This window comes from Musca autumnalis, unplaced genomic scaffold (genome assembly GCF_047663935.1).
Source record: "Musca autumnalis isolate F117 unplaced genomic scaffold, ASM4766393v1 scaffold_5, whole genome shotgun sequence".
NCBI classification, from domain to species: domain Eukaryota; kingdom Metazoa; phylum Arthropoda; class Insecta; order Diptera; family Muscidae; genus Musca; species Musca autumnalis.
In genome coordinates this window covers 5,766,302-5,838,390 of record NW_027412088.1, presented here as the reverse complement: position 1 = coordinate 5,838,390, position 72,089 = coordinate 5,766,302, and the positions used below count along the sequence as shown (strand labels likewise).

The 72,089-nt window shown below is 35.4% G+C and overlaps 3 protein-coding genes across 5 annotated transcripts in view; 2 read left to right on the top strand and 1 right to left on the bottom strand.

The window, feature by feature from the left end:
• Positions 1–425, top strand: part of LOC141406282 (uncharacterized) — a 33,235-nt gene extending 32,810 nt beyond the window's left edge. For both annotated transcript variants that reach the window (XM_073991532.1, XM_073991531.1), the window contains exon 4: positions 1–425. This exon is cut by the window's left edge and continues 1,120 nt beyond it. In XM_073991532.1, the coding sequence (XP_073847633.1) occupies positions 1–291 (291 nt within the window). In that variant the 3' untranslated portion in view covers positions 292–425.
• Positions 426–10,979: 10,554 nt separating this feature from the next.
• On the top strand, positions 10,980–11,550 carry LOC141406744 (uncharacterized). Its single transcript, XM_073992715.1, has 2 exons — positions 10,980–11,155; positions 11,211–11,550. The coding sequence occupies exons 1-2, from the start codon at positions 11,086–11,088 to the stop codon at positions 11,510–11,512; spliced, it is 372 nt and encodes a 123-aa protein (XP_073848816.1). The 5' UTR covers positions 10,980–11,085; the 3' UTR covers positions 11,513–11,550.
• A 15,063-nt stretch (positions 11,551–26,613) lies between these two features.
• Positions 26,614–71,522, bottom strand: hig (locomotion-related protein hikaru genki). 2 transcript variants are annotated; one of them, XM_073956514.1, is made up of 10 exons: positions 71,350–71,522; positions 64,069–64,234; positions 62,996–63,988; positions 58,947–59,171; positions 58,083–58,180; positions 57,547–57,612; positions 46,114–46,450; positions 38,249–38,731; positions 33,887–34,069; positions 26,614–27,107 (listed from the first exon to the last, which is right to left on the bottom strand). In XM_073956514.1, the coding sequence occupies exons 2-10, from the start codon at positions 64,220–64,222 to the stop codon at positions 26,893–26,895; spliced, it is 2,754 nt and encodes a 917-aa protein (XP_073812615.1). In that variant the 5' UTR covers positions 64,223–64,234; positions 71,350–71,522; the 3' UTR covers positions 26,614–26,892. The 2 variants fall into 2 exon arrangements, with proteins under 2 accessions (XP_073812615.1, XP_073812616.1); XM_073956515.1 differs by lacking the exon at positions 57,547–57,612 and having other exon boundaries at positions 71,350–71,488.
• Between the last annotated feature and the right edge of the window lie 567 nt (positions 71,523–72,089).

Sequence of the window (72,089 nt, the reverse complement as noted above, 5' to 3'; positions counted from 1 at the left end):
ACCACCAGTAATTATCGCCAACGTAGAACTTCCATATTGGATTCTCAATCGTCTTCACCGGGCATGGAAAATATTGGTCAAATACGGCATAAACCTGTCCGATTTGGTCGTCGGGCTGGTGATTCGGTCCTGAGAAATGCTGAAAATTGTCGTTCCAATACTTCAATAATAGAGGGTAACCCCAAATATACCCTGTCCCAGCGTAAAGATGCCGCCTTCAATGCGGAAAACATTCACGATTCGTTTGTTGTTTTGGATCAGAAACCTGGTAAACGTTCCCATTGGATATAGTAATTGTAGTAGTAGCATTTAATATACATACCTATTTATTAGAATTCTCACAAAAATCAGCAGATACACCCAAAAGAAAATTTAAGAAACTGCCACCTGATAATGTAATAAAATTATCTTCATTTTTAATGTCATTTTGTTTCATATTTGTTTTTTTAGAAAAAAAAGTGAAAGACACAGATGAATCAAAGGTAATGTTCACAAAAATCCACTAAAAACATGGGGGCTTCATAATCAACAAATCACCGTTGCTCACAAACATTTTTTAATCCACCTAAATCAATGATTAAATCATTAAATTATAAAACTTTTCTACAAGTTGGACTTTGATTTGAAATGGGTAACAAATGTTCTATATCGGAAAATCGACATACACAAGTTCATATATATATATCCAAGGGTCCATTTTTCTAATCTGCTGCCAAATTTTACATTTAAAATACATAAAAATATCCGTTTCGATTTAAAGGCTGTGTCTGTTCGCAGAAGTCAACGAAATTGATTAGTGAAATGAACGCTTAAATACCCTACAACGCAATACCACACACTCTCGATAAAAAAGAAAAAACCTGTCGTTCTATTTATGTCCTCCTTCACGAATTATATTGAAGTAAAATAGAATAGTTAGTTTACTTACGTTTATGAAAGAATTAATATTGCTTTTACAACAAAATTTTCATATAATTGGATGTACAATCGTTCCGAAGAGCAAACATAGATTCGGACCACTACCTTGTTGCAGCGAAGGTACGTACCCGTCTAAACGTTGCAAATAAAGCACGAACAGATACAACACGGAAGTTGGAGATCGGTAAGCTGCAAACACAACAGATACCAACAGCATATTCAACTCAACTAGCCCAATTGCTTAATGAAAGCACTCCTCGTCCCGATAACATATCAGCACAATGGCAAAATATTGCCCACTCCATGCAAACAGGCGCCAAAATCCATACTTTGATAGCAGAGACCTCCACCAAGGAATCCATGGTATGACCAGGAATGTCGTGCTGCTACCGAAGAGAAAAATACGGCATATAGGGCTACTCTACAATCAGTAGCAACGCGTAGTGCACGAGAGAGATATCGGGAGAAAAGGAGAGAGGAGAAACGTCTTTTCCGCAGGAAAATGAGAGAAATGGAAAGGCGGGAGTGTAAAAAAATCGAGATGTACAGGAGCTAGAATGAAGTCCGAAAGTTTTACCAAAGAGTAAAACATCAAACCGATGGCTTTGGCAAGGTAATTTTGTAACTAATGCATATAGTGTGCTCAGGTTATGGAAAGAACATTTTTCCAAACTGTTGGTATCCGATAGTGGCGATGACGACGAAGATACCACAGATCCAATCCCAGAAGATGGTATTGAATGTATACCGCCCAGCCAGGATGAGATAAAGACGGCAATAAACCGGCTGAAGAATAATAAGGCTGCAGGAGCCGATGCACAGTGTTCCCACTTGAATGGGAAGGTGCGACAAAAATATTAATAATCGTCGGATCAATCTGATTTTTTCAGCATATGCTAAAAATAAGTAAAAAATACTTTAGCACAAAAATCATCAATATGGGTCCAGTTTTTCCTATAGCCCCCGATTTCAGGTATTTTGAAGTCTTTGTCTACATTTTCGGCCCTAATTGGCTATACTTTTGTATTTGGGGTTCCCAATGGTTTTCTGTTTGGAGCTCTTAGTGGTCAAAAAACGTCTCCGACTGGTATCGTGGACAGGAAAAGAAACAAATTGTTCCAATTGAGGTCAGAATATTTTATGGTAGTTCGGTGCGACCGAAATTTACATTTTTACTTCTTTTTCATATTACATACAGTGAGTCAACAAAGTATTTTGGCTCTTTAAATAATTGAAAAATATTTAATAAATTCGTTAAAAACCATCAAGTTAGAGGACAAACAGTGGAATATTTGTATGCAGTATATTTGTAGGTAGTTTAAGATCCAATATCTGCAAGAACCGCTTCAAAAGGCTTGCTTGTATTCTAGATATTGACAAAAATTTATAACAACACAAATAATTTTACGTCAAAAAAGTATTTTGCCCATGGTGCTAAATTCGCCTTTATTTTGCCTTTAAATATTTTTTTGAGAAAATAATTTTTTGGTACACGCTTGAGCTTTTCATGGTAACAATTGGTGAATATCACATTCTATGAGCGTTTCGCACCGATTGCGCCATCTTGCGGCATGTTTTCGCGAGCATTTCCTTAAATTTTTCTTATAATTATTTGTTCAACAATATTTAACATGTATTTTTGTCATTCCCGACATTAATCTCTAAACAATCGGTGAAAAATTACTTCTCGCTGTCGTCAAATCATATCAAATGCATTTAAAATACATAAAAAGATGAGATGTATCGCAAATAGTGAAAGAAATAACAGTTTGAAGCTATGGAAATCAAAAATTGAGACAAGAAATTATTAAAAAAATGGTATTTTGAAGCCTTTGTCTACATTTTCGGTCCTAATTGGCTATACTTTTGTATTTGGGGTTCCCAATGGTCAAAAACCTTCTGCGCCAAAAATTGTGGTCTTAGGTCCAGGTTTCGGTATAGCCCACATATTGCGGTACCTCCCGATTTCAGGTATTTTGAAGCTTTTATCTACATTTTCGGCCCTAATTGGGTATACTTTTGTATTTGGGGTTCCCAATGGTCAAAAACATTCTGCGCCAAAAATTGTGGTCTTAGGTCCAGGTTTCGGTATAGACCTCATATTACGGTACCTCCCTATTTCAGTTATTTTGAGGTTTTTATCTACATTTTCGGCTCGAATTGGTTGTAATTTTCTATTTGGAGTTCTTAGTGGTCATAAAAGGGCTCCGACTGGTATCGTGGACAGGAAAAGAAACAAATTGTTCCATTTGAGGTCAGAATATTTTATGGTAGTTCGGTGCGACCGAAATTTACATTTTTACTTCTTTTTCATATTACATACATATATCAAAAATATATGTACATATGTAAAAAAATACACTCATAAGTAGATCACAAAACAAGTAAAAAAGTATCAGTCGGCTTTGTCGACAGAGATATACCCTCAGCCTGTGTATATTGAAACAATTTTTTGTCCAAAATACGTATGTATTTAGGGGGTTTTAAAAATGTTGAGCGTTTGAACCGACAAAAAATTTGATTAGGATTAAAGATCAAAAGTTTTGCGGAAGAGATACTAAAAGGAATGGACCGACATTGACCGTTATGGAAGTGGATCTCCAGCCACAACATATGGTGCCATAGGGGGTTTTTACACTCTTCGGACTGTTTGCTCAAGAAGTGTGGATTTGCCCCTGTAAAAACTTTTACCATCGTAATTGAGGCAGCGAATGCAAGTTGCTTCAACAAAAATCAAAGTGATTCGATATCAGGTCTTAAAGTGAATTTATCCGAAATTTTGTGTGGGGGGTACCGGATGGAGTAGACAAATATAATTCATATTTGAACCTGATCTATATCTGGTAGATATATTAGGATGTGTAAAGTATGGACCAATTCAAGAGTTACCGTACGAACACTTTTTCCGAACATTTTTCAACTTTTGTGGGGGAGGTACCTGAAGGAGTGGACCGATATGGCTTATCTTCGAACTTAATTTATGTTTGGACAAAATATTACTAAGGCCAAATTTTGGACAGAATCGGCAGATCCGTTCGAGAGTTATCTTGCGCTCCAACCACCTCACATGGTTCATAGGGGTTTTTTGCAACTTTCAGGCTATTTTCTCAGGAAGTATGACTTGCCCCTGATGAAACTTGTACAGTCGTATGGATGGCAGTGAATACTAGTTGCTAAAACAAAAATCAAAGCGATTCGAGAGATGGCCTTAAACTGAACTTTTCCGAAATTTATCTAGTAGAAGGTTTACGCTATACAAAGTATGGACCAACTCGGTCACTCCCTTCAAGAGTTATCGTTCGCACAAACTTTCCGAACATTTTCGAACTTTTGTGGGGGAGGTACCGGAAGGAGTGGACCGATGTAGCTCATCTTCGAACTTAAACTAAGTTTGGACAAAATATTACGAAAGCCAAAATTTGAACCGAATCGGTTTATCCGTTCGAGAGTTATCGTGCGCTCCAGCCAGCAGGACAGACAGACAGACGGACGGACATGGCTAGATCGACTCCGAATTGTCTGAAACACATTTCGTCCAAACATACTTGGGGTCTAAAATCATTATTTCGATGAGGCACATTTTCATCGTATCAAAGTGTATATACCCTCCTTAGCCTAAAGGCTGAGGGTATAACAAAAATGTCTAAATCTTTAATGCAAAAAAACCAAAACAAACAATTAAAACACAAAACAAAGAAGAAACTGCGAATACAGTAATACGCATATTCACTGAAACGACCAGAGGCATCGTCAGTATTTTTAATGTCACACACGGAAATGCATATATGCTAACATGGGGCGCCTTCGCCACGTTTTTGTTCAAAATGTTCTAATATCGACACCTAAAGTTAAAGTTTTTCCAAATATTATTTTTGGTAAAAATATAAGCATATCTTGACTATAAGTTTTGATATATAAATGGTTATTATTTTGTTTTTAAAATATTATTTTTGAGAATTTCCAAAATGCCAAAAAAGTGGCGAAGCCTCCTCACCCATGGGTTAGCTTCGCCATTGATATAAGACATTCGCCAACGGACTCTAAAACTATAATTTACCATACTTCTTTCTTAAATATCAGCATTATGCAAAAAAGGAACACGTTTTCTATTGAATAATCAAAAATGATTCTAAAATTCACTAAAATAACCAGATTATAGTACTTAATTGAAATAGTTATCTTGAATTTAGGTACAAAAATCATTATATTACTAAAACAAGATACGTTTAGGATAATGTTTGATTTTAACTTCACATTATAGTGCGGTTATCTATGACATACAAAATTTAAGTTAAACATTACAAATTTCTAACATTAAACCACCACATCCCTATCATGGCTTAGGTGTCCCACCCCTTACAAACTTCATAATTCCAGCAAAAAAGTCCTCCCAAAATCATGGGTTTTGTAAGGGATTTTTGGCAGCCGTAACTACTCGCAAACTCCCTTTCTTCCCCATTATTTTTACAAGGGCATGTCGCACTCAGTTTCTAGTTATTTTATGACCACTAGAATAACTAGTTATACTGTGCCAATAGAAGTTGAAAAGTAAAGTGAAAAAAATTCTATTTTTGAACAGTTGATGTAGAGACTTTTTTAATTTCATCACACTTCTTACTTTTATTTTACTTTATTTTATTTCGCTCGCTGTGCGAGTTGAACACACGAACCCTCTGATTTCTAGCCAATGACACTACATACTATGCCACGCACACGAACACTAAGGGTTGCTTAAGAACTTAAATGTGCAGTACACATGTGCACCACGAACTGTTATTTTTTAATTAAAAAAAACTCGCGTGCCGACAGTGAGCGTTGAACACACAACCCTAGGGTTTATAGTCGGACACACACTCACTGTGCCACCGTCCTCATTACTTAGTGAGGAGCAAAGTAAGTAGGTTTACCTTGTAATTTTTTTAAGAAGTATCCCATTACTTTTCAGATTACTTGTAATGGGAAAAGAAGCTTGTTTACATTGCTTTGTAATGGGTTACGTAATGACTACCGGATCCAAATTTTTGCTGGGATATTAATATAATGACATTTGTAATTGCTTTTTTCATGCGAATTATTGGGATTTATATTCTTCAGTAGTTGTTGTCTAACGGTACAAAATAGGTTTTTGATATCACAAAAGGTAAAGAAGATATCGGAAAATATACCTACCATAATTATTTTTTCCAATACCCTGAAAACACAAAACAGCGTGCGTCCGCTGTCATACCTATGACTCAACTGCCAACTTTTGGGAGAGGATAGATCTTCATTAAACTCAATATTTTTTCTAGCACTTGTAGTTTCCGAAAAAATAGTCATCGGCGGCTACGCCCCAGTGGCGAAGGCGCTAATGTTACCATATATGCAGCTGGAATCAAATTTTTTGTAAACTTGGAAAAAAAATCCACTAAAAAGTATTATAAAAAATGTGATTTCCAGTACATTTTATTAGAATAATGTGTACAAATTTTTATGTAAAAGTAATTAGAAAACCTTGTACTGAAAGTTCCATTTCGAAAAAAAAAAAATAATTTTATCCTTTCAATGTTGAGTTACTTGCCTTGTACGAAGCCACAACCTTACTGATGTTTTTAAAGTTTTTAAGAGATCATACGTAAATGTCAAATTCTTCTGTTTTGTTTTGTTAAATACCGTTATAAATTACAAAAACAGGGCTGAAATATTAAAATATGATATGTTTAGAGACAATTTCCTTAATTGTCGCAGAGATTTGCTGATATCGATTTTTCGATTTTTGTCGCAGGTTGGCACCAGAGTGCTATGGCTTGCCAGCCGAGCTGTTCAAACCCGGAGGCGACACGCTGATAAGGTGTATGCATCAGCTAGTTAGCACCATCTGGCAGAAAGAACGCGTACCCGACGATTGGACGTGAGCATCCTATGTCCAGGCCACAAGAAGGGAGATAAGACTGTGTGCTCCAATTACAGGGGCATAAGTCTGCTCCCTATTGCATATAATATTGTGTGAGAGACTAAAGCCTATGGTCAATGAAATTATTGGACCCTATTAGACCGAGCAAATCCACCATTTACCAGATACTTACCTTGAGACAAATCCTGGAAAAGACCCAAGAAATGCAAAACGACACCTTCCATCTTTTCGTCGATTATGAAGCAGCCTTCGACAGCCCTATACGTTCAAAGGTGTTCCAAGCCATGTCTGATTTTGTTATTCATGTAAAGCTCATTCGGCTTTGTAGAATGACATTAATTGATAATCGGTTCTCTCCGAAGAGTTTATTATCAAAAGAGGTTTCAGACAAGGAGACGGCCTGTGGTGTGATCTTTTAAACATCCTGCTATAGAAGGTAATACGAGACGCGAAGCTCAAAAGAAATGGAACAATACACACGAACAGCCATATGTTACTTGCTTATGCCGACGACATTGACATCGTAGGTCGATCGGTAAAGGAAGTAACTGACACCTTTGCAAAAGTCGAAAGAGAATCTGCTAAAGTGGGTCTGGCGGTAAACGGCGAGAAGACCAAGTTGATGGTGTCGACGCGCAATGCGTCCATAGAGATCGGGCCAACTGTTGACGTTGGTTCCTATAATTTAGAGGAAGTAAAGGACTTCGTCTACCTTGACACCGTCGTAAACACAATCAACAACATCAGTTGTAAAATACGAAAAAGAATAGTGTTGGCCAACAGATGCTACTTCTATCTGAGTAAGCAATTTAGGAATAAAGCCACATTTCGTCAAACAAAAACAACGCTTTACAAAACACTGATACTATCCGTGCTGATGTATGGTTCCGAAGCCTGGATACTTGTGCAAGGAGACAAGGCAGTGCTGGGTGCGTTTAAGAGAAAAATTTTCCGAAAGATCCATGGACCAATCTACGTTGACGGTGAATATCGACGTCGTATGAACCACGAGCTGTATCTGCTATACAATGACATCAGAAGACGTCGGATTTTTGCATATTTCTGAAAATTATTATGCATATAATTCGTTTCTTAAACACTAGAAGCTGGACCTTTGTACGTGTTATTGATTATTTTCAATATGACAACCCATTTCTATCATTGGAACGATGTAATTCTGTATAATAACGTAATATAATAATGTAATTATGTATAATAACGTAGTTATAATTGGTTGAAATTTCAAAAATTTGCAAAAATCCGATGTCTAGACATCAGTTTAGATAAACGTATCGAGATGCAACGAATGCGTTGGCTAAATAATAAGAATGAGCGATGATGAACCCGCTAAAAAGGCGTATAAATACGTGCCACATGGCGGTTTACGCAGAATTGGCAGGCCTAAGCTTAGATGGAGCAAACAAGTGGATGAATAGATGAAAATGCGCGGTATTCCAGAAAGCGAAGCAGTAAATAGAGAGAATTGGAGATCTTTTCTTAGTTCGGCTTATAGAACAAATGTTCTGTAATGGGCCAGCTAAGTAAGTAAGGCAATATAAAATAGCTCATGCACTTATAAGGGAAATATGCACAAATTCAGACAAACCGGCTAAAATAAGCGAAGTAATCGGGTCTGTCCCCCAAAAAAAAAATATATTTTCTTGAAGAGCGAAATTATAGCTATCTTCTAAAAAAAATTCCAACAAATTCGGAGTGTGTTTAATAGAGTTATTCAATGTTAGAGTCATTTTATTCAAAAATAGCCCATGTAACCCACATGTATAATCGAAAGCCCAACGGGAACGACCCCAACGAAAACTCTCCGATTTTTTTCAAGTTTTGTCAGAAGGTAGAGTTTGTTGCGCTGATTACGAATGTATAATTTTCAACGGTTGCGGATCCGGTTCGCCGGTTATTAGACCCGAAAGGCCAAATTTAAAAACCGGGTTAGACCCGGTTCTACTGAACCGATTACTGCAAAGTGGATATCGTTTGAAAGCTTACGGAAGTATCTAACACATAGTGTCGTTACTTTAACCGGTTCGCCTTATAATGTACTTACGCGGCTAATTTTTTATTTGACTTTTAGATCGAGATATCTCGAAAATGGTAAGTCTTTTTTAAGAATCTTAAAGAGGAATCTTGTAGACAATTATTGAATCTACAACTTTTACTTTAGCGAGCTTTTGCTTAGTATTACCGTTTTTGAGAAAAATTAAAAAAACTGAATAATGCCTCCAAAAATGACCGAATAACTTGTTTTGCACACATGGGATTGATGGGGACTTTAAGGACGTTGCTTCTAATGGCCAACCCTAGCACTCCACCAAAATTCAGCTTTGTGGGAATTTTTGCTATTTCCCCCTTATACGCATGTCTATTTTGACCGGACTATTTGGCGAAAGAAAGATTTGTTTTTTAATTTGCTTATTTAATCCCATGTACTATTTTTTGCCGACATATTTCTTTTTACATATCAAGTTTGTTTTTCTGTTTGTAACACATCGAACTAATCATTTGTGACCATATAAAGTATGTATATATTCTCGATCTAGCCATGTTGTAACGAGGGAACAAAGAGAAAAGAAACAACAGTTACTGGAAACGAATCGTTGTCTGCAAGACGATGTCTACGCATGAAAGGAGAATCGAAACGTTCGCTAACAAAAATCCCCAAATCAGATAAAATTATGGAAAATTTCAAAGCGAGATTGTCAAATCAACCATAATTAATTTAAGTGCGGGAAATGCGGATGATATTTTCAAACCCATGAGACAGTCAATGAAACGGGTTTTAATAATGCCAGTGATAAAACCGCTTCATCAGGAGCTAATAAAACAGATGATGATAAACTTCATTCAACTCCCAGTTTTCCTTTGAAACCCATAAAACTTCGATCCTCAATTACACCAACAATTATAGAGCTGCACAATCTCAACGGGACACAGTAGACTCTCCCCAATTGACCCTTTTCTCAATTGTAAATGTTCAAGGATATGTTGCTGGTAAATGATCTACTTTATATTAAACAAAACGTACCAAGGCCACCAAAAATTCTTACAAAGCGGGTAGATGCAGCGCAAAAACTAGGCAGTACACCACCACAAACCCCAAAATCTCCCCAAGATGTGGTTGACTTTTTCCTGCCCCGTACCACGAAGGTGGTAAATGGTATTGGACAGGATGACTTTGCTGGTAAAACTATTGCATTTTGGTTGGATAGCTTTTATCATCATGCGCATGCTGTCACTTTCCACATTTTGTGTTTTCTTTCCCAAAGCCTTTTTAATAATAATAGGAGTTCATTATTTGCTGATGCTGGCCGCTCTCTTCTTGGAGTGCCGTTTTAAGGGGAAGCTCAACAGGACCTTATTCTACTTTCTTCTAACCTATGTTTATATATTTGTCTTGCTAGAGTTTCGTATAAAATTTACACATATTCGCGCATATTCTTCTTGACAATGACCGAAAATCTAACCATGACAATGATTTGGTATGCCCGAGAAGAACTTTCATCTTTGAGGGTATCATTTACAGTGGAATACTTCTTGTGGCTACAATTCCGGTCTATTATTGCATATTGAAACCGAAAGATGTTCTTCTGCTGGTTAAGGATGACCGACATCACTCAACGTGCAATCAACCTACGAATACAAATGTTTAGAATATTTCTCTGTTCCAGAACCTGCAAGAAGCTACTATTTTTTACTACGATAACAATTTTTCCTTTATGTTATCGACAAAAATAGTAAAAATTAGTAGATTCTTGCAGTACTGGAACAGAGCATAAGTTTAATATAAAATGTTCAGAATTGTTGAAAATAAAAAACTTCATTTTAGTTAAAGTAATATTTTAGAATATGTGTTTTAATTTAAATGGGTATTTTGGGCAATGGAAGGGAGTACAAGTCTCCAGGTGTTAATACTCTCTAGCACATGACAAAGCTGTGCCAAAGAGGACGAGGAGAAAGTTTGTGTGTTTTAGGGTAATTGTTTCTCTGTAGTCACTCCCAAATATATTATAAAAATTCAGCATAAAGCAAAAGAAACCTATAATAATGGACCATGATATTCTAAAAATTAAAAAATACATGGTTAAACCCCCATCCAAAGTTCCAAATAAATCACCATGGATTTGGAGTAAAAGGCATGGCAACCTTCATTTTGAATTTTCAAACATCAAAAACATTAGCAACCGTTTATTTGTTGAAACGCTTTCAAATAGAAGACTTCCCTTATTAGTGATTCAAATTCTGCTAACTTCCAAAAAAATATGTGCGAACGTAATATTTCCAGTGAAACAAAGGATAATTTTAAAAGGCCCAAATTGAAAAAGCCTGCTGGTATGTTGCATTCATTTTTCAGCATTCAGAATCTCAAAATGTCTCTTTTTTTCAGTCACACGAAGTCAACGTTTTGAACAATTTCTTTGGCAAGAAATTTACGATGAATATATACGCCACAATGAACGTCTTGCCAAGGGTGATGAGGACAAGGCCAGTACGGAATATTTTGATGAATACTGCAAGGATATGCCACCAGAAGATTTGGAAGCCAAAGAGGCTGTAATTAATCGTTATCCCTTGTATTGCACCACAGCCATAACATTGTGGAATCATGACGGAGATATAACAAAAGATTTCAAGAAACGTTATTCTATCACTAGACCCGTTCAAGAAAATACCGAACAGTTTGGTTGATTGGAAATAAATTTTAATGCAAATTTTGCAAAGTTGTATTATATCGTAGTTTAAAGGGAAAACAGATTTCACTCAAAGAATGACATGAATCTGAAAATCGATTGAATTTTGGCTACCCAACTTAAAAAATTATTACACACAAAATTAAATAACTGCAAAGTCCATATTCTGCATAGAGCTAAGTGGGTATCAGGGTTATTTTAGAGTTTTAGAATGTTCGGAAGAATTGCTGAGTACATTGTTTGGAAAATGTTTGCGAAAGGTTACTTGGTTCAACTCCCAATAGTTTAGCTGCTACTGACCATAACTCCAGAAATTATGTAAACTTCGAGATATTTTATCGATTTTGATGCGCTAAATGCAGTTTTTCTAGTTCTTCCGTTTAGTACGTAAGTTCTTCTACTATAATGTTGCTGAAGACCGCGAAGTAAAATTCCTTTTAGTTTCTGAGATAAAGCCCCGATAAATGGAAAAAATTATCGTTATAGCCAGGTTTAGATGAGGCTATAAAATCCAAACCCGATCTAACAACACGAAACCCAATTAGGGTTTTTGTAGCCTCAGTATTTATTTTCAGAAAATGCCCATTAGAATTTATTTGACGTTTGCGCTATGAAATTGACATTTGAAACCCAAACCCTCTGGGTCAATCCGGTTAAGTGTAACCGGGGTTTAATTCTTAAAGTAAATGTATATCGTGTAAAATAGTCGTAGTGTCCTGGATGAAGAACCTTCATAATATAAACCTTCATAAATAAAACCTTCATAATATTACGTACCATCAATGAAATCTGTCATTGATTTTGAACCAATAAATAAATAAACAAATACACACGTGAAACTTACCAGAAATAGTTTGTCCAATATTTACATACTTACTTTTCTAAGTTAAAACCAGTAAGGAAAGGATCAAAGTCGGGCGGGGCCGACCATATGATACGCTACACCACTGTGAATAGGTAAAATATATATGGGAGCTAAATCCAAATGTGAACAGATTACGATATAATTTGGCACATATATTTCTAGACCAAACACCGTCACACATTCCAAATTTCATCAAAATTAGACATACATAGCGTCTTTGGTGCATCAAATACCAAAAATCGGCCGAAAATTTATATGGGAGCTATATCCAAGTCTGAACTGATTTTGATATAATTTGGCACATTTATCTATAGACCTAATTCCGTAACACATTCCAAATTTCATCAAAATTGGACAGATACAGCGTTTTTGGTGCATCAAATACTTAAAATCTTTCGGCCGAAAATATATATGGGAGCTATATCCAAATCTGAACCGATTTTCACCAAAAGCAATAGCGTTCATTAGGCTAAAAAATGATCTTCCCCACTTTTCAGCCAAATCGAACAATAAATGTGACGTTGCGAACGGACGGACGGACGGACATGCATAAATCGACTCAGAAAGGAACTATGGGTTTATCTCTTTTCCTTAGGCATGTTACATACAAATGCACTAACACATAATACCCTTACCACAGGGTGGTGTAGGCGGTGTTATAATGTCAACTAAATCAATGTTGTTGAAAATTTGCAGATCAACTTAAGCCAGCGATTATTGTTGTGACAGAGACAAGAGCTGTTTTGCCTAATCGTGTTTTCTGTTTGTTAAACGCACACACTCACATTCACACTACACAGCTGTAATTTACTTCTTCCCAGCTAGCATTTGGAAGACTGTTTTTTTTTTTCAAAAATAACGTTGAGGAGTCTTTTTAGAGTCCTTTTGGTGATCAAAAACTGATTAAGTGACTTGTATGATCAGAAAGGGACTCGAAAGTGACTCCCTGTAGTGATTAAAAAGAGTTCAATTTAAAATACAACAATAAATGTGTAGCAATCACAAATTAGTCATTAAAGTGTTAAAAATGTGACCATTTTTTGTTATTTATTGTCACATTTTGATCATCTGGAAGATTGAAAAGTGCTTAATCAAAAAAGGGCCATGCAGGTGTTTGAAAAGTGATTATAATTATGTATCTTCTGATCATATTTAGAACAGTTAGGTGATTAAATCAGTTTTTAATCACCTAACTGTGCTTTGTTTTATTTTTGTTTGGTTCTAAATAAAAAAATAAAATTCTCATATACACTTTCTACAAAACTTTGATATAAATGTAACGTATAATATTAAGTGTACATATAGACAAACACAACACATGTTCAGGTTTTGCCAAGTGAAATGAAGAAGCAGTATACTCCCCGCCCAACATAATGGATAATTAAAAGTCATAACAAAGCAGAAAAGAAAACAAAGCAAAGGAAAGAAAAAGAGAATAAAGGGAAATTTTTTTTTAATTAATTTTTATTTTTTAATTTTTTTTTATTTCGTTTATTAAAAATACTCATAATTGACTCCCTAAAGATTCATAAACGATTATAACATGACCCAAAAAAGACTCGAAAAAGAGTCGAAAAAGAGTCCCAAATTATTCAACAAATCACCAATAAATGATTGAAATGCGAATCGAAAAAGACTTTAGATACCATCAGAAAATGGGCAAAAATTACTCGAAACTAATGCGGAGGAAGACTCATTAGTGATTTGCTTAGACGAGTCGCCTGAGGTTATGTGTTCCTACCGACAAAGGAGTCATTTATGATCGGAAAATGAGCTCATATTCCAGCTTTTTAATCGTGCAGTCGGATGAAAAAAGAAAAATGCTGGCTGGGTTAGCAGCAATGCACAGTGTACAATTTTACGAAAAACCTGGCCAAAACTCTAAAACTGAATGGATTTCGACCTAACCTTTTTCGGGTCGCTGGTTTCACCGGACCAAAATTTTGGAAGTTTATGTTACCGAAAAAGTGTTATTTAACAATTATGTAAACCTTATTGTAAACTTGTATAACTATTACTAGTACTATAATTACTGTTCTTAATTTTTCATTGAAATGGCGTAAGACTTCTTGACCAATTTCCGCTATTTTAGAGCGCTTTGCACAATAACTCGGAATTAATATATGTTCAATACATATGATTTATCAAATTGGAGACTCTCGTCAGAATACTTCAGAAGTAGGCTATAACTCACAACTACAGTATATAAGTGATATCATTTCGGTAAGACCAACATAGCCAAAGCAGTTGTAGCGCTTTGGATATTTCAACTGTAAAATTTCTTAGGAAAATCACACTTTGTAATGTCCTATAACCCCAAGGGCAAAATTGAGTTAAATATGTCTATGGAATGGTAAGGTCCTTTCCTTTGCTAGGTACTTCAAAAAAATAAAAATTAGTTATAACCCCAAAGATATGTTGGTGCCCAATACTGGAAAAATTTTTTTTTTGCCTAATAGTAAATCTTATCATAAAGAACATCTGAAATCCAATAGTCGATGCGTTGGTAGAGAACTAATGCTGAGCAATAGTGAGTCTATCCGTCATGAAATTCTGGCGCCCAATAGTGAGTTTGTTAATCCTAAGTTCTGTAGTTCAATCGTGCATCTGTCAATACACTAATTTTGGCAATCAATCGTTGATCTTCTCTTAGAGAAATTCTTGTTTATCCTCGTGGATCCTTTATATTTTATATACGGGTGCCACTGTGGTGCAATGGTATGCACACCCGCCTTGCACACATAAGGTCGTGGGTTCGATTCCCTGGCCTGGCAACATCAAAACACTTTTCAACGGTGGCAAAATACCCCTCAGTAATGTTGGCGACATTTATTATTATTATTATTTATTTATTTATTTCAGCCATATAAAACTTCTCTACAAAAGTGGTGTCTAAGGCACGCCGTTCGGACTCGGCGATAAACTGTAGGTCCCATATCATTGAGCTAATATGAATCTGGGTGCACTCATTGATATGAGAGAAGTCTCCCTTGTCTCTCATGGGATGTTTGTGGAACAATTATTATTATTATCCTTTATCTTGTTCAGGAGCAAGCAAAACTCTGGCAACCAGTCTTGAATTCTTTTAAAGTGAAATTCTGGCGCCCAATCCAAGGTCTAAACATGTATACGAAAACTCTTAGGTTGTGTAAAGAATTCTTCTTTTAGCAAAAATTCATGAACACAGTTTTGCCAAATCTATTTCAGCCTTTAGGCTAATGAGAGAAATTACACACATTCCTACGGCCAGAATGTGGCTCATCGAAATAAAGGTTTTAGGCCCCCAGGTATGCTTGGACGAAATCCGTTTCAGACAGTTTGGAGTCGATTTCGTGATGTCCGTCAGTCTGTCTGTATTGCCATCCATACTTCCTGAAAAAATGGCCCGGCAGTGGTAAAAAACGCCTACAGCCACCACGAGCAGTGGGTTGTGCGTTGGTCCAAACTTGGACATTGTCCAAACATAGTTTAACCTCGAAAATGGGCTGATATAATAGTCCAACAGTTCTAAATTATACGGTGACCAACTGAAATGACCGGTGGGCGCAATATCTAGTGGAAGGAGTTGGGATCATTAATCTAAATCCATATTTTGTCGGCAAGTTCACACGTCTAAAAAGGACTACAAATTTCTGAAAATTCTCCATACAGAGTCGGTGGAAAAGGGAACTGATGAAGTTGTTTGGTGACAACTGAAACTATAGTATTCCCTACCTTCCGCCTGCAACTAATCAATTTCATATCCACTGTAAAACTTTTTGTTGTTATTCAAATACTTGAATACAACAAAATATGGACTCAAGCTGAAATAAACACAAACTCTCTCTAACTACATAATTTGTTGCGAAAAGTATTTTGGTAGTGTAGCCGGTATTCGATCTGTCCATTCAATTCACACAGGCTAAGGATATATCCCTGCCAGGAAAACCGACTGATACCAATTTAATCGTTGAGATTTTGAGGAACAATAATCGGTTTCGTTGTAATCCGTCTCTTTTGTGTTTCTTCAAAGAATAATCGGCAAAAAAATTCTTATTTGTCCAATACACATTTCAGCAGAGATATTATACTGCAAAATACGGCCTATTTTCTAACAGCAATTTCTGTTATTCGAAGTGAAGTAAATTTGTAGGAAGAGACCAGTTGAAAATAATCTTAACGTACAGAAATTATATCATGAAAACTGGTATAGTTTTTATGCAAATTTTAAACATAATAAAGAATTAGCAATTGTTATGATATTCAAAATAGTTAATTACAAAAACGTGTTAGAGAAAATATACAAAAATTGAAAACCACAAAGTTTAAGCAACGATTTTATCTTTCATTGTTGAATTGCTCTTATCAGAAATGTCAAAACCAAAAATCGCAAGAATTGTTTTCCTAGATGTTGTTCATAAACCAAAATATTGGACGTTATATACCAAAAAGTGCAATAATTATAAATAAAGGTATTGTTGTGAATTCAGCAACTGAAAACTTGACTGAAACTATGCAGAAAATTACTCAAGAAGCCTACATTGATATTTTTGACAATAAGTATACAGATGTAGTTAAATTACACTATGCAACACTGAAAATGCAAACAATTTCAAGTATGGATTTTTTGAAAGTACATATTTAGACTACAAAAAACCCTAGTAGGGTTTTCCTCATCCTCCTGGCTAAATCTACACTTTTTTGCATTTATCAGGCCTATATCACTGAAACGAATAGGAATTTGGCCTTGCTGTCTTTAGCAATATTGTAGCCCTAAACTAGTAGAACTTATCTTTTGAAAAACCCACATAAGAAAAACTCCATCTAGGGCGACAAAATCTATAAAATATAGAAAATTTTACATAATTACTGAAATTCTGGTCAGTATCGACTAAACTATTGGGAGTTGAACCAAGTAACCTTTTGCAAAAATCTTCCAAATAAAGTTTTCAACAATTCTTTAGAACATTCTGAGACTCTAAAATGCTTACTTCATGTTGTTTCAGCGGTATTTTGCATCATATCTTTTACAACGCGTATTTCAAACACAGTTCACACCAACAGTTTATTCTCGCATTTCGGATTTCACTACATTTTTGACATTTTTATTAAATCGTCGTTGAAAAATGTACTGAAAACAACGGCATAGAGGCAATTTACAACAATGACATGTTCTGAAGGGTTGTGTATTACATTCCAGGGAATAATATTCAATAAAGATAATATTCAAAAAAAATAACGGGTTTGGAGATACAGTGCGAAATGTATAAAAATTGTGGAATTTTTGCATATATTTTGAAATTTGAGGCGATAAATGTGGTTTTTCGAGTTTACTATTTCTCCAAATATTTTATTCTTGTCCTTGTCTATAAATTTGCTTCAGAGGTCAGAAGAATATTCGCATTGGTTTCAAAGATATAGCCCCGAATTTCTTTAAAAACTCAATATTTAACCTTGTCTACAAATTTGCTTCAGAGGTCTGAAGATGATTCGCATTGGTTTCAGAGATATAGCCCCGAATTTTATTAAAAACTCAATATTTAACCATGTTTAGATGGGGCCATAATATGCGAGCTGGATCTGACACAACAAAACCCAACTAGGGTTTCTTGTCGTTTGGGCCTGTACTTTCAAAAAACCTTAGTTCGAATTGTTTGCACATGATCACTTTAAAAATGTTGCACAGTGTTATCCTCTGTAATACTTCATCCAATACTTTACATACTTCTTGCCGAATTTAAAACAGTTTAAAATTCTACTCAAAAATTAAAAAAATGTGCAGCATAAGCTAATATCCTATGGAAAGTAAAATCATTTTGGGGGGGGGGGGGGCCCTCTGGCTACTTCGGTGGTGAGAGATAATATAGATAAGACTTCATTATAACAGACTTTATTTTCATTCCGTAATATTAGGGACTTAGAAATGTTTAATTTATTTAATGAAATTGTTTCATTTATTAATGAAACTGTTTATTTAATGAATCTGTTTCATTTATTTAATGAAACTATATCATTAATTTTGGAGCCAACCAAGAACATCAAATATATCAAATTTTCCGCCGTGTTTATACCCTCAGCCTTTAGGCTAAAGAGGGTATTTCACTTTGATACGGCCAAAAATGTGCCTCATCGAAATAATGGTTTTAGACCCCAAGTATGTTTGCACGATATCCGTTTCAGACAATTTTGAGTCGTTCTAGCAATGTCCGTCCGTCTGTCTGGCTGGTGCGCACGATAACTCTCGAACGGATCAATCGATTCGGTTCAAGTTTTGGGTATCGAAATATTTTGTCCAGATTTGATTTAAGTTCGAAGATGGGCCATATCGGTCCACTCCTTCAGGTACCTCCCCCACAAAAGTTCAAAAATGTTCGAAAAATTGTCCGCACGATAACTCTTGAAGGGAGTAACCGAATTAGTCCATACTTTGCACATCGTGACATTGGACACTATTGGTTCACTCTTTCGGGTACCTCCCACACAAAATTTTGCTTAAGTGCAGTTTAAGGTCTGCTCTCGAATCGCTTTGATTTTTGTCGCAGTCACTTGTATTCACTATCCCCACTACGACGATATAATTTTTTTCAGGAGCAAGTCCATATATCCTCAGAGATCAGCACGAAAACTGCAAACAACCCATATAATACCATGTGTCGTAGTTGGAGTGCACGATAACTCTCGAACGGATCAACATATTTGGTTAAAATTTTGGGTCTTTCAATATTTTGTCCAAACTTAGTTTAAATTCGAAGATAGACCATATCGGTCCACTCCTTCCGGTACCTCCCCCACAAAGGTTTAACATTTTTCGCCAAGATTGTGGGCATGATAACTCTAGGAGGGAATAACCGAATTGAGCCAAACTCTGCTATTGGTAATATTACTTTCAGGCATAGATCGAGTTCTAATATGGACTATATCGTCCACTCATCTGAGTACCTCCCACACAAAATTTGGAAAAAGTATAGTTTAACAACTCCTCTCTGATCTTATTAATTTGTGACGCAGCAGGTTGCACTTGCGGCCACTGTTACGACGTTGTAATTTTTTTTCGTGGGAAAGTCCATACTTCCTGAGGAGCAGAAAATCCTACCGGCACCACATAAACTGGCTAATGTGTAAAATAACCCTTTAAGAGAGAAATAGATTTAGCTCAAACTTTGTTAATTGAAAAGTAAAATTGTAGTATATTTAAATTCAGAAAATTAAGTACAACATATTTAATTATATAGTCTGTAAGGAAAATATCCATAGACTAATAAAGAAAAAAATATTTCCTACAGATTAGTATTAGGTCCGAATATGTACTACATCGGATCACTCCTATGGGTACACCCTACCCAAAGTTTGGAAAAAATGCACTCGTCTTGGATCATTCTGAATTTTGTTGCAACATGTAGTTTTTTGCGGCCCTTTCCATCCTGGAAAATTTTCCCAACAGCTAAAAAACCAACAGAAGTATTGTGTTAACTTTTTTTCTTCGGGTACGTGGCTGAGGGTATATCTCTGTCGGCTCAGCTGACTGATACTTTCTTACTTGTCTTAAAAGATGTTTGAATACTAGTTTTTTAAGCATATTTTCAATACACACATATTTTTCTAAATTTAAAGAAATAACAAGTTTCATTACATCACTGATATCCATTCCATTTATACAATGAAACCAAAAATCATTAAATTTTAAGTAACGTAAGGTTTCATAGCATGAACGAAACATTTCATTGTATTAATGTAACATTTCATAGCATCAATGAAAAATTATCAATGAAACCCGTTCGTTGATACAACGAAGCATTTTTCTTTCGGTGAGTAAGGTATAGATTACTACAAATCACAAGATCATTTCTGTGTGAGCTAAGGCATACTAATTTAGCCATGATAGTAATCTTCAATTCACAAGAAATGTTAATTATTGTTATCCAGCAATACCATTGGACGAAAACAATTTTATTTAAGTCATAAAATATAACATTCCAATGTACCAACCAACTACAAGTTAAAGATGTTTATTTATTATGAAGCTTGAAGTTATATCAGCACGTTTATGCACATATGTACATTCTCTCTGTGTGTAAAGGCGTCCACTCACCTATCAGTCTGCCCGACAGCATATGTATGTGATAGTATGTGTAAATTTTTTGAAAATTTGAGAATGTATGTTTGAGTTTTTCAAGACGGATGTTTTGATTTCAAAATGGACCCCCATCAGTCTGGGTGAATTGAGTTTATTTTTAAATTGTCAATATACAATTTTCAAAAATAAATGTTAATGTTTGTGAAGGAACAAAGAAAAATTTAAAAGTAGTTCATTTTTGGAGGAAAATTTCAAGGCTTCGAGAATTGACTGAAGGCTTTGCTACACACTTGTCATGCACACATATACAAAAAGAGTTCATAGGCCCGACAGCATGACTGATAGGTGAGTGGAGGCCTTTATGTCGTTTATGCAATATATTGCTATTAAGCAGTATTCCCTATTATTATCAGTTTTATTATTTTTTAATTGAGATTATTATTTTTTAATTGAGATTAACAGCAAAATTGGTATAAAAATGTTATATTCACACTTATTTACCTTTTAATGCCTCTAAATAAACAAGAATAAATACAATTTTAAATTACTTTGTTTCACTTTGAGTAGTGTTTCATAGGACAATTCAACTCAATGGTTGGATTTAAATGCACAAATCTGAATGTTTGTATGTTTTACATGATACATAGATAAATAGAAAATTGGATTGAAGAAACCATATTGTGTATATAAAACAAACGTATCTAGCTAATGCCTGCCTGGACTCATTACGGAAATAGGGTCATACATAATGTTTGAATAAACTTACCATATCCGTCAATTTTTTCACTAAAATGACATTGTGTGATTTGTTTTAAGAGAAATTGTAGTTTTATTTTTATTGCTACATTATATGCTTACATTTAACTTACAAGAATGCGAAACAACATGTTCAATATATGCCGACTTAAAAAAAATATATACAAAACTTAGCCTAAGTGTCAAAAACAAATGGTTGATTTAACCTAACCGTATGTGGTCATCAAATCCATAACTCTTAAGAATGCTAAAAACAGTGGAGTTTTTGGTGATAAACTATTGACTTTCTCCCTATAGAAAAATGAAAATTACTATTGTAAGTCCAAAGCATTTAAAGTGTCCTAAGCAACTAGTGTGAGATAGAATTTAGGATATAATGGACAACGATTGGACATATTTTAAATATTTTTAGTTAATTTTTAAGACGTATACCTAAATACGTCCGAACTTCCAAAGCGTTTGTGGTGAAAATAATTAGAACACATGTATACTTATGAATACTACCGAAATACGTCGAGCGTATTTTTTTCAAAGTTGAAAAAATCCACTTTGACAGAACGTATCATGGCACAATTACCAAGGTAGTGGCAAGGCAAATTCATATAAGATATATCCATGAATTACAACAACTAACAAACTTACAAAAACAACATTGTTGTTATTGAAAATTAATTGTCAAAGAAAATATTGAATAATAGGGTCGTCCCAAAAATTTTCTCAGGAAAAACATAAATACATTCAGAAAATCCTCTAAAAGAGAACAAATTTGAATCAAAATGTAAATATAAAGCATGAGAAGACCCTATTACATTTTGAAAATTAATTTTACAAAAAAAGTACAAAAACGGCTGATTGTCACTTCTTCCTTATATAAATATGCCTTGGGTAGTGGTATCACACTAGCTGTTCGAATATGAAGTGTCAAATCCCTTTATCAAAAACATATTTTTGTTGTAATTTCGCCAACAACATACAGAAAATTTTGAAATGACATATTTCAAATATGTCGATGCCACTACCTGGTCGATATGCCTTGGAACGTATGTATGTATGTAAATATTTTGTATATAATTTTTTTGAAAACAAAATCAAAATAAATCATGAAAATCAATTTATTGTAAAGGAAAATTATTTTTTGTCTACGAATGAATAAATGGTTAATATCTTTTTATCGCGGTTTTGTGTTTTTAACGGGTCATAACGTATTTGGGCAATACGGACGCCCCATGAGCGCTTTTGTGGTAGGATGGTGAGTTATTTTCGTACTTCGCGTTAAATATTAAGTATGGGCGTTAAACCATTTGTTCAATAAGATGCCAAGTGTAATAATATCTCTTTTATATGCAAAATGGTCTGGCATCCAAAACACGCGAAACAATGCGAAATAAATATCAGGTAGAAATGTGATTTTGTAATAGTATGCAATTTATATACATACAGTTAGTCAACTAAATTATTGCAAAACCAAAATTATTATTATTTTTAGTCGATAGCCTTAGATGCTAATGCTATTTTTTATATAATAATAATTTAATTTTATTATAATAAATATTTGAAATAAATAAAATTTTAAATTAAACAACGTTTTATTGGTATAATATATTTGTTATACATGTTTATTATCAAAATTTTAATTTATCAGAATTATGGACAATTTTTTGATGCCATTGTAAGCAGATATTTAGAGTCACATGAGATAACCAAACTAATTTAGTTGACTAAGGCCATGTTTATATTATAGCCTTTTACAGGGTTAACCTTCTTTATGAGGATTTACCCTGTAATATAAGCAATGGAATTGACATTTGAAACCTAGTGGGTTTGTTAAATCCTGTTATATATAAACGTACTATAACTGCACATACTTTACAAATTATGAACAAGATCGAGACAAAGCTTTTTTTGTTGCGTTTTGAAAGTTTGTCATTTAGCTACATACAATTTCAAAATTAACAGCCTGTTTTTGTAACATTTTGGTTTTTGTATCAACTATTTGTGTGTTTGTGCGATAAACAGACGAAATTTTGATTTTTCGCATACATATTTTCCTCATATTTTTGGTTTTCATAACAAAAAAATACAAACAAAAAAGCCTGAAAAAACGATAGAGATAGACACATAGTTTTGGGCAGAAATTTGGTAATTGTTTTTAAAATTTTATCTTTTTATATCTGTTTAAAACGATGGGTCTTTCTATATCGTTTTTTCAGACGTTTTCGTTTGTATTGCTTTTTTTTGTTATAAAAACCAAAAATGTGAGGAAAATATGTGAAAAATCAAAAGACTCGTTTTTTGCCACAAAACATTTGATACAAAAACCCAAATGTGTTTTTGTTTGTAAAATAAACGAACGAATCGGAATATTGTTGTTACAAAAACAGACTGTACATTTTCAAGAATAGACAAGGTACCATCGTGTACCATTTTGGACATAAAAAGAAAGTCTAAAGGCCGACAAGTTTTACAATATACGGAAGTTTTACAATATAGGAAAATGTTGTGAATGTGAAGTTTGTTTTTGTTCATTGACATGTGATTATAAACCTCCATAGAAAACGATTAGCAAATTATCGAATTAAAATAAACAAAAGTCCAGTATCATCATTTCCCGTAGGACGGAAGTTTCTAATTAAGGGGAGAGAGCGTCTAATGAAATATAACAATAAATTAACAATATTTGCTTTATGATGCAAAAACATACTATTCTTTTCTTACAATTATTACAAACTACATATATACAGAGATAAATTACAGTATGGGTACGGTCTTCATGTTTTGTGTTCAAAGTCCATTATCGCACAGTGTCGTCTCGGTGGACAAAAGTTGAAAGAATTTTAACGATATATACAGGCATGTCACATAAACGAATTCCGATCGAAAGTGAAATTAATTCGGTATTTAGCTTCTTCAGAAAACAAAAACCGAAACATTTTATTGGAATGAAACCACTTTTGGTTTTGCAAGTCAAATTGTATTTTTTGGAATAATGTCACTTTAAAACACCCCAAAAACGCTTAAAATTAATACAAATATTGTTCTACTAACAAAATCACAATAAGTTTCATATTTTTTATCATTTTATTTAAAAAATTCCGAAATTTCCATTATTTCTCAAATAACGAAACCAACTATTTACAAAGTATATAATATATAATTGTTCCACAAACATCCCATAAGGGACAAGGGAGACTTCTCTCATATCAATGAGTGCACCCCGATTCATATTAACTCAATGATATGGGACCTACAGTTTATCGCCGAGTCCGAACGGCGTGTCTAAGACACCACTTTTGTAGAGAAGTTTTACATGGCTGATATACTCAGGAAATGTCGCCAACATTACTGAGGGTTATTTTGCCACCGTTGAAAAGTGTTTTGATGTCGCTTGGCCGGGGAATCGAACCCACGACCTTATGCGTGCAAGGCGGGTGTGCATACCATTGCACCACGGTGGCACCCAACTATTTACAAAGTATTGCCACATAATTTGTTCGTTGTAATTTTGTAAAAACTAAACAATCTGGCATTACGAATGATAAATTAAAGCAAAGATAATAAACAAACATAATAAAAAAAGAGAAGAAAGAAATCAAATAAGGTATTTTTTCAATGTTATGTTGATTACTTTGTGCCTCAATTGCAAAAACAATAGAAAAATTTAAATTCCGAAAAAAAATACTTTCTTTTCAATTTCATTTTAATTTATTTAACTTGTAATTCAAAGCCAACTACCCCAAAACTACTCTAATGTCGCCATATTTATACTAAATAATACGATTTTCGAAATTCACCAAATCGATCGAAATCTGAAGAAGCTACAACAAAAACAATATAATTGAAACCGTTACATTCGGAATCTGGAATCTGTGACATGTCTGATAGATTAGCTATTAAGTTATAGCTCACTTAACATAGCAATGTTTTCGAAATAATATATGTTCTGTTCCAGTACTGCAAGAATCTACTAATTTTTACCATTTTTCGCTAACATAAAGGAAAAAATGTTATCGTAGTAACAAATAGTAGCTTCTTGCAGGATCTGAAACAGTTCATTCGACTTTTTTTATTCATATACATATATTCTTGCAAAATGTTTAGTAAAACTTATCGTTATTTTTTCTTGTTTCTACGGCTCAGGCATTTCTGAGAATGAAGAAAAAAAAAACAAATATTAATGGCATTTGGCTTAAAAATCCGTAAATACCACGAAAATATAATGCTGTAGGAATACGAAATTTGCCACCCATACGGAATAAATTTGTTTTTTTAATCTTGAAATCCTATAAATTTTTTCATATTTATATAGAACACTATTGAATTAATAACGATTTTATTCATTTTTGGGAGGGTGTACGAATATCATGTTTTCATGCTGTACAAAAAAAAACCTTAATCAAGATTGATGTTGTAAAAAAAACCAAAATAATACAAAATCCACTTCATTCATAGAGTGTAATTAAAAATTGCCACAAATTGCAGCATCGGCCATTTATGATTGGTATCCCTTTCCAAGCAAAACATGCAAGAGTTATATTCGACTAAATCCGATTCTATGAGATATACAAATTTATGCAAAATCGGTGTAAATATATATTCCGAGGGCTTTATCTAATTCTGAACCAACTTTTGTCAAAATAGGTGAAAATAGTGGACTACGAAAATATCTCATACTAAATATTAAATATATCCGACTGAAATGAACTATTTTATAGCTAACTCGATGAAAGATATATCGTTCAAACATATCAAATCATGATTGATCTTGCACAGAAATTTAGCACTGATATCTGGCTAGCTCTTTACAATAGATGGTCCAAGTACATAGTAATTTCTATATGGACCAAAATTGGTATTTGTTATTACTTCGTCCTCTTATGTACTTGTGCACGTTTACAAAGAACAGGCTATGCTGTGCGTCGTCCACTGAAGCTAAAATTTTTCGGCAACGTCTTTTTTTTTTTTGTTGATATTGAAGTCAACATCAAGGTGTTGAGAAACTTAAGGAGCGCATAGAAACGTTAAGGGTACCTCATATAATTTTGCGATTCTAAAATAACGCCGTAGCCCTTCCTCCTCCATTGCTGTACTGTCACCACTTTTTTTAAAGTGTCCCTTTCTAAAATGTATATTTTTGTGCAAAAAATCTGTTGACAAGTTATCAACCACTGAAATCTGAAATATTTTTTTCCAAAAAGTCAAATTTGGTCTAGTGCAGCAATGCCCACCATATTTTTCATTGCATACTTTGGTGGATGTCGTTGTGTGAGTGCATGCATCTTTAATTAGTTGTGCTATGTGTGTGGAAAGAGAAACGTTCCCTTGGACATCGATAGTCTACTACCTTTCTAATTTGATATTTTGCAGTCGTGGATAGATTTAATTTGAAAATCATTTTAAGGCCTCACAATAAAGTAGACTAAACGGGTAAAACTGTTCAAATATATTTTTCGACTCTTTATAAAAATATGATTTTAATTACATGAGATTGTTATACAATTAAGTTGTACTATTCTATGACTATGTGTGTGTGTGAATTTGTGTATAGAATGAATATTACAAGCTTCAATAAATTTATTCATGGTGATTACTGTACAATATCAAGGTCAAACAAATTCGTGTTGTTTTTTGGTTGCTTAGAGTAGTTTAAATAACAGTTTAAAGTATTTTAAGTGTCTTCGAACGAACGATGTTCCCATTGCAACAGCTACACATCTTCGTAGCTACGACATTTCGGTACTGGGCTAGACCATTTGCCATTGGGAAGGCATTTTGGACGATCCGGTGGGCCACCAATTTCACTATATTGTACATAACCCGGTCGACACTGAACGCTTATATAGTCACCGGATTCATAATTAAATTTCAACGGCGCCAAAAAGCCATTGGGAGGATCTCCGGGATAGGGGCACCCTGATTTACCTATACGTAGAATCAAAAATAATGAGAATGTGTCAGATGTTGTATAATCAACATCAATGGTAAATAGTAAGTATATGTGTGTAAGCGGATTTTACTTGCCTCTGAGGCAACACCCAATATGTAAACATACACATACAGTATGCAAAGTTCATATTCGTGCACCCCTCAAAAATAAATAAAATCGTTATTAATTTCATATATCATATAAGCTTTCCTTCAAATTTCATATTGACTCTGTTCAACGGAAAATCTTTAGTACAATTCGCAGATTGTATACTTTCCTCCTTCGGTCAAAAAAAAAAGACTAGCTTCAGCTCTACTCATGCTTTTTTTGTCAATTACGGCTTGGAGTTTGTGCACTTTTCACAACATACATAAGACTGGTACACCTGTTTCATAAGCTAACACGTTTAGCTTTAGTTTTTCATAGTTTTATACAACTCTACTTTTGAGAAATCTTTCTAAATACACTTTTCAAGATTATGGAATTATTTACCTGTTGGTCTGTTCACATTCCAATAATGCGTTTCGGCTTAAATTGCCAAATAATTTAGCTTTTCAACATTAAAGATAGACTTGCGTTAATTAACAATTTACCCTGCTTTTGATTAAAGTCTATTTAACGATTTTTGTCGTGTTTGGTTGCAATATTGAAACTCGATGTCTACCTTGCTTATTGTACCGTAATTATGTTTGGGGAGCCAATTATATCAACACACATTAAGAATTAGGAAGGCTTTTGTATTAATTGCCAGCTGTTCGAATTTGAAATGTCAAATCCTTTTATAAACAAATTATTTTTGTTGTAATTTCCCCAACAACATAAATAAAATTTTGACATAACATATTGAAAAATTTACGATACCACAACCTGATAATTGTGCCATGATATTGATTGAATCATGGCACATTTATATAAGGCAGAAGTGACAATGAGCCGTATGTTTACTTTTTTGTAAATTTGGTTTTCAAAATGTAATAGGGTCTAGGACCTACGACAGTTCTATATGCTTTATATTTACATTTTGATTCAAATTTGTTCTATTTTAGAGGATTTTCAAAATGTATTTATGTTTTTCCTGAGAATTTTTTTAGAACGACCCCTTTATTCAATATTTTCTTTGACATTACATTTTCAATAACAAAAAAAATAAATAATTTTGTTTTTGTAAATTTGTTAGTTGTTGTAATTCATGCATTTAACTTATATAAATATGCCTTGTATTGAATAAATAAATAAGTAAATAAACAAAATATGCAAATATGACACAATTAATGGGAATTACTATAAAGAAGAAATATTTAAAAATAACCAAAAAAAAATTAATATATTCCCGCATTTAGGTATAATTGGCGCATGGGTGGGTGGCAAAGTTCATATGGGTACCACTAGAAGCAATATATGTATTTTTAAATAAAATAACATTAATTTTTGTTCTTTCCGATTGGAATTATTAAAAATTTTGCAAAAACTCATATGAATAACAAATCGGACGAACTCAAGAAAAATGTGATAGATGTGAATAACAATGGCAATTCATACTAGAATTTTAGGAGAAAATAGCTAATAACAGTCCTTCTGCTACAAAATTCGTAGTCTCATATGAAATGTAATGTTACCAGCGTTTGGAAATGCAACATAGTTAAAGTTATCCATATCTATCACATTTTCTTAATAATTTTCGTTATTCTTACATTTTTCTAGACAACTTAATGGTATTTTGCTTAAAAAATTCTTAAATAACACAAATATATAGTGATACCCAAACAATGGAATAAATTAAAAATTTGTTTTCTTTATGTAATTCCCATTAATTGTTTAATATTTTCATATAAAATATTGAATTAATAACGATTTTATTCATTTTTGAGGAGTGTACGAATATGAACTTTGCATATATAAAATATATATAAAATATATATAAATATAAGAAATATATAAAAATAATCAATATTTATTTTATATATATCAAATAAAAATATTACAAACAGTAAAAAACGGTAAAGACTTGTGAGTCTGCAGATGGTTTGAAAATATATATTTTTATTACTCTCCTTCTTGTTCATCCTTGGATCTTGGTGGAATATTGTGTTCTTTTTTAAATTTTTAACGACCGATGATCCTTTAAAAGCTCAAACCATAACATTGCCTTCCCTGTATTACTGTACACAAATTACTGTACACAAATTTGTCAATTTTTGTTCCGAATTAGCTTATCAGGCATTTCACAGATTCCTTTTGGAATGCTTTCAATTCCGTAGTTTCATTTCGATCGTTTGTGTTTTAGTATTCAATTTAAAGAATTTCAGTCATACTATATAAAATATGTTAACAGTTCACGAATTCTGAAAGGGTAAAACTCGGACTAATCGATTTTAAAACATTTTTGGTTTTTACTAAATGCCAATATTTCTTTGCCCTATATGTTAACTCGTTTCAACATCTTCCTTGGTTCGATCTTTCATTCTTCTACAAAGCAAAAAATTTGCAAATATTCACCAACTTATATCGACACCTCCAAATAATAGAATATTAAGTCTAAAAAGTGAGTTTTGTAGGAGAAGCTCTCAAAGTGTGGAAATTTTTTTGAACTTCAGTACTATGCTAATTCAATATTTGTTTATAACTTCTGTTCGGATTGACCGATCATTACCAAAATTTGACAGAATTTAAGTTAAAGGTCGTTTGACACCTAATTCTGAACAGTGAGTTTTGCAGGACAAGCTCTAAAAGTTAGGAAATTTCTTTGACCTTCAGTACTATGCTAAGTAAATATTTGTTTATAACTTCTGTTCGGATTGTCCGATTATTACCAAAATTTGACAGAATTTAAGTTAAAGGACGTTAAATATAAAAATGTAAAGAACTTGAAAACATGCTAAGTCGACTTAGCATACTATTGTTTGGAGGCGTCGATATATGAAATACGAAAGAGACTCCCAAGTATTTTGCTGGTAACACATGGATAAAGCATTTCAAATAGTAAACTGGACTGGCGTGGAAAGAATATAATTAGTTGCTCTGTTCCAGAACCTACAAGAAGCTACTATTTTTTACTAATTCCAGCCATTTCGGTGCGATAATGAAGCTAAAACCTTCAAAATACCTAAAATCGGGTGGTACAGTTCTAGGATGGCTATATCAATATAGCCCATTTGCAATTCCAAACATTCTAGGAGTAATAGAAACTTCTGTACCAAATTACAAAGCTCGATCCTAAAAATTCCGAGCTGTATATTGATTTCAACAGAAGGACAGACGGACATTGTTATATCGACTTAGAATATCACCCTGATCAAGAATATATATACTTCATAGGGTCTCCGATGAAAATTTCGATGTGTTACAATCGGAAGGACAAATTTAATTATATCGTCCATATTATGGTGGAGGGTATAAAAACTTGGGTTTGGGCGTCGGGTTAGTAACCCTCCTATAGAAAAAAGCCAAAATTGGAAAAGAGAATATTTTTGGCCCAACTGTCGGGAAATTCAGTCTCCACATTAAAACATCTAACAATGGAATGAGGCTGATAGATTTCGCAGCGGCAAAAAACATGGTAGTTAGCAGCACCAGATTTACAGATCAAAGAACAAGAAATCAAATTGATCGCGTTGTAATAGGCGACACGTTGATAAGGTGTATTTTTTAACTATGTAGCACAATCTGGCAGGAAGAACGGGTACCCGACGATTGGAACCTGAGCGTCCTGTGCCCTGTCGACAAGAAAGGATATAAGAATGTATGCCCTAACTATAGGAGCATAAGTCTTCTCCCTATTGCCTACAAGATAGTGTCAGGGATATTATGCGAACAAACTAGGGTCAATAAAATGCTCCTTTAGACCTGGCAAGTCCACCATTAACTAGATATTTACCCTGCAGAAAATCCTGGAAGACCCAAGAGATGCAAATACTGATACTCGGCCATCAGTTTAAATAGGAAAGAAGCTCTCCGAATAGTTTAGTACCAAAAGAAGTTTCAGACAAGGAGACAGCCTTTCGTTATGTTATGTGCTATGTTATTTGCTTATGCTGATAAAGGCATCAAGGACCGATCAGTAAAAGGAGTGACTGATACCTTTAAGAAGGGCGAAGGAGAATCTGCTAAAGTGGGTCTGGCGGTAAACGGCTAGAAGACCATGTTGATGGTGCCGACGCGCAATGCGTGCATAGAGTTCGCACCAACAGTGGAAAACGGTTCTTATAATTCTGAGGTAGTAAAAGACTTCGTCTACCGCGGCACCTCCATAAACACAACAAACAACATCAGTTGTGAAATAAGAAGAAGAATTGTATTGGCCAACAGATGCTGCTTTGGCTTAAGTAAACAATTTAAAAACAAAGCCACATCTTTCCAAATAAAAACAACGCTTTACAAAACACTGATACTACCTGGGCTGTATGTATGGTTCCGAAGCCTGGGTAATTGCGCAAGCAGATAAGGCAGAGATCGATGTGTTTGAGAGAAAAATTCTTCGAAAGATCCACGGGCCAACCTGCGTTGACGGTGAATATCGACGTCGTATGAACCATGGGTTGTATCTGCTAAACAACGACATCAGTATAGTTAAACGTATCGAGATACAACGATTGCGTCGGCTAGGACATGTCATAAGAATGAGCGATGATGAACCCGCTGAAAAGGCGTATAAATACGGGCCACACGTCGATACACGCAGAGCTGGCAGGTCGAGGCTTCGATGGAGCAAACAAGTGAAAGAAGAGATGGAAAGACGCGGATTCCAAAACGAAAGCAACAAACGGAGAGGAATGGAAATGCTTTCTTAGTTCGGCTTATAGGACAAATGTTCTGTATTAGTAAAGTAAAGTAAGTCAGAATATACATTCGTTGGCGTACACGATTGGGCGCCATACAAGCCTTCATATCATGAAAAAAAGATCAGTGCGATTTTAACAGGAAGATCCAAAGATACAAGTGTGATGTAACTCGACAAAATTATCAGGCAAATGACATATAATTCAGGTGATCATGTTGCTTTGATTCCAACATCTCAAAGTTTTTCGTCCTTAGTTTCTGATTGTAAACCAAAAATACTTAATTAACTTCGTTTAAATACGTCATATTAGTTTGAGGCCAGCGGCTTCTTTGTAAATTTCGTCTAGAATTTTCATGTTTTTGCTTAGTATTTTATTTATTTATTACATTTAGAGAATCCTTCATCTAATCCCAATCTATTTTAACCGGCATTACATGCATTAAACGTTTTCTTTATAGTGGATATTTTTGTTGTTTTTTTCTCAGACCTTCTGGAAGAGCTTCCATAAGTGATTTACGTATTTGTTTGTAAATACTAAATAAGAACTAGCATACTCGGTTTATTTCTTCCCGATAATTGAGACAAATACTTACCACTGCTAACGTACAACCAATAATACCCATGAATGATCTCTATATTTGTAATACGTCATTTTCGATTTCAACATATCTAGTATTTAACTTATTGCCTGTTTCTGTGAAACAATTCGAATTCATTCGTTCGAATTACTATCAAAATCCTGTTGTTGTTGTAGAAAATGTATGGTTGATTGAAAGCAAAAACGAATCGAATATTTTTCAAAAAACAAAATTTTGGTAGTAGTTCGATCGAATTTGCATTCGAATCGTTTTAGCGAAACAGGCCATTAATTCCCAAATAGCAGCGGATCCAATAACCTAATGACAGTGATATCATATCGATATACATACATATGTATGTATGTATGTACGCACAAAATTAATTAGACAAATAACGACAAATAATGTGTTGGGTTCAAAGATTCTTTTAATGAAAAATAACAACTAAATTTTATTTAACAAACACATAACTTAGTGTATCATATATGTAAGTGTGTGTGTGTGTATTTATATTGGCTACTTTATCCTCTAATGTATTTAAATATTTCATTATATTTGATAATCTTTTATTAAACATTAGGGGTATAACTTTTTTGAAGAGCGAAATATTATTAAATTTTTTCAAGTTTTCCGATGAAAACAGTTTTTGCGCTGAAACCAACTTCTAGAATACTTTACAATTTTATTAATTTTATTCCCTTTCTGTGGGCATTTTATACACGTTTCCATGCTCTATGCGGATTTCCGCTAATATTTTCCATATTTGCAAAAAAGATATAGCCCTACTATGTATACTATTTGTTTGGATATTTGACTATTTTCGTCGTCGGAAACACAAGTCCATTCTTTCCTTGACATATCCATTAACTATGACCTTCAACTGCTATATTTGCCCATTTTTTATCACAATTTATTGCGAGTGCTTCAATGACTTTCATGAAATTAAGACGTCTTGCTTCGTTTTGTTCATTAGCGTGATCAAAGCTACAATATCACTTAAACCAAATCAGAATAGACTTTGTGCTTGACCGATTATTCCTAGTGTTTGGCATATAAGGTGTGAGAAGTTAAACGTGTTCGCAAATATCTGCGATTTGGCACAATATATTATATAGGTATTTTGATTATATATTTCTGTACACATCTCTATACATTTATATGTGCATATATTTGACATTTTGACTGGAAGACAAATCCAAATACTGCACATGGTCGTCCATGAATATTTTCATTTTTGCTTTTTTTGTTGGTTTGGAAGCTTTGAAGGTTTCGCCCAAGCCAATTGTTGTTGTCCTCACATTATCTAATTCTTATGTCCATACCAATGTACATACATATAGTAATTATATATTTACATACTCATACAAATTGATGTATGTAGTATGGATAAGGTTGAACTGTTCGGATTCTATTTACTTACAAAATGGCGGTGGATGCGACCACAGACCACTTTCCGTACAAATAATGCTCGGCTCTCCGACCAGGGTATGTCCTTCGTTGCAGCTGAACGTGATTAATGCACCAACGGTTAGACGGCGTTGATTCATATTCGTACCCCCGATTCTTCCATTTAACGGAGCTACAGGTGTTGGACACTGTATGGCTAAAAGAGAAATTGTAAAATTGTTAGCAATAATAGAAAAAAAACACGAATAAAATTTAATTTTGTACAAAAGAGATACATACATACAAACATACATGTATGTATGTAGTTTAGTTCTAGACAAAATGCATTTTGGGGAAAAATGTTTATAACACAGACATGTTATTATTAAAACGACCATTAATTTGATATTTACTGAACTTATGATTGAATATTGAATAAACTCATATATAATTGCAACAAAACAACAATAATTAGGTTCAGTTCGTAGGCTCCGTAGATACTAATTTAGCGCTCCTATAAATGGTTAATTAATAATTGAATCAGAGTCAGTAAAATATCTTCGAATAATGTTGTAGTGTGAGCCAATGATATTAGAATCCTGAAATCTAAAATATCTAGTAAAGCCCATTTATTCATTGATTTTTTCCTTGCTAACTGCAAAACACTTTTGGTCCGTTTTTTTTTTTCATCTGATATAGCACATCTTAATATACTTTCTGAATTTAAACAAAAAAGGGTGTTCAATTTCCGCATACAAATTTTGAGTTTAAATATTCACAGAGGAAAAAGTCTAACGGAATAATATGAGACGATCTTGGTGGCCAATCGACTGGTCCAAAAGTGCTCACCGAAGTGTCCTTTCAACAAATCCATTGATTGATGCGATGTGTGGAAAGTGGCGCCGATTTGTTGAAACGAAATATCGCCGAAATTACGAGCTTCAATTTCAGACATCAAATAACGGTCGCATCATTTTGAAGAAATAGGGTCCGACGATTCCACCGATCCACAAACCGTTATATTTTCCGGATGAAGTGGCAACTGTTGAATCTCTTTAAATTGCTCTTCTTCCCAAATGTGGTAATTTTACTTCTTTACATACCTATTAAGGTGCAGTCTTCGCATTGGCAGACGTACTTGAAAAGTACAAGGCCGATATTACTGCCATACAGGAAATACAATGGATTGGCAAAGGCGTCATTACAACACCTAAAGGTGACGCACTGTATTATAGCTGCCATGACATAAAACATGAGTTTGCTTGCGGATTTGTAGTTAGTCGGAGACTAAAACATCTGGTACCCAGCTTCACTCCAGTGAATGAAAGACTTGCTGCAATTCAAATAAAAGCTAAATTCTTCAACATCAGCTTTATTTGCGCTTATGCTCCCACTGAAGAAAAGGACGAACAGACCAAAGATATATTTTACGAGCGCTTAAAAGAAACATATGACCGTTGCCCTGCCCATGATATTAAAATTAATCTGGGCGATTTTAATGCCAAAATTGGAAAGGAGAATATCTTTGGCCAAACAGTCTGGAATTTCAGTGAAACATCTGACAATGGTATGAGGCTGATAGACTTGGCAGCTGCAAAAACATGGTAATTTGCAGTACCAGATTTAATCACCTCGATATTCATAAGGGCACCTGGATGTCTCCAGATCAAAGAACAAGTAATCAAATTGATCATGTTGTGATAAATGGAAGACATTCATCCAGCGTGTTGGATGTACGATCGTTCCGAGGCGCAAACATTGATTCGGACCACTACCTTGTTGCAGCAAAGGTACGTACCCGTCTAAACGTTGCAAATAAAGCACGAACAGACAAAACGCGGAAGTTGGACATCGATAGGCTGCAAACACAACAGATAGCCACAGCATATTCCGCTCAACTAGCCCAATTGCTTAACGCGAGCACTCCTTGTCCCGATAACATAACAACACAATGGCAACATATTGCCCACTCCATGCAAACAGCCGCAAAATCCATACTTGGATTCCAGAGACCTCCACAAAGGAATTCATGGTATGACCAGGAGTGTCGTGCTGCTACGGAAGAAAAAAATGCGGCATATAGGGCTACGTTACAATCCGTAGCAACGTTTAGCGCACGAGAGAGATATCGGGAGAAAAGGAGAGAGGAGAAACGTCTTTTCCGCAAGAAAAAGAGAGAAATGGAAAAGCGGGAGTGTGAAAAAATGGAGATGTACAGGAGCCAGAATGAAGTCCGAAAATTCTACCAAAGAGTGAAACATCAAACAGATGGCTTTGGTACAGGCACATCCTCCTGTAGAGACCAGGAAGGTAATCTGGTAACAGATACAGATAGCGTGCTCAGGATATGGAAGGAACATTTCTCTAATCTGCTGGTATCCAATAGTAGCGAAGACGATGATGCCACAGATCCAATCCCAGAAGATGGTATAGAATGTATACCGCCCGGCCAAGATGAGGTAAAAACAGCAATCAACCGGCTAAAGAATAATAAAGCAGCAGGAGCCGATGGCTTACCAGCCGAGCTGTTTAAAACCGGAGGCGACGCGCTGATAAGGTGTATGCATCAGCTAGATTGCACCATCTGGCAGGAAGAACGCGTACCCGACGATTGGAACCTGAGCATCCTATGTCCCGTTCACAAAAAGGAGATAACACTGTATGCTCTAACTGTAGGGGCATAATTCTTCTCCCTATTGCCTATAAGATACTGTCAGGGATATTATGCGAACGACTAAAGCCAATGGTCAACGAAATAATTGGACCATACCAATGTGGCTTTAGACCTGGCAAGTCCACCATTGACCAGATATTTACCCTACGGCAAATCCTAGAGAAGACCCAAGAGATGCAGATCGACACATATCACCTTTTTGTCGGTTATAAAGCAGCATTCGACAGTCCCCTCCGATCAAAGGTATTCCATGCAATGTCTGAATTTGGTATCCCCGCAAAGCTCATCCGGCTTTGTAAGATGACTTTGGAAAATTGGAAATAACCTCTCCGAAGAATGTTGTACCAAAAGAGGTTTCAGACAAGAAGACAGCCTTTCGTGTGACCTATTTAACATTTTGCTGGAAAAGGTAATACGAGATGCAAATGTCAAAAGAAATGGCACAATTTACACCAATAGCCACATGTTACTTGCTTATGCTGATGACATAGACATCATGGGACGATCAGTATAGGAAGTAATTGATATCTTCAGGAAGGTCGAAGCAGAATCTGCGAAAGTGGGTCTGGCGGTAAACAGTGAAAAGACCAAATTGATGGTGTCGACACGCAAAGCGTCCATAGAGCTCGGACCAACTGTGGAAGATGGTACCTACAATTTTGAGGTAGTTAAAGTCTTCGTCTACCTCGACACTGACATAAACACAACAAACAACATCAGTTGTGAAATAAGAAGAATTGTATTGGCCAACAGATGCTACTATGGTTTAAGTAAGCAATTTAAAAACAAAGCCACATCTCGTCAAACAAAAATAACACTATACAAAACGCTGATACTACCCGTGCTAATGTATGGCTCCGAAGCATGGGTACTTGCGCAAGCATATAAGGCAGTGCTTGGTGTGTTTGAGAGGAAAATTCTTCGAAAGATCTACGGGCCGATTTGCGTTGACAGTGAATATCGACGTCGTATGAACCACGAGCTATATCAGCTATACAAAGACATGAATATAGTTAAACGTATCGAGATGCAACGATTGCGTTGGCTAGGCCATATCATAAGAATGAGCGATGATGAACCCGCTAAAAAGGCGTACGAATACATGCCACATGGCGGTGCACGCAGAATCGGCAGGCCTAAGCTTCGATGGAGCATACAAGTGGATGAAGAAATGAAAAGGAGCGGTATTCCAAAAAGTCAAGCTAAAAACAGAGAGGAATGGAGATCTTTTCTTAGTTCGGTCTATGGAACAAATATTCTGTAATGGGCCAACTAAGTAAGTAAGTAATATATAAATCTGAAAACAAAGCTTTAAAAGTATTTACACATGTACTATAAATTTATATACACGTCTTGTCGATTAATAGCATTTATATGTATAAGTGTTGTACTCTTTTCGATCCTTAAAAGGAAATAGATCACCGATTTTTCTATTTCAGAGGATATGATGCAGCGTGCATCTTTCGGTATAAGCATAACCAATTACAATTTCTCATTTAAAATAAATAAAAATACACTAAAATAAATGCAATAAAAATATGGAATTAACATAACAACTGTCACTGTATAGGACGACATCTGTTCTCTCAAAATAGGAAAATTGTAATGAAAATGCAGCAAATAGTTTTCAATCCATAGATATTAAAAATCCCAATTCAAAAAATAGAAAATAGAAAAACCATTTATGATAGAGAATTATGAAGAAATGTGATAAATAAATACCTTTACATCTGGGTACAGCGCCACTCCACACGCCCGTCGGTTCACATTCCAAACCCGGTGGACCGGTCAGTTTGAAACCCCACTGGCATTTGAACACCGCCCGCCCCCATGCAGATGTATTCAATTCAACCAAACTTAGGTGCGGATCATCTAAAATCAAACGTGGACATTGTACAGCTTGACATGTTGGTGGCGGCGATGACCAATTGCCGGAAGCTAAACAGGTTGCATTCACAATGCCATCCACTCTATAACCAGGTGGGCAACGATACATAGCTCTTTGGCCTAGCTTGTTGCCTTCTAAACGTAAGGTGAGCGGTGACGCCGGTTCTGGAAGCTGCGGGCAAGTGGATTGCGCTACGGCTATACTAATGCTGTTCGTAAGACCTCTGGGCGATGTGCATGTAAATGTCCCAGAGTCCTTGCTTTCGATGTCTTTTATGCTTAGGCGATAGCGTAAATTCTTATCTTCATGGGTCCAACCTGCAACGAACAATTCAATATCGTATTATTATTGCACTGGACCAGTGTTTTTTTAATTTTTTTGCTTTTTGCTATCAAACCCAAATTGTAGCGTTATTTCCAAATCTGGTAACAGTTATTCTCCAAATGCTATTGATTTTCAGATATAGCTTAGGGTCATAATTTGCAATTGTTATATAGATTTTCATTATTATTGAACATTAAGATATACATATCGTCACCATAAATGCCAAAAGTCGCAAATAACAAAATAATAATTTATAAAATTATTATATGAAAACTGTTTTATGGAATATTAATCTTATGAAGGCGAGTATATGGGATATTATCAATCATATACGCATTGGAGTAAGTAATGAAAACAACAAAATCTGCAATGTTATCCCATTTTCCGAAATGCCTTTTATTGAATACAATCGTTATTTTTAAACGTGGAAGGTTAATATTTTGCAAGAGCATGTATCAGCACTAACGAAGGCGAAACATTTCATTCTTTTCCTCTTTTACCTTTTTGTCTGGGGCTCAAAACATACACATTCAATTCAAAATATCTTAAAATTATGCCGATAATTAACTCAAATAACGCCTCTAACAGATTTGTTATGTATTGTTTGAGATCTTCGGGGCTGCATGTTTTATTAAAAATACACTTGGTTAATCGGACTTGATGCGTTTTTCCTCACGATGGTGCCTGCAACATCATTCTACAATTCCAATTTCTTCCAGCGACTTGGAGAAAAAATCGAACTGAATCTTCTAGATACATTTCATAAATTTTCTACACATGGTTGAGCTTGAACCCAATTGTCTTCTTTGTCATATACGACGGCCATTCATAGCGTGCAACAGAACAGGGGCCTAATTCTCGCATACGTGATCGAGTTAGTTCGATCGATATTTTCAGTATTTGGATTACGGCATCCGTTGTAGAATACGCTTTCGAGTGGAATCTTGCCAGTTTTTGCCCGCCACACATTTGCTGTCGTAATGATTATTTTTGTGGCAAAAAACGAATTTCAATGGAACATTTTGCAATAAGACTAATCAAACTCACATACTAATGACTTTTTCCAATAAAATGAGTAAAAAAATAGACAAGAAGGGACTTTTCTTAAAAATTAAAAATATATTGTTACGAATGTAACTGATAGGTTTATGTTAATTTAGTTTAACTTCCGTTAATTTTAAAATTTGAATTGTAACATAAAGGTGACGTAGGGGATGGAAGATACCAAGGAACGGTCCTGACCGGTTTTAACATAGCAAAGCCCAGGATTTATCTTGGTCCTTCTTTCATCTCAAGTGGACACTGACCTCCCCGTGGTGTCACCTGGAACTGCCTTTAACACCCGTTAAAGGTTGTGGGCTAACATGTGCCGCGCGTTCACCCATAAGAACGATAAAAAATTGGGTTTGGGCGTCGGGTTAGTAACCCTCCCCTAGAAAAAACAGCCTTCTATCAAAAAACGAAAGAAAAGAAAAACAAACCCCATCTAAAGTTGATGAACCCCGCCAACGTTTTAAGGACCATGATCTGCACCTGGAATGTTTGCACTCTTTATAGAGAAGGTGCAGTCTTCGCATTGGTAGAGGTACTTGAAAAATACAAGGCCGATATTACTGCCATACAGGAAATACGATGGATTGGGAAAGGCGTCTCAACAACACCTAAAGGTGACGCACTGTATTATAGCTGCCATGACGTAAAGTATGAGTTTGGTTGCGGATTCGTAGTTAGTCGGAGACTACAACATCTGGTATCCAGCTTTACCCCAGTGAATTAAAGACTTGCTGCAATTCAAATAAAAGCAAAATTCTTCAACATCAGCTTTATTTGCGCTTATGCTCCCACTGAAGAAAAGGACGAACAGACCAAAGATATATTTTACGAGCTCTTTGAAGAAACATATGACCGTTGCCCTGCCCATGACATTAAAATCATTCTAGGCGATTTTAATGCCAAAATTGGAAAGGAGAATATCTTTGACCCAACAGTCGGGAAATTCACTCCACAGTGAAACATCTGACAATGGTATGAAGCTGATAGACTTTGCAGCTGCAAAAACATGGTAGTTAGCAGTACCAGATTTAATCATCTCGATATTCATAAGTGCACCTGGCTGTCTCCAGATCAGAAAACAAGAAATCAAATTGATCATGTTGTGATAGATGGAAGACATTCATCGAGCGTGTTGGATGTACGATCGTTCCGAGGCGCAAACATTGATTCGGACCACTACCTTGTTGCAGCAAAGGTACGCACCCGCTTAAACGTAGCAAACAAAGTACGAACAGACACAACACGAAAGTTAGACATCAGTAAGCTGCAATCACAACAGATAGCCACAGCATAGTCCACTCAACTAGCCCAATTGCTTAATCAAAGCACTCCTCCTCCCGATAACGTATCAGCGCAATAGCAAAGCATTGTCCACTCCATGAAAACAGCCGCAAAATCCATACTTGGGTACCAGAGACCTCCACCAAGGAATCCATGGTATGATCAGGCATGCGGCATACAGGGTTACTTTACAATCCGTAGCAACGCGTAGCGCACGAGAGAGATATCGGGAGAAAAGGAGAGAAGAGAAACGTCTTTCCCGCAGGAAAAAGAGAGAGATGGAAAAGCGGGAGTGTGAAAAAATCGAGATGTACAGGAGCCAGAGTGAAGTCCGAAAATTCTACCAAAGAGTCAAGCATCAAAATGATGGCTTTGGTACAGGCACATCCTCCTGTAGAGACCAGCAAGGTAATTTGGTAACTGATACAGATAGTGTACTCCAGATATGGAAAGAACTTTTTTCTAAACTGTTGGTATCTAATAGCAGCGAAGACGACGAAGATACCACAGTCCCAATCCCAGAAGATGGTATTGAATGTATACCGCCCAGCCAAGATGAGGCAAAGACAGCAATAAATCGGCTGAAGAATAATAAGGCAGCAGGAGCCGATGGCTTACCAGCCGAGCTGTTCAAAACCGGAGGCGACACGCAGATAAGGTGTATTCATCAGCTAGTTAGCACCATCTGGCAGGAAGAACGAGTACCCGACGATTGGAACCTGAGTATCCTGTGCCCCGTCCACAAGAAGGGAGATAAGGATGTATGCTCTAACTATAGGGGCATAAGTCTACTCCCTATTGCCTACAAGATCGTGTCAGGGATATTGTGCGAACGACTAAAGCCTATGGTCAACGAGATAATTGGACCATACCAATGCGGCTTTAGACCTGGCAAGTCCACCATTAACCAGATATTTACCCTGCGGCAAATCCTGGAGAAGACCCAAGGGATGCAGATCGACACCTACCACCTTTTTGTCGATTATAAAGCATCCTTCGACAGCCCGCTGCGTTCAAAGGTATTCCAAGCCATGTCTGAGTTTGGTATCCCCGCAAAGCTCATCCGGCTTTGTAAAATGACTTTAACTGACACGAGGTCCTCTGTTAAAATAGGAAAGAACCTCTCCGAAGAGTTTTGTACCAAAAGAGGTTTCAGACAAGGAGGCAGCCTTTTGTGTAATCTCTTCAGCATCCTGCTGAAAAAGGTTATACGAGAGGCAAACGTCAAAAGAAGTGACACAATCTACACCAATAGTCACATGTTACTTGCTTATGCTGATGATATAGACATCATGGGCCGATCAGTAAAAGAAGTAACTGATACCTTTATGAAGGTGCTGATGTATGGCTCCGAAGCCTGGGTACTTGTGCAAGCAGACATGGCAGTGCTTGGTGTGTTTGAGAGAAAAATTCTTAAAAAAAATCTACGGACCAATCTGCGTTGACGGTGAATATCGAGGTCGGATGAACCACGAGCTGTATCTGCTATACAACGACATCAACATTGTTAAACCAATGTCGTGCTTTGATATTGTTAAAGTTAAGAAGTTTTTCGGCAATTCACACACACACGACCCGAACGCAACGAAAGAGCACACAAATGTTTTGATTTGTTTTTGTTTTGCAGCATGCGTGCATACAACGTTACTAACACACTGTCAAAAGTTGCAAATATTGAGAATTTTGTGTGCCCTCTTCTTGGTCGGCTGTGTGTTAAACGTATCGAGATGCAGCGATTGCGTTGGCTAGGCCATATCATAAGAATAAGCGATGATAAACCCGCTAAAAGGCGTATAAATACGGGCCGCTTGGCGGTGCACGCAGAATTGGCAGGCCAAGGAATAGATGGCGCAAACAAGTGGATGATGAGATGAAAAGGCGCGGTACTCCAGAGTGCGAAGCAACAAATAGAGAGAAATGGAGATCTTTTCTTAGTTCGGCCTATGGAACAAATTTTCTGTAATGGCCAGCTAAGTAAGTAAGTAACGTAAAGTTTTATTACGCAGTTACTTTATTTAAGCAACAACAACTACCATGTATAATTCTCTTCATCATTCTAGTTCTTACTTCACCTTTCATTAATGTGCTTTTGTTTGTTTTGCCATAATCATGTAATTATCGTTTAGTTTGCTACTTCTTGTATTTCTTGCATTTGTTTGTTGTTGTAATTACGTCAATAGTGTGCTTGTGAGTATGGTTGTTCGCTTAGTGCGAATGTGCGTCTGTGTGTTCGTTGCACAGATTCGAGGTGTTACCAGATGTTCTGTAGAATACTCGAACTGGGTGATTTTGGGATCAATACAGGTGGAATCAGCAACGGCTAGTTATTTGTGTTTTAAGCGTTGAACTGAACGTATCGGTTAAAAAATAGCAGCGTGCTAACTAGAAAGCTATGTGCTTAGTAATTAAAGCCGGTTTCGAATAAGTGTAATAAAGTAAATAAAGCATTGTAGAAACGTAATCTAAAACGAACCCTCTTTCATTTGGTACAAATCGTACTGGGAAATAAAACAACGTCTACACAGAGATTAGTTAAATCTAATACCGTAACAATATTTTCCAACGCCAGAATGTGATTTTTATATTTTTACATAGTGGAATTTGTTCACAACGTTTTTTTTTTTATTTTATACAATTTTCATGTTTTCATTTCAACACGCACAACAACTTGTTTGTTTGTAATATTTTGTGTTTACCATATGTTTCACTGTTCGATAACCGTATGTATCGATAACTTTTTTAAATAATTTCGATCGTATAAGAGAATCCAAAAATTTCGATCGTTCGTAATTTGTCTTCGAACAAAAACAAAAAACAAAAACTCGCTCGATAACGGATACGAGAATTAGGCCCCAGGTCAGCGTTCTTGAAGACCTCGGTCGTGATGCTGTTTGGAGTTCATGTCAAAATTCAAATCTTCTACAATCTTATTTTAGTCTGACCTAAAAAACATTTTTTTATTTTGGAATTTAATTTAAGAAAAAGACCTCAAGCTCAAAAAAAACTATTTTTCTTAAATTGAATGAAAACCAAAAATTAAACAATTATTTTGGAATTTTTTTTATTTTTTTTTTCATTTGATCTAAAATCTTACATTTTATGGCGATCGGTTAACGAAGACCAAAAGTGTATTTTCACGAAATTGTTGTTGCTAAAAAACGAATCCTACAATAATTTGTGAAAATCGAATCGAATTTTGTGAAAATCGGATTTAGAGAATTTTCGTGAAAATGCACCTTTGGTCCCATACAAATTACTACCCAGGAAAATGTTCGATGACAAATCATGAGTTGAATCATAGGTGCAAGTGACATGTCATAGGTGAAAATTTAGGTGAATCACCGATGACATTTACAAGGGAGTGACACATGATTTCACGAATTCATTGTCATTGCATTTTGCACCAGTTCATTGTCATAGCATCTTGCACCAGTTCATTGTCATAGCATCTTGCACCGGTTCATTGTCATGGCTTCTTGCACCAGTTCATTGTCATGGCTTCTTGCACCAATGCTTTGGATCCGGATTTTTGCCAATCGGAAATAAAATTCGCAATACAATTATGTAATTTGTTGAATTAATAAGAATACAATGCGCAGATGATTTGTATCGCCAGATTTTATTTTTCTTTATTTTGTATGTAATTTTAAAAATTATATATTATATAAATCTGCAATATCATATTTATCTCTTCCGATGGCTGCAAGATACTTCTTTCAACTTGGGGGGTTCCGTTTTTCCAATATTCGATAAATTATGTGTCAATCTCTGAATCAAGCTCATCGTTTGGGAAATCTAGTATAAATTTGAATTCTGTTATTTTATTTCAAAAGAAAAAGCTTATACTGTAATAGTTACCACGTTATGGTCTCTTTTATACTTATTTTACCGATCTTCTACTTTGCTTCTCTCACTTTGCATGCCTTGCTTGTGATATCGTGATCTTTCCATTGGAGTTTTGTTCCCTCGGGTCGCATAACGTCAAATGGCTCTTATTCATATGCCGGTGGCATCTTTATCCATCCTGTTAACATGGCCCAACCAACCCAATAATTGCAGCTCGATATGTTTTACTATATCGGTGTTGGTCGGCTGGGGAAGCTCGTGGTTTATAGACCGGGTCTTTTTCATACTTCTTTTTAATATCCACAAAACGAAACAGGTTTCCAAACACAAAACATATTTTTCTTTTGTTTTATATAAATTTACATTGTATTTTTAATTAAAATATATAAATTTTGCCACTATCGACCACTTTCATCTGACTTTTATTTTCATTTTAACAATTACTTTTGCAAGTACACAATTATTCGGGTATATGAGTATTTGATAATTTATTGTGCGGTTACTTATCAATTTATTTGAACTCACGACTTCAATTGCACTCATGAAAATTCGATGAAAAAGATCGGATCTTTCACGACTTCGATTGCACTCATGAAAATTCGATGAAAAAGATCGGACCTTTCACGACTTCAATTGCACTCATGAAAATTCGATGAAAAAGATGGGATCTTTCACGACTCCTTTCGCACTCATGCAAAAGAACCAGTGAAATCATGATTTCACATGGAATCACTTCCATTTAATTTTGCTGGGTATGGAAACAAAGATCGCTATGTATGGCACGGTTTAACGTTAACCGATCGCCATAAAACGTCATATAAGGTTTTTGGATCAAATGAAAAAAAAATTAGGGGGTAGGAGTTCCGAAATAAAAAAAAATATTTTTTTTTTTTGCCTCAGTCTACTGTACATACTATACTGCATGAGTACAATACGAGAGAATACCTGGCAAACTCATATAAAAAGGGAACAATAAAATATTTTTTAGGATCCAATAGTAACAAAAGAAGTAAATTAGATCCTAAGCTATATCTCAAAAATAAATGCTGTTGAATAAGAATTGTTCCTGGATTTGCAAAAAACGCTGCAATTTGAGTTCGAAACAGCATCAAATCTAAAGAAACAGACAACTTTTTTCATTGTGTTGACCAGTGTTATTATTCGTCACATGACATCTGTATAGATCTATACATACCTGTCTGATATTGCATATACCAACTAGTCCATGTCCATTCAGGTATGCCGCGTACTCTAGGATACATGCAGTCCAACAAAATAGTGCTGTGCGGTAGAACTGCTAATACGCCAGATGGTTCAAACGAACCCGATCCATTTAGTATCTTGTATTTAATGGATGGGGCACTGTCGTCCGAAAAGTTAGTCAGTAGGGTTGTTGGGACACACGAAGGCATACGAGGTGCCCACAAACCATTCGAACACAAGACCCTTGATTCACCCAGTAGCTTGTACATACCTAAATCTTTGCACCGGGCTTGCAGGGAATGACCGTGTGGCAGGTCCCAGCCGACATTCTTTGTTGATTACCCATCATCGCCAGCCAGTCAGCCAACCATCGATCGACAGACATTGGAGTAGGTGTATGAATGAGTGATTTGAAAGGATTCGTACACATGGCATCAGTATTTACACATATTCATATAACACATGCGTATACGCACATACATATATGTATGTATATGTAGGAATTAGCATACGTATATACATATGTATGTATGTACATAATGTTGGTTTCGATTGGACGGATATTAACAAAAATGAGACATAGAGAGAGAGATAAAAGAAAGAACAATGCGGCCAAGGATGTTATGAAAAAAGAGCAAGATAGAGAAACCGTAGAGAAAAAAAAAAAATACAAAACTGTGAATATAAGCAGCCGACAGAAGACGAAAGATAGTAGGAAGACAAACATTTGTGACTTGGTGTGTGAGTGTGAGTCAAAAGTAGTTAATTGTTGGTGAGAGTAGCGTGAACTGTGATAAAGTGTGCCACTTAAAAGTCTTATTCTTAGAGTGCAATTTATGTTGTCGTTTCGTTGATGAAAATCTACAGCAATATCAAAACTAAACTACAATTTTCAGTGGCTAAAGGGAGCAGTGGGTGAGAGGGGAGTGATGGAATTGTGAGACTAATGTTTTCTTTCCAAATGTTAGCGACTATCAGCTCACTATAAAAGCAACCCTACTTGGTTGTCTATGCAAATATACATATGTACAAACATACATACATACAGTCAGTGACAGATTTGCATCCATATGAGAGATTAACAAGGGCCAATTCTCTCATATGTTGCTTTTGTATTGATCGCCACGAAATCCCAACGGTACTTCTTAAGAAGAACTTGTGAACATGATCACCAAGCCACGTTTAATAAGGTAGTTGCATGGCACAATTACCAAGGTAGATGCATCGGCGAATTGCTACAACAAAGCATTTTTTGTGGTAATGTAAAAATTCAAAATTGGTAAAAAAGGTGAAAAATAAAACAATTCACCTTGCAATATAAACTTCGCGGAAAATTTATTTATCCAATCAAAACGCAGAATAACTGAATCATATGTTTATATTTTGATTTTTCGTTGTAAATTCCCAGTCTATTTTGACATTTCAAATTCGATTAACTGTGCTGATGCATCTACTTTGATAATTGTGCCACTACATATCGTCACCATAAATGCCAAAAGTCGTAACTAACAAAGTAATAATTTTACAGGATAAGGAAAAAACGTTATAAAATGAAAAACTGTTTTATGGAATATTAATCTTATGAAGGCTAGTATTTGGGATATTATAAATCATATACGGATGGGAGTAAGTAATGAAGCCAAATCCGCGAAAACGCTTGGTTTTGGGATTCCTCATTACAACAAAATCCGAAATGCCTTTTCTTAACGCAGAAGCTTAAAATTTATGGTGAGGATATATAGAAACATTTGAAAGAATATGATCTGTCAAAATTTGTAAACAAGGCGAAAGAATAGATGCGTCGCGACATATTAAAATTGAGGCAAATTAAATTCAACGACTTTAAGCTACAATTAAATTTTTGTAATTATTTAACAATAAAAAAAATAGTTGTCGGTGGAGAAAAATAATTATTTTATGGCAAAATAATAGGTATGTTTGATAACTTTTTGCTGTTGTGTTCAAACATTTAAGTGTGTGCTGTTAAATGTGTTGTTTTCGTAGAGCAAATAGAAAATTTGAAATGTCATCTTACTCAATCAGCTGGGCTCTTGAAACTACCTTATTAAATGTGCCTTGATGATCACTGTTGATTACACTGTGACACACGAAAATTGTTCAAGGTTTCTGATGTAAATATTCGGTTTTTTGGCGTCCATAGTTCTTGGAACTCATATACATATATCCCAAAATGTATTTCCTGCCTATAAATATACCTCCAGGGCAAGATATATAAACAATTGTAAACATATTATACGTGTTCCCGCGCACAAACATTTGTAAAACTTTTCAAATTCATAAAGGAAAATTAGAAAATCAATAAAAATGTTTGGAATTTCGCACGTTTGTGCCGCATCTTATTGCAAAAAGTTTAGAGTGTATAATTCATGTGGAAACCTGAACGGGAATTACAAATGTAATTTCAATAAATTTAAGTATTGTTAAACGGACGGAACTAGACGGGAACAAAAGTATATGCGGGCTGAAAGAGGACACTATCAGGTATATATTTGCGAAAGCGTTGTTCCATCTTGTCCCCTAAAATTTCTAAGAAACTAAATTTGGCATTTCACTAAAATTTAGTACCTGAGGAAAAAGAAAATAGCTCACTTCGTGTAAACGCTAGGGCAATAATCCTACCTGCTTACTTAATGAACACAATATCTGTTATAGTTTCCAAGAAATAACTATTTCTTTCTCCAGAAATTTGCAAAAATTACATATTTTCTAAAATGGGGGAAAATTTTCGTATTTAGGAGCATTCCGCGTCCACTTACTTACTTAGTTGGCTTGTTACAGAATATTTGTTCTATAAGCCGAACTAACAAACGATTTTCATTCCTGTCTGTTTCTTGCTTGGCTTTTTGGAATGCAGCGTCTTTCCATCTCTTCTTTCACTTCTTTACTCCATCGAAGCCTTGGCCTGCCAGCCCTGCATGTACCGCCACGTGGCCCGTATTTATACGCCTTTAGCCAACGCAATCGTTGTATCTCGATACGTTTAACTATACTGATGTCGTTGTATAGCAGATACAGCCCGTGGTTCATATGACGTCGATATTCACCGTCAACGTAGATAGGACCGCAGATCAATCGAAGATTTTTTCTCTGAAACACACCACTCACGACCTGCTTTCGCAAGTACCCAGGCTTCGGAACCTTACATTAGCACCGGTAGTATCAGTGTTTTATAAAGCGTTGTTTTTGTTTGGCGAGATGTGGCTTTGGTTTCAAACTGCACGCAGAGAAAAAATATTTTTCGCTTTTGTTGGAACAAAAATATATGTTTTGGTTCCAAAAATGTATTTGTTTTGTTCAAACATTGTAATCCAAATCCAAAAATACCATCTTTTGTTCCAAACATAGAAAACAAAAACAACTTTCGAATTTCCGCAATATTGTTAAAATCGTTAACAATACCGATTGTAGGAACTATCATAATCTAATTTTGTTTACAAAAAGTATTGTCAATACAGAAAACCAGCCCAGAAATTTTTGATTTGAGTGCATATACTTCTCATATACACTTTTCGCATAACTTGGATATAAATGTCGCGTATAATATTGCAATCATTGATGAACACAATACATGGTTTGCTGCATTGGCTGACAACAAAGACAAACAAGAAGCCACAAGAACCCACCACAACATAAGGAATAATTAAACACCATAACAAACATGAAAAGGAAAGAAGAATGAAACAAAACAGAAACAAATAAAAACAAGAGTCTCACAAGTACATACACACAAAAACAAAGGTAAAGGCAGCATGTCATACAAACACACCACAACTCACCAAAATTGTTTTTTCAACACAGCATCGAATAGCGAGAGAAGAGAAACAAATTTTCGAAGAAAAGAGAGAAATATTGTTCAGTTGACACAAACTATTTTTGGATTTACAATACTACATGAGGAATCCAACAATATGTTAACAATACATATTTTGCTCTTGGAATATTGTTGGATCAAACATATTTTTTTCTCTGCGTGTGCTTACTTAAGCTTAATTAGCATCTGTTGGCCAATACAGCTCTTCCACAACTGATGTTGTTTCCACAACTGATGTTGTTTGTTGTGTTTATGGAGGAGCCTAGGTAGATGAAGTCCTTTACAGCCTCAAAATTACAGGAACCAGCTTCCACTGTCGGTCCGAGCTCTATGCACGCATTCCGCGTCGACACCATCAACTTGGCGTTCTCGTCGTTTACCGCCAGACACACTTTAGCAGATTCTCCTTCGACCTTCTTAAGGTATCAGTTACTCCTTTTACTGATCGGTCCCTGATGCCTATATCAGCATACGCAAATAACATATGGCTATTGGTGTAAATTGAGCCATTTCTTTTAACATCTGCTTCTTGTATAACGTTTTCCAGCTGAATGTTGAATAAGCCACACGAAAACTCTTTTGGTACTAAACTCTTCGGAGATGTTCTTTCCAATTTTAACTGATTGCCGAGTATCAGTTAATGTAGTTTTACAAAGCCGAAAGAGATGGTTGGAATACATTTGAACGTAGAGAGCTGTCGAAAGCTGCTTTATAATCGACAGAAAGGTGGTAGGTGTCGATCTGCATCTCTTGGGTCTTCTCCAGGATTTGCCGCAGGGTTAATATGTGGTCAATGGTGAACTTGCCAGGTCTAAAGCCGCATTGATATGGTTCAATTATTTCATTGACCATAGGCTTTGGTCGTTCGCATAATATCCCTGACACTATCTTGTAGGCGATAGGGAGAAGACTTATGCCCCTATAGTTGGAGCATAAAGTGTTATCTCCTTTCTTATGGACGGGACACAGGATGCTCAGGTTCCAATCGTCGGGTACGCGTTCTTCCTGCCAGATGGAGCTAACTAGCTGATGAATACACTTTATCAGCTTGTCGCTTACCGATGTCTAACCGGGTACGTACCTTTGCTGCAACAAGATGGTGGTCTGAGTCTATGTTTTGCTCCTTGGAACGAACGTACATCCAACACGCTCGATGAATGTCATCCATCTATCACAGCGTGATCAATTTGATTTCTTGTTTTCTGATCTGGAGACAGCCAGGAGCCCTTATGAATGTCGCGATGCTTAAATCTGGTGCTGCTAACTTCCATGTTTTTTGCCGCTGCAAAGTCTTTCAGCCTCATACCATTGTCAGATGTTTCACTGTGGAGACTGAGTTTCTCGACTGCTGGGCCAAATATATTCTCCTTTCCGATTTTGGCATTAAAACCGCCCAGAATAATGTTAATGTCATGTACTGGGCAACGGTCATATGTTTTTTTTCTAAGCGCTCGAAAAATGTATCTTTGGTCTGTTCGTCCTTGTCTACAGTGGCAGCAATAGCGCAAATAAAGCTGACCTTGAAGAATTTTGCTTTTATTCGAATAGTGGCAAGTCTTTCTTTCTCGGGGTGAAGATGTTTTAACCTCCGACCAACTACCAATCCGCAACCAAACTCATGCTTTATGTCATGGCAGCTATCATAAAGTGCGTCACATTCAATACCATCTTCTGGGATTGGATCTGTGGTATCATCGTCGTCTTAGCAACTAATGGATACCAATAGTTTGGAAAAATGTTCCTACCATATCAGTTACCAAATTACCTTGCTGTTCTACAGGATGATGTGCATATACTAAAGCCATCAGTTTGATGTTTCACTCTTTGTTAGAACTTTCGGACTTCATTTTTGCTTCAGTACATCTCGATTTTTTCACACTCCCTCTTTTCCATTTCTATCTTTTTTTCCTGCGGAAAGACGTTTTTCCTCTCTACTTTTCTCACGATATCTCTCTCGTTCTCTACGCATTGTTACTGTCTCTGGTATCCAAGTATGGATTTTGCGGTTGTTTGCATGGAGTGGCAATACTACATTGTGCTGATATGTTATCGGGTCGAGGAGTGCTTTGATTAAGCAATTGGGCCAGTTGAATGGAATATGCTGTGGCTATCTGTTGCGAATGCAGCTTACCGATGTCTAACCGGGTACGTACCTTTGCTGCAACAAGATGGTGGTCCGAGTCTATGTTTTGCTCCTTGGAACGAATGTACATCCAACACGCTCGATGAATGTCATCCATCTATCACAACGTGATCAATTTGATTTCTTGTTTTCTGATCTGGAGACAGCAAAGTGGCCTTATGAATGTCGAGATGCTTAAATCTGGTGCTGCTAACTTCCATGTTTTTGCCGCTGCAAAGTCTATCAGCCTCATACCATTTTCAGATGTTTCACTGTGGAGACTGAATTTCTCGACTGCTGGGCCAAATATATTCTCCTTTCCCATTTTGGCATTAAAACCGCCCAGAATAATGTTAATGTCATGGACAGGGCAACGTTTTTCTAAGCGCTCGTAAAATATATCTTCGGTCTGTTCGTTCGTGTCTAAAGTGGGAGCAATAGCGCAAATAATCCGGATATAGAAGAATTTAGCTTTTATTCGAATTGTGGGAAGTCTTTCATTCTCGGGGTGTAGATGTTTTAACCTCCGACCAACTACAAATCCGCAACCAAACTCATGGTTTATGTCATGGCGGCTACAGTGCGTCACCTTTAAAGCCTGGGTACATAAGCTGCCTGGCCTGTTTGCCTTGCGTGTCTGCTTACTAGGGATATAACTTTTGGTATTTTTTTGCAAATATCAAAAATACCACCACATAGCCGTGTAGAGCATGAAAAACTATTATGAAAAAAGGTGTAATTTTTTCTCTATCGCGAAAAAAGTTTCCGCACCAAATGCATTGAAGTTCAGTAATGCATTTTTTAATTTTAGCTGTTATGACAACATATTTGCCTTTTATTAATTTTTTTATTTTTTTGTAATCTAATTTAAAATCATTACCAAAGCGTTCTGGACCAATTTTTTCTCAATTCGCGCCATTTCGGAGCATTTTAGGAATTTTTGACACTATTGCAATTTTTGTTTTTTCTTTATAAACTCGTGAATTTTATGTTTATATTTATTGTACCTATCGGACAAGAGAATATGGTGTCATTTGCAACAAATTCGCGAAAGTTACAGACAGTTTTTAATGACTTTGCCTTTGAGAATTGTATTTTTTTTCTATGAATATTTATTCAAACAAAGCAAATTTAAAGTTATAAGTAGAAAAAATATCAAAAGGGTTTTAGTAATTACAGTCGGCGCGGAAACTTTTTTCGCCGAATCGATCTTAGAAACGCGTTTTCATTATTAGGACAAAATTCCCCACGTGGTACTGGTGTTGTATTTTTGTAAAAAACATATCCGATTCTCACAGGTAAAGTCAACAAAAACAGCCTGTAACTTTCGCGACTTCGTTGCAAATGACCCCATATTCTTTTGTCCGGTAGGTAAAATAAATAAAAAACATAAAATTCACGAGTTTATAAAGAAAAAACAAAAATTGCAATAGTGTCAAAAATTCGTAAAATGCTCCGAAATGGCGCGAATTAAAAAAAAAATGGTCCAGAACGCTTTGGTAATGATTTTAAATTAGATTACAAAAAATAAAAAATTTAATAAAAAGCAAATATGTTGTCATAACAGCTAAAATTAAAAAATGCATTACTGAACTTCAATGCATTTGGTGCGGAAACTTTTTTCGCGATAGAGAAAAATTAACGCCGTATTTCATAATAGTTTTCCATGCTCTACACGACTATGTGGTGGTATTTTTTTGGTTATAGCCCTACTGCTTACTTTCTGACATAATAAAAATAAAAGAATAAATACGGCCGAGCAAACTTCCAACTAGGTTGCCGTTTTCTTTTTTATTCTTGTATGTCCATTAGGGCTATAACCAAAAAAATACCACCACATAGTCGTGTAGAGCATGGAAAACTATTATGAAATACGGCGTTAATTTTTCTATATCGCGAAAAAAGTTTCCGCACCAAATGCATTGAAGTTCAGTAATGCATTTTTTAATTTTAGCTGTTATGACAACATATTTGCTTTTTATTAAATTTTTTATTTTTTGTAATCTAATTTAAAATCATTACCAAAGCGTTCTGGACCATTTTTTTTTTAATTCGCGCCATTTCGGAGCATTTTACGAATTTTTGACACTATTGCAATTTTTGTTTTTTCTTTATAAACTCGTGAATTTTATGTTTTTTATTTATTTTACCTACCGGACAAAAGAATATGGGGTCATTTGCAACGAAGTCGCGAAAGTTACAGGCTGTTTTTGTTGACTTTACCTGTGAGAATCGGATATGTTTTTTACAAAAATACAACACCAGTACCACGTGGGGAATTTTGTCCTAATAATGAAAACGCGTTTCTAAGATCGATTCGGCGAAAAAAGTTTCCGCGCCGACTGTAATTACTAAAACCCTTTTGATATTTTTTCTACTTATAACTTTAAATTTGCTTTGTTTGAATAAATATTCATAGAAAAAAAATACAATTCTCAAAGGCAAAGTCATTAAAAACTGTCTGTAACGTTCGCGAATTTGTTGCAAATGACACCATATTCTCTTGTCCGATAGGTACAATAAATATAAACATAAAATTCACGAGTTTATAAAGAAAAAACAAAAATTGCAATAGTGTCAAAAATTCCTAAAATGCTCCGAAATGGCGCGAATTGAGAAAAAATTGGTCCAGAACGCTTTGGTAATGATTTTAAATTAGATTACAAAAAAATAAAAAAATTAATAAAAGGCAAATATGTTGTCATAACAGCTAAAATTAAAAAATGCATTACTGAACTTTGGTGCGGAAACTTTTTTCGCGATAGAGAAAAAATTACACCTTTTTTTCATAATAGTTTTTCATGCTCTACACGGCTATGTGGTGGTATTTTTGATATTTGCAAAAAAGTACCAAAAGTTATATCCCTAATGTCCATATTTACATTAGGCAATTTTCCTTGCGGCAATTGTCAGTTTGTAGGTGAGAGAGGGTATTGAGAGGCAAAGGGTTACCATATGCCTCACCTCTTTCTCCATCAAACTGACAATTGCCGCAAGGAAAATGGCCTAATGTAAATTGGGACTATCAGAAGCAAGCAAGGCAAACAGGCGAGGCAGCTTATGTACCCAGGCCTTTAGTTTCCCAATCCATCGTATTACCTGTTTGGCAGTAATGTCGGCCTTGTACTTTGCAAGAACATCTGCTTGAGAACATTCCTGGTGCAGACCTTAGTCCTTAAAACGTTTACGGGGGTCGTCAACTTTCCGACGTCCTTTTTTCCCAAACCAAGTTTTAAAGTTCTTAACGGCTCCCCAAGTGAAATCACAGGGAGATCAGTATCCACTTGAGATGAAAAGGGGATCAAAATAAATCCTGCGGTTGTCAATGCGAAAGCCGGTCAGGACCGTTGCGCCCTCGCCTTATAATATATTGACCAATTTTTATACCCTCCACCATATGGAGGGTATAATTAAATTTGTAATTCCGTTTGTAACACATCGAAATATTCGTCGGAGACCCTATAAAGTATGTATATTATTGATCAGCATAAAATTCTATGTCGATGTCCGTCTGTCCGTCTGTCCGTCCGTCTGTTGAAATCAAGATACAGCTCGCAATTTTAAAGATAGTGAGTCAATATTCGGTATAGACGTTTTTATTACTTGCGGGATGGTTGGTATTGAAAATGGGATATATCGGTCCACGTTTTAATATAGCCCCATAGAATGGTACCTCTTGATTTTCGGTATTTTTAAGGTTTTAGCTTCATTATCCTACCAAAATGGCTGAAATTTGGTACGTAGTCTTCTTTAGCGGTATAACACTTTCCCCCAGAATTTTGTCGGTATCGGTCCACGCCTTCATATAACCCCCATAGAACGGTACCTCCCGATTTTCGGTATTTTGAAGGTTTTAGCTTCATTATCATACCGAAATGGCTGAAATTTGGTACTTAGTCTAAGTTGGTGGTATAAAACATTCTCGCAGAACTTTGTCGGTATCGGTCCATGCCTTCATATAGCCCCATAGAACGGTACCTTCCGATTTTCGGTATTTTGAACGTTGTGGCCTCAATATTCCACCGAAATGGCTGAAATTTGGTATTTAGACATCGTTGGGGGTACTCAAACTTCCCCTTTAAATTTGTCGGTATAAGTCCACGCTTTCATATAGCCCCCCATGGAAAGGTACCTCCCTCTTTTCCGTATTTTGAAGGTTGTGGCTTCAATATTCCACCAAAATGGCTGAAATTTGGTATTTAGTCTTCAATGTGATATAAAACTGTTTGCCAGAAATTTGTCTGTACAGGTCCACGCTTTCATATTGCCCCATTTCCGACTAAAATTCGTCGGTATAGGTCCACGTTTCGATATAGCCCCCTTAGAACGGTACCTCCCGATTTTCGTAATACTGAAGATTGTGACGTAAATATCCCACCGAAATGGCTGAAATTCGTTATTTAGTCTTCCAAGAGTTATAAAATATTCCAGAAGAGTATTATCAGTATAGGACCACGTCTTCCTATATCCCCATCGAAGCGTACTTCCTGATTTTCGGTATTTTTTAAGTTATAGCCACATTCTCTTACCGAAATATAGGAAATTTGGTATTTAGTCTTCTTTGAGTCTAGAAACTTTCCGTCAGAAATTTTTCGGTATAGATCGACGTTTTGAAATAGCCCCCATAGAACGGTGCCTCACATTGTTTTACCGAAATTGCTGAAATTTAGTATTAAGTCTTCTTCATACACGAAAGGAAACTAATTATTCCATTTTACTTCAATATAACTTGTGGTGGAGGGTATAACAAGTTCGGCCTGGCCGAACTTAACGCCGTTCTTACTTGTTTTTGATTAGAGGTACTTTAGACTAGCCATCAATGTCATATGTGTTGATATTTTCTATCCTTGTACAGTCACTAATGTGTGCAATATTGGGAATTTTCCTTATGTCATTTACTTTTTGCGTGTCCACACCAGCAACAATGCAGTGAAATTACTAGAGTTGGGTAACATATGAAATGTATGGTGTGATATTAAGTATACGAAGTTTTTTCAAAAAAAAAAATGTGGGCCATTGGAACTGCGAAGTAAACTAGATAGTTGCATATAGTTCCTTTGGCACAACTCTAGAAATTACGTCTCCACATTGTATGGATAGATATGGAATGTTTTTATTTCGGTACATAACACATTGATGGATAGCGTAAACTACCTCTTAGTTTCAATATGTTTACTATCGAATCCCCTATAGAAATTAACAATCGGTGACGATAAAAATTGCGATTTTGGCTATGAATATCGATTTCAGAAGCACTGTGCGTCGATATTACCAAATGCATTTCTTACTATGTAATACCCATTTTGTGGCCGATCTGTTCTATGCTGACTGTACGTATGTATGTAAAAATCTATAATCAAACTATGTGGAATGGTTTTGTGTCGAAGTAAAAAATCGCTCTTTCTTGTTCTAAATGGACTTATTCAGTATGATAAACGCTTTGCAAGGGCGGGCCTCTAAATTTGACTCACAATTTGTGTATTGGAAATAAAATTCGATTTAGACGTACGATTACGACGAGAACGGTAGATGGGGGTCTGCAAAAAAGAGTCGAAAATAGAAAGAAAAAACCAAAAAAAAAGAAACAAATAAAAACACTTTTAGAAATCGGCTCTTTCGAATGTTAGCCAGTTTTGTAGTAGTTTTCTTTTTTTATAAAGCAAGACAAAATACAGTAAAAAGGGTAAACGAACGATATCTGTTCTGTTCTTGAAAGGAAACGCAATGAAGTGATTGAAATGACGTTGCTAAATTGATTATTGCAAATTGTTTGTTAATCGATGCACAAACCCAATTCCAATTCGGTTAGGTTGTGGTGCGTTGATTCCAATGATCTGCCGCTACTCAAAGGGTGAATATATATTTTTTGGGTAGATATGAACTACTTCGATTGCCATGTGTACTGATGTAGGTATGAATGTGTTGCAGCGTGCGCAAAATGTATTGGTATGTATGTGGTGGTTGGGTGGTCTTTTGGTTTTTCAACAATCCTGTTTTTTTAACTTACCACAGATATGTTACGATAGCTCAACAATAGGTAGGGTGGGATTCTTTTGACGTTGCAACTTTTGTACAAGGGTTGAAATTTGACGTTTCCATTTTCATCTGGAGGTCGAAGGCAATAAAATGATGTTTAAAAAATGAGAAAGTCCATGTATTTCAGTAGAGTAAAGAAATTGTGCAGGCATTTGATTTTTGTTTTCATGGTATTTTATTAATATAATTAATTTATGCTCAGCGAACAAACAATTCAATTATCGATTTCTGTGATCATGTATAAATACGAATGACCGTTTACATTACAAACCGAAACAGTGAACCAAAACAATAAGTTGACTTTATTTCTTAATGGAACGAATGTCTTGGCACTGGTTCTCAGGTGGTAATGTATACGGTTCTGGCAGTATTTTCCCACTGTCTTTACATAAACAGTTGTGCGTATATCATTTGCTTTTACAACTACTACTACATTTTTAATAATACATGTGTGATATTAAGTAATCGAAAAAGTATTTGTGAGAGCGAGCGAAAAATGTCATGCTTAAATTTATGTACGAGTACGAGTATAGGTATGTAATTTTGCATTAGTTTATAATATTGTGATGCTTATAACACTGAACTCCATTTTAATTAAATTTTTATGTTTAATATGTTTATTGTTAATTCAATCATGGGAAGGTGCTAGTGTGTTGAGCTGTGATGTTGTGTGTGTGCACCTATATCCGTGCAGAATGCACACAGAGTGTGGTTACTTTGCATGAGCAAATGTTGAATGATCCGTGTACGTTGTTAGGTGGTTGGTGGTGGTGTTGTTGTTGTCAGTGAGAAAGCGGTGTATGTGTGACCTTATTCGATCATTTCGTTCACTTACCCTCCTCATTGGTGGCACACAATGGACCCACCCATTTTCCTTTAACACACCGTATTTTGCACAAACGCCTATCACCCAGTGGGCCAATTTCCCCAGGGAAACGAATTTCCGAAACTTCGGTAAATTGTTGCTGTATATCGATTTCTTCCTCCTCTTCATCTTCCTCATCGGAATCGCTTTCATCGGGATGTACTGGTGAATATCCACCATCTTCATCGAAAATTCCTACGGTGGGAAAAATATAAAAGGTATTCATTAACACTAGAAAGGCTTATGCTGTCATTTTGACTTATTTTGAATAACAAAAGTTAAGTTATGTATGTGTTCCAATTAATGTACCCAAATACGTTTTGCGGGTACTAATGCTCAAGTAAAAAATGTTCAACTTTGAGAATCCGTATTTTTAGAGTATTTTATTTAACTTGCTTTGGTGTGTGTTTAGTTCAAATCTGGTAACTCATTTTTAACACGGTTGCAGTTGACAAAAAGAACTAAAACTTTGCACAATTTTCAGATTTGGGTGACAATACAAAATCAAAACCAATATTGGTCCATTTTTACACTGTTTTACAGTGTTTTATCTAATTTGCTTTTCAAATCTGGTAACTAATTTTTCACACAGTTGCACCAGACCAATCGAACTTAAAATTTGCACACATTTCAGATTTGGATGACAATACATGAATACGAAATCAAAACCAATATTGGTCCATTCTTAGAGTGTTTTTACGGTGTCTAACTTAACCCCCTTTTCAAATCTGGTAACTGATTTTTAAAACGGTTGCAGTTGACCAATCCAAGTAAAACTTTGCACACTTTTCAGATTTAGATGACAATACGTGAATATGAAACCAAAATCAATATGGGTACATTTTTTCCTATAGCCCCCATATAACGATACCACCCGATTTCCGGTGTTTTGCTTTTCAAATCTGGTAACTCATTTTGCATACAGTTGCAGTTGACCAATCGAACTAAAACTTTGCAAACTTTTCAGATTTGGATGACAATACATGAATATGAAATCAAAACAAATATTGGTCCATTTTAACAGTGTTGTACAGTGTTCAATTTTACATGCTTTTCAAATCTGGTAACTCATTTAAAGCACAGTTGTAATTGACCAAGCGAACTAAAACTTTGCACACTTTTCACATATGGATGACAACACATGAATATGAAATCAAAACCAATATTGGTAAATTTTTACACTGTTTTAAAGTTTTTTATCTAATTTGCTTTGCAAATCTGGTAACTCATTTTTCACACGGTTGTAGTTGACCAATCGAACTAAAACTTTGTACACTTTTCAGATTTGGATGAAAATACTTGAATATGAAACCAAAACCAATATAGGTCCATTTTTTCCTGTAGTTCCCATCCAGCGGTACCACTCGATTTAAGGTATTTTATCGTCATTTTAAGCCCGTATTGACTGTTTTTTGACAAATAGGGTTTCCAATGGTACAGAAACGTACCCATTAAAATTATGGACATAAGTCCAGGTTTTGGTATAGCCCCCATATAGCGGTACCGCCCGATTTCAAGCGTTTTAAGGATTTTATCTTCATTTTGAGGCCGAATTGGCGGTAACTTGGCATTTGGAGTTCCCAATGGTACAGAAACTTCCTCGCCAAAAATTATGGACATAAGACCAGGTTTTGGTATAGAATTTATATAACGGTACTACACGATTTCAAGCATTTTAAAGTTTTTATCTAAATTTTCGGCCTAAATTGACTACAATTTTGTTCTCAGTGGTAAAAAATTATTTACTAAAAGGTTAAAAATAAAAACTAATTTAAAAAAATTAAGTTTCAGTGTTTTATTTAGAAAAGCACTTAAAACTAGAAAATAATTTGTCGCTTAGCCTCAATATATTCTTTCTCATGATGAAATCTCTCAAAAAAAAAAACGCTTGCATTCAAATTATAAATGGTGGCAAAATTAAACGGCAAGCGTATTATTTGAGAGATTACATCATGAGAAAGAATATATTTATTGAGGCTAAGCGACAAATTATTTTCTAGTTTTAAGTGCTTTTCTAAATGAAACACTGAAACTTAATTTTTTTTAAATTATTTTGTATTGTTTTTATTTTCACATTTTGAGTACAAAAACTAAATAGCTAAAGAAATGTTTTTATATTTGGAAGAGAATTTAATAACGACAAAATTTTCCACCAAATAATGATTTTCATTCTTCACAAATAATGTTTTCAGGGACAATTTTGCATAAACTCAAAAGAAGTTTTTAATTTTTGCATATTTCTGGAATTTGGATAAGATATAGAGTTTTGATGTCTTCTAGGATCTATAGTAAGAATATATTGATATGATACGATCACATTTTATAGGAGAAGAGACCAAAAAATACCCCTTTAATGACCGCATGAGGATTAAATAATATGAAAAATGAAAGCAGCTACCCAAAAATATAAGTACCCAAAGTCAAAATCTATTAATTTTTAGAGTTTTGACCAAGTTTTTCGTTAAATTGGCCACTGTGCGATGGAATGAAAATAAGATAGATATAGGTCAGGTATTGGCACACTGCAAATGACTTTGATTGTGTACTCTGTGAATAAAGTAGTTTGCAGTATTTATTTTGATTATTCGTGGATGTTTGAGATTGAAGTTTATTAATCTTCCAGACTATGTGGTTTTTTGGAACCAGTCTAGTACTAGTATATTACCTTGTCTGTGTACAAGAGAATCCAGGTATGTTAAGTTGTTGTTGGACTCACACTCCATGGTGAAACGCAACTGCTTATTGCAATTATTTAACATCTCGAATGTGTTTTCAACTTAGTCCTTTTTTATTATATAAAATATGTCGTCGACATATTCTCCCACTCCAATCCAAAGAACATATCCAATTGACACTTAAAAGTACAAATACAAACAATAACTTTTTTAGTGGTACGAAGTCAAAAATTCCTACGGAAGAAGTCTAACGTTAGAATTACGTTAAGTGCACATAAGTCGGACCAGAAAGCCAAAAACAGACCTTTGGAACAAAATACTGCACTTGCCGCCCATTGTGTAAGAGCACACACTCCTGATTTAAAAAACGTGGACGCGAAGATTTATGCTAGAAATGCTCCACATAATAAATGTTCCGGTAGAAAAACTGATGAATTACAAGACAGACACAAGCCACTGTGCTCAAATTTACAGAAACTTAATAGAAAAACATCCAAAACCTTGGCAATTATTTGTGAAAATATGAGAAAGTTTTTTCTAGTGATTGCTAAATAAAACAAATGCAATTATTGTGATAAAAAAAAAAACTATTTTTGTTAATGGTAATATATAGTAAGTGTAATTTGTTATTTTTAAAGATTAAATCCCTGATGATGGTTTCTCCGACAACCAACAGCCGATATATTGGAAAATAAAAATAATATTAAAAACAAAATAACATGTTTTTAATTTACTGACATCCAGCCAAACTAAAACTTAAAGACAATTTCAGTCCAAAAGTCAACTGTAATCATACAACAGTAGAGTTGTGCCAAAGGAACTATATGGAACTATCTAGTTCACTTCGCAGTTCCAATGGCCCACATTTTTTCTTTGAACAAACTGCGTATACTAAACATCACACGTTATATTTCATAATGTTACTCATACGTTTTGGAACTAGTCCAAGGAACTAGGATCTAGATTACCCAACTCTATACAACAGTTTACATTTTGTAAATAACATAAAAATACATTATCTATCTTATTTTCTTTCCATCGGTGCGTATGATAAATATTGTAGACTAGTGTGTGTTCGTAAATATATCATACGCCTAGATTTCCAAATATTTTTGCAATTTAATTTTTAATATCTAATAAATAGTGTGTCTGCATATAACCTGATAAACTAAACCCACTGGATATCAAAGGTCAATTCCATTGGGTATACGTCAAAATAAATCCCCATAATGAAGATTAACCTGGCAAGTAGCTTAATGGTGTGGAAATAATGAACGTGTGCATGAATTTCTTCCAAAACTTTTCTAAAACTAAACTATTCATGTAGTTCAAAAATTGCCTTACCTTTGTCCTTGCGGCTAGTTGTTTTTGAACTGGAATCCCCCCCACCCTTCGGGCGACTAAGAGCGCCTGTTGTTTTGCCCGATTTACGCTTTACGCGTTGTAAAACATTCATTTCTCCACTCGTATTCGAGTGTACTTTGGCATAAGCAGCAACCTCTTTAGTCTTCCCCAATGGTGGGGTTTCTCCAGTAATTGTTTCATCGTGGGCAAAAGTTTGCAGTAACTGATGCCGGTTATCGTTTTCATGATTTGTCATGTTTGCGTCTTTCATGGAAGTAGAATCCCGAACATCTCCTCGATGACGATGATGCGACTTTATTTCGTTTTCCAACTCATTATTGTCATCATATTTTTGGTGGTGGACACGCGGTGGGCGATTTCGATTTTTTTGCTTTATTCGGTAAATTTTGTATTTGAGTTCTCCGTTCGGACCAATATTCTGTGTGCCGTTATCAAAACGTATATAATACACGTCCTTTGTTGTAACATTCGAAAGGTTTCCGGTAAATGTGTCGATATACATTGAACTGTTAACCACATAATCGACAAGTTGTCGTTTGTAACGGCTGCCGCGTCCACGCGTTTGGCCATTTTCATTTTCTATACGCCTACGCCTACCGCCAGTGCGTCGTTTCTTAGCATTATTTTTTCGATTTTGTAGAGGATTTGGAGTTGATCCATCCGAGTCGGTCTCATCATCTTCGCCAGCTTCCTCGTCTGCCGCTGCCATATCATTGGCATGCAAATTCCCACCGGTATTGTGATCATTCATACTGACCTGATAGGGATTCACAATGCCTCCCATTTGATTGCCGTTATGACGTCCTGTCAGGTCAATATTAATCCTTTCGACAAACTCAACATCGGAAGTTGTAAATTCTTCAGCCGCATAGGCGGGAGTTGTTTCGAACTTGGCATATGGTTGGTGAGTTGTTGTCTCCGGCTTTACGACAGTAAAACGAATATCGGGAGCTTTGCAACCCGGTGAAGCATCTGAAAATTAATCAAATCAGTGGCATTAGGGTTTGGTCGAATGCAACATTGCAACTCCATGAGCAATCAGCAGTACTCACCCGGTTCGGGAGTTGTCGTCTGTGGCGCCTCCGTTTCAACATTAGCTGATGTTTTATCCAGAAATGCCGCCGAAACAATCAATAACAGCAAAAACAACAAACTGGGTTTGTGCGGCATCTTTTGTAAATATTGCGATAGTTGTAACAGCAACATATTGTCGGAAAACTGTAATATACATACATAAATTAGACATAATTCAAAATACATACATACACTGATGAACGAAATAAAAAAAGCCAAAAACGTTACAACGTATTAAACGTTTCTAAAACACTTCTGCAAAGTGTGTTATGGGGCAAATTGCATTTTTATACCCTCAGCATTTATGCTAACGAGGGTATATACACTTTCATACGGGCAAAATGTGCCTCATCGAAATAATGGTTTTAGACCCTAAGTATGTTTGGACGAAATGTGTTTCAGACAATTTGGAGTCGATTTAGCAATGTCCGTCCGTCTGGCTGGCTGGTGCGCACGATAACTCTCGAACGGATGAACCGATTTGGTCCAACATTTGGCTTTCGTAATATTTTGTCCAAACGTAGTTTAAGTTCGAAGACGGGTTATACTGGTCCACCTCTTCCGTTACCTCCCCCACAAAAGTTCGAAAATGTTCGGAAAATTTGTTCGCACGATAACTCTTGAAGGGAATAACCGATTTGGTCCATACTTTGCACATCGTGAAATTTCTACCAGACTTAGATGAGGTCCTAGTATGGACTCAATCGGCCCACTCCTTCGGGTACCTCCCACACAAAATTTCGGAAAAGTTCAGTTTAGGAGCTGCTCTCGGACCTCTTTGATTTTTGTTGTAACAACTTGTATTCACTGCTCCCCATACAATGGCACAAGTTTCATCAGGGGCAAGTCCATACTTCCTGAGAAAACAGTCTGAAAGCTGCAAAAACTCCCTATGACACCGGGTGTAGTGGTTGGTGCGCAATATAACTCTCGAACGGATCAATCGATTCGGTCCAAAGTTTGGCCTTCGTAATATTTTGGCCAAACATAGTTTAAGTTCGAAGATGAGCCATATCGGTCCACTACTTCAGGTACCTCCTCCAAAAAAGTTCAAAAATGCTCGGAAAAATTGTTCGCACGATAACTCCTAAAGGTAGTGACCGATTTGGTCCATACATTGTACATCGTGAAATTTCTACCAGACGTAGATGAGGCTCCAATGTGGACTCTATCGGTCTACTCCTTTGAGTACCTCCCACACACAATTTTGGAAAAGTTCAGTTTAGGAGCTGCCCTCGAATCGCTTCCGTTTTTATTGTAACAACTTGTATTTGCTGCCCCCATTACGGCAATACATGTTTCATCAGGGGCAAGTCCATACTTCCTGAGAAAATAATCAGAAGCTGTAAAAAACCCCTATGACACCAAGTGTAGTGGTTGGAGAGCACGATATATATCTAACTGGTCACTTAAATGGTATGCTCGATATCTATTGAAAAAATTTGGTCCAAACTTTGGATCTCCTAATATTTTGTTCAAATTTAGTTTAACTTCTAAAATGGAGGTACTTTAGGGTACTTCCTCCTCTAAGTGCAATTTATGGTCTGTTCGAAGATCCTTTGCTGTTCGTTGTGGTCCTGTTTACAGCGATATAATGTTTTACGTGGACATGTACATACTTCCTGCGTACTGGTCCAAAAGTTATACGATGACCCAATGAAATGACTGGTGGCCGCGATATCTATCGAAAATGTATGACTCCCAAAATAAGATCCATTTCCATAATTGACTATGTCGGTCCATTCCTTTAAGTGCCTCCTCTGCAACACTTTTGAACTTTTATCCGAATCCACATTTTCATCGGCAAGTTCAAATGTCCAAAAAGGCCACAAAATACAGAAAGACCCTGAATACATTCGATCATACCATAGATTAAAGCTTCAATTCACATAGGCTGAGGGTATATCTCAGTCGGCAAAGCCGACTGATACATTTTTAATAGCATTTTATAATGAAACATTATCCCACAAATAAAACTCAGTCAACATTTGTCCAATTTGGAGGTCTTGTATGGTACAAGACAGAGCTTGTAAAAAGTTGTCCAAAATAATAGAGCGAATTAAAGTAAAAAAGAAAATTATTTAGGGAAATTTTAATTTAACCATTAAAATCATAGAGAAAAGTTAGATATCGTTCCTAACATTATTTTCCTCAATAAACCTGCACAAAAAATTTAAATTTTTACTCCCCTTCGGGAGTTAAGTGGGCTGAAAACTCGTATGGACCCAGAATCAAAGAGAATGCCCCATAAGGACCTCCAATATACCGCAAATATCAATATTATTTGTGAATGTGATGGAAATTGGCTAAACTACAAAAGCCATTTGTGATAACACTAAAATTCGAAAGGATTTGCAGCTTTCAAGCTAAATCCTGAAGACCTATGAAAATAATCTGAAAGTTTGATATGAACATCTATATCACAAAAATGGTAAAACCTAGAAAAATATGAATTAGCCAATCTTGTACACAATTTTCTTTAGTCCCATTTCAATAGGACTTGCGGTTTCCAAGCAATATCTTGAAAACCTAAAAAAAAAACCAAAAAATGTGGACGTTGATCGCGATTTATTAAAAAATCCATCCAGCGATTTTTTCTTTCTCATCTATAAACATATCTGTTTCAAAATCCGTAAAAACTTCCCTGGTGTAAGTGGTTTTCATTTAAAGTTAGTTAAGGTGCCCTGTGTATAACATTGTTTTATAAGGAGGCGATACAGTCAATCCATTGTCCTAATTTGAACTTCTATATCTCAATAACGGTAAAAACTACGAAGATATCACAAATCCCAATATTGTAGAGAATTTTCATAGCTACAAAATTTTCTTTATTCCCATTTCAATAGGACTTCTGGTTTCCAAGCAAAATCGGGAAAACCTAAAAAACCCTTAAAAATGCCAACTTGAATCGCGATTTATTTAAAAAGCGCTCCGGCGATTTTTTTAGTTTTTTAATTTTATTCATCTATGAACATTGTAGTTTCAGAATCCGTAAAAACTACCCAGGTGTAAGCACCTTCCATTTAAATTTGATTCAAGGGCACCGTGTATGAAAATACCTGTATTCCAGATATGGGAGTAAATATAGCCAATACGTCTGGAAATTATATAAAGCATTAACAAAGCCCATAAAATAGAGTTTGCGACATGGGCTTTCCTTAGTCTTTCGTGAAATTTTGGTCAAAATATAGTTATGGTCTTTTATTTAATGCAATTTTGGCTTACGTGAAAAATCGTAATTTTGCAACATAAAATCGTCAAATCGTCATTTTTCAATTTGGGGCCAAAAAATCGTCAAAATGAAGATAAATTGTAAAATTCGGCAACACTGTCCACAACCCATTTCTATGTAAATTGAGATCACTTAGGTGGCACTTGATGTTGTCATCCGTTTTCCACAATTTTTAATATTTAGTTTGGATCAAACGGAACAAATTTGGAGAGCTACATTGCAACAACAAAGGTTTTTTTGGTTTCAAGATTAGAATATTTATTCGTTCAAATATTCATGAGCCTTCGTTTTTTTTTTTGTATTATAAGTTTGTTTTTCCGAAAACGCATGTAACACCGCTAAATATTCGTCGTGTGGTATACCAAAATAGATGTGTGTCCAGGTCGCAATTATGAACCAATCGTAACGAAATTTTGTATGGAGGTCAGCTTCAGACCAGAATAGACACCTATTGTTATTGGTGATGATTGTGAAATATTTAGGTGGTGACATGGACCAAAAACAAAACTTTTGTCCGATTTTGTAGGGGCTCTGTAGGCACTTTAAACTTGTTATTTTAAAATTTGAATACAACAAATATGAGATTTAGCTTGACTTACCTACAAATAGTAAGGGAAAAATTTTGTGCGAAAATTGATAAAAAATTTTAGTGTAATGACTATATCTTTATTCCTGGAAAATATGTTAAGCCCACGTATGTTATATTTAGAAGAAGAACTCTTGACCTTTTCATTGATGCTAATTATGTTGCTGTATGTGGTCAGATAACAGAGTTACAGCCTAGTATATACAGGGATCGGGCAGTTTTAATTGTGTGTAGTGTAACCATAATCACGTTATAGGTCGCGGTTATAGTGCGATACTTACAGATATTTGAACGAGGTAAGAGTTTTGGTCAAGGATAGTGCTAATAATTTTTGATAATGGTCGGATAGTATTTAGCGTGTGAAATTGACCATAACTTTTGTGGGCAAAATGTCCAAGTTTAATTATACCCTACACCACTATGTGGGGAGGGTATTATAAGTTGGTTTTGCCCAAAAAGTTTGTAACGCATCGAAATAATGGTCGTAGACCCATACTTATATATACCAAAATGAATGTCTCGACGAGCTGAGTCGATCTGGCTATGTGTGTCCGTCCGTCAGTCCGTCCGTCTGTCCGTCTGTCCATCTAAACCTTGTAATCACGCTGCAGGTCGCAATTTTGATCGGATCGTCGCCAAATTTTGGGTGTTGATGAGGGTCCCGGAGGGGAAGATTTTGATTTTGGTGACGTTCGGATAATATTTAGGGGTCGAAAAGGGCAAAAAACCTAGGTGGATAAAAAGACAACGTTTTTTTCCAAAGTGAATATCTCAGGTTCTATATGGGTTATACCAAAAGCAAAACCTGACAATGAAAGAAGAAAATATCACCTTCCTAATGATGTAAAGTAGGTGATCGTAGGTGATCAAACAACGAAGATATCACAATAGTAGCAAATAAAAACCCAATTTTCATTTTTGCGATTTTAATTATAATGAAGAATATCACAGCTTTGGTTGGAAACTTTCCAAAAGCAAAGCCTGACTATGAAAGTAGAAGATCCCGTCTTTACAGTGCTGCAAACTAGGTCGGCGTAGGTAACCAAATAACGGAGATATCGCAATAATCGGTAATGCATCCCATTTTCCTATTTTTTTGGAAATCACGCTACAGGTCGCAATTTTGATCGGATCGTCACGAAAATTTGAGGGTTATTGGGGGTCTCCCAGATGAAGAAGCCTATTGATTTTGGTGATGGTCGGATAATATTTAGGGGTCGTAATGGGCAAAAAAACTTATTTGCATAAAAAGACAACGTTTTTTTCCAAAGCGAATATCTCAGGTTCTATATGGGTTATACCAAAAGCAAATCCTGACAATGAAAGTAGAAAATATCACCTTTCTAATGATGTAAAGTAGGTTCTCGTAGGTGATCAAACAACGAAGATATCACAATAGTAGCAAATAAAACCCAAATTTACATTTTTGCGATTTTAATTATAATGACGAATATCAGAGCTTTGGTTGGGGACTTTCCAAAAGCAAAGCCTGACTTTGAAAGTAGAATATTCCATCTTTACAATGATGCAAACTAACGAAGATATCGCAATAGTCGGTAATACATCCCATTTTTCAAATTTTTGAAATCACGCTACAGGTCGCAATTTTGATTGGATCGTCACGAAATTTCAAGGGTTAGTTTGGGTTTCACCCTTCTAAAAGCAAAGTCTGACGAAGAAAGTAGAAAATCCCATCTTTAAAATTATGTAAAGTAGGTTGGCGTAGGTGGTCAAATAATAGAGATATCGCGATAGTCGGTAATGCATCCCTTTTTCCACTTTTTCTGCAATCACACTACAGGTCGGAATTTTCATCGGATCATCACGAAATTTTCTCACAGAGATAGAAGCATATTGATGTTTTTGATGTCGATAGTAGTCAAATATAAAATTAAATATTTTAGTTCAGTTCGCCTTAAGGCATTTGGTATAAAAGCCAGATAGGTGAAAACTTTCGTATCTCCCTGAAGTATTTTGAAGTGAAAAGATTATGCACAGAGGGAGTGGTGTAGGGTATCACATAGTCGGCCCCGTACCGACTATAGCCTTTTCTCACTTGTTTTTGGTCTGTATTTCATATTCGGACAAATTACGAAAACGAAACTTGAAAACCAACTCTTGTTCTCTCACTTGGTTAGATAACGGAACTACTGTCTGACATACATATGTACATATATGTATGTGGGTTGTTTTGGTTTGTTGTTTGTTTGTAAAGAACTACGTTTACCTTTCATGCTACAAAATGTTGTAAACATTATAGAAAAGTTTTCAGATCATGATAGAGGAATTCCCACTTGTTTCAATTTATGCAAATTATAATGCTGTACGGGTTTTTGAAGTTTTTATGCTACATTTGATTGAAAGTAAAGTAATACCACGAAATATTTATCTCTTTCATTGATCGATTCGGTTAATGTCAACAAAAGACATTTCTAATTGCCTTTGGTATTTTTTTTTCTTGATACAAACTTTTAATTTTTTTAAGAAATGTGTTGTATATTTGAAGAAATATATACATATGTAGCCAAAACGGTCCATCTGTCCATTATGAAATCCCTGATTGAACAAGGGATACTTCGAAATCATATAAAGAAATTCCGCGGAAAAGTAGTGCCCAGGGGAAGTGGTGTAGGGTATAACATGGTCGGCACAGTCCGACTATAGCTCTCTTTAACTTATTTCTTTTTTTAATTTTTCTATTTACGTCTTGATTTAAAATATGAAATGTGAAGAATGACAGGAAAGGAGTTATGTTCCATTATAACCAACGTTAAGATTTCGTACGAACAGTTGCATGACATGACATCGCAGGTACATATAAAAATAACTCGTTGCCTTTATGTCACATAAGCATTCGTTCATCCAAAACTGTATTCCCAAAGCAAAATTCATATTAAATTTCATAATTATTTAAACAACATATTATTCACTTTACCACATATTGCAGATTGCGGATATATTCAACAATGACACCATTTCAATTTATATATAAATCAAATAGTTGTCTTTACCTAACTTTGAGAAATATCTGAATATCGATTTTACATAAATCTTACAGATATCCTACACCAAGGACTTGTATGTTAGTTGGTCATTAATACGTATAGTACACACATACATATATTGGGGGGGTGGTGTATATGAAGTCAAAATTAAAATTTAGCATTGCAATACATTTCGAAGAAATTCTTTGTTTATTATATAAATGAAAGCAAAACAACATTGTGACAGCATATATATATGTATGTACATATTACACATTAGTAATATGCAAAAAAATATGTACATATGAAGAGATATTTCACTGTTATTTAACGCTTGTACAAGTACGAAGGTATATTCAGAAATTTTTTCAAAGTGTATAGCATATCGTAGATTTGTACTTTAGCTTCTTTAATACAAAACTACAAACAGTCTATATTTGATTAATCATTTATTTACATTTTTATTTTAGCAATTCACTTCACTTCATTATAGGTATGTATTTATCTTTTTTCACGCTTTGTGAGAGACGTCCTGACACGCAACGAGTAACAAATTCAATGGATAACTGGACAGCTACTGTTTCATAGACAGTTTCAGTTACTTTATATTCACATTTTCAATTCTTGAATGCTCTCTTTTACTCTCTCTCTCTTTAAGGACTCGCAACAGCGTTGCCATAGTATGTATTTTTAAATCAGCTGGATAAACATCTGACAACGTTTTGTAGAAAAATCATACAGCGGCATACATACATACTTACAGTGTCGACAAAAATAATAGCACTGTCATGTCATAAACTTTTTCTATAACTTTTTTGTAACCTGAAGGAAGAGAACAAGTTTTAAGTGTTCATTCCTGATTTCTGGAAATAATTAATTAATACCACTTGGGCAACACTTTTCGATATATACTTACACTGCACACTGGTCCCAACCTGCGACAAAAATCGAAAAATCGATATCAGCAAATTTCTGCGACACTTCAGCAAATTGTCTCTAAACATATCATATTTTAATATTCCAGCACTGTTTTTGTAATTTATAACGGTATTTAACAAAACAAAACAGAAGAAGTTGACATTTAAGTATGATCTCTTAAAAACTTTAAAAACATCAGTAAGGTTGTGAGTTCTTACAAGGCAAGTAACTCAATATTGAAAGGATACAATTTTTTTTCGAAATGTAAGTTTTAGCACG

Coding starts and splice junctions, on each gene's coding strand:
- LOC141406744 (XM_073992715.1), top strand. CDS start 11,086: ATGTGCGAACGTAATATTTCCAGTGAAACAAAGGATAATTTTAAAAGG. Junction 11,156..11,210: donor CAAATTGAAAAAGCCTGCTG/GTATGTTGCATT, acceptor TCTTTTTTTCAG/TCACACGAAGTCAACGTTTT.
- hig (XM_073956514.1), bottom strand. CDS start 64,222: ATGTTGCTGTTACAACTATCGCAATATTTACAAAAGATGCCGCACAAA. Junction 58,181..58,946: donor GTGTGCCACCAATGAGGAGG/GTAAGTGAACGA, acceptor TTCGACCTCCAG/ATGAAAATGGAAACGTCAAA. Junction 34,070..38,248: donor CGCTGTACCCAGATGTAAAG/GTATTTATTTAT, acceptor TTTCTCTTTTAG/CCATACAGTGTCCAACACCT.